Source organism: Dermacentor andersoni, chromosome 10 (genome assembly GCF_023375885.2).
Source record: "Dermacentor andersoni chromosome 10, qqDerAnde1_hic_scaffold, whole genome shotgun sequence".
Classification (NCBI taxonomy): Eukaryota; Metazoa; Arthropoda; class Arachnida; order Ixodida; family Ixodidae; genus Dermacentor; species Dermacentor andersoni.
In genome coordinates, this window is record NC_092823.1 from 63,757,625 (window position 1) to 63,829,713 (window position 72,089).

The 72,089-nt window shown below is 45.6% G+C and overlaps 1 long non-coding RNA gene across 1 annotated transcript; it reads left to right on the forward strand.

Moving 5' to 3' along the window:
* Positions 1–18,727: 18,727 nt before the first annotated feature.
* On the forward strand, positions 18,728–51,362 carry LOC140213500 (uncharacterized). Its single transcript, XR_011890349.1, has 5 exons — positions 18,728–18,783; positions 23,898–24,055; positions 32,968–33,044; positions 46,754–46,837; positions 51,155–51,362. It is a non-coding gene; the product is annotated as an uncharacterized lncRNA (long non-coding RNA).
* Positions 51,363–72,089: the final 20,727 nt, after the last annotated feature.

The following is a 72,089-nucleotide window of genomic DNA, read 5'->3' on the forward strand; positions in this document are numbered from 1 at the left end:
GACATGACCATTATTTAGCAGTGTGTAAGGCTCACTAGTTCTTCTAATCTCACTAAGGCCAGTAATATCCCAAACCATGTCTGATATTTCCTCAAAGAGTCCAGCTAAGCTAGCGCCACCCAAGAGGGTACGCGTGTTAAACTTTGCAAGGGTCAGTTTCTATTGGCGGCCTGTCCCGATCCAGAGATTCTTAGCACCCTCTGCGGTGTTACATGTCTGACCGCTGCCTTGGTCCGGTGCTTCACAGCTGCTGGGGACTGAGTGCCATTGATTAATCGTAGATACCATCAGAGAGGTTGTGGCCGAATACTGCACCAGGCAGGCCAATTCCTGTTCTGGTGAGGGAGTGTCTTTGTTCAAGCTTAGTGAGCCTTCCTAATTTGGTTGTACCTGGATTAGTATAGTCCCACTCGCTCTCAGCACCTTTCGCTGCTGTCAGGCGCCACCCCAAGCCTGCTGATATAGTGCACCAGAGGATGTCATGCGCAGATACACCACCGTAAAAAAAAAGGGGGGGGGGGATTGGAACTTCCGACTGCAACAACCGAGCATAAGACATAGCTCAGGAAGATAATCTCGCAGGCGGCTAGGCTACCTTGTCGCCGATAAGTACGGGACAGAGCGCCTTAGATGCGCAAGATATCGGCTAATTTGACCGCCCTTTGCGGGCTTTTGCTGATCGGCATAGGTTGCACGACATAGTATCAATTCTCGGTTGTCCTAGCCTCTTGTTTCCCGCATATTACGCATGCACGCGGTCTTGAGTGCGCCTAGGCAGACGATATATGTTTGCTGAATTTGAACAGCGCTTAAAACTTGTGAGTAAAAATAAATAAAGGAAAAGTTTTTCAGCGCTAACCGAGAGGCCCCGAGTGTAGTATGATCCGCTCGTCACGTTTGCTTCTCTTGTCGTCCGAAAAACTCGCGTTCCCGGTTGGCTATTCACAATGTTGAGTCGCATATTGATAAATGATAAACGAAAATAGTATTGATATATGACAAAGCCACAGATGCAGCATTTCTAGTTAATTGTTAAGCCGTGCTGTTGGCCATAATACCGTACAAGGCCGACCAATTTGCGCTCCGATAAGCCGCATAGATGGCACTCAACTGGAGAAATCGACTAGTCTACGACCTGGACGTTAGTGACCATAAGTAATAAAGGGAACAACAATAAAAAAGAAAATTCAACTAGTGTTTCAAGGAAAATTGCAAGAGGGTCCCCATACGGACGGTCGTGGCGAAGATATGTAATTACCTGTGATAATGATAAACTAAAGAAGAAGGAAAGGAAAAGAAGGAAGAAAATTCGGGATTTGAACTCCTGAGCCCTGGAGTCCTGAGCCCTGGTTCGTCTGGAAGATGGCTCAGTGGGTTGGTCCGCAAGGCCCCTGGGTACTTTGAAGAGGTATAGCGCCTGTCCGAGTGGTCGGAAGGCATACCTTATTGAAAAAATGTCCGGCCCTCGAAGAGAGCGAACTCGAGCGGCTCTAGATGCTAGGAAAAGCTTAAGCACGTGAGAGGCGAGCGCCGCACGCTTAGTGCCTTAGCGTGGCAAACACACCCGAGTTACTTTCCCAAGGAATGCTGCTCGCGAGAGCAAAATACCTTTGTCTAATTATGATAGACCTAATATGACTATTCTTGAAAAGAGAACGGCCAAGAGGGTTGTACTACGAGTGCTATCGCTGATTATTTTCTTTTTGTTTCCTTTATGGGATTGAATGCGAGCTCGGCTCAGCTGTTTCGGCATGTATTAGTTAAGAGAATGTGTTTAGGAAAAAAAGGAAAGGATAAATAAATAATAAAAAAACGTTACTCAACCATAATTGCAGAGCTGTGGCTCTAAAGCGAACCCGCGGGAGAGAAACGGAAGGAAATATAAACGCGCTTGGTGATGGTGCGCACTCAAAAAACTGCCTTAATAAATTTAGAGACGTGAGGAAATGTTAAGTTGACAACAGATAACATGGCGAACAGCACTCGAATACGACAAGAGAAATTATTGAGACATGAAAAATTCCCTTGAACTAAGCAAGGTTCCCGAGAGAAATGCTTCTAATTATTGAAAATTTTAGAAGAGGAAGGAATATAAGATGTACGAGACTACACCAGGCACATTACAGAGGCATGAACCTCTGTGGCGAGCAGAAAGCCCCTTGATCAGCCGGCTGGGTGCAGCTCATGTGCGTTCCGATCGCCCAAGGCTGCGCGGATACTAACACCCATTCGAGTGTAATGAACAGCATGAAAGTTCCGGCTATTGCGTGCATACAGAAACACAGCCTGTCAGACATTATGCAGAAGTTCGCTGCTCAGAATTAATGTTACTGCCTTCGACAACATTGCACGTTCTATACCACTATGCACAAATGCGAAGGTTGTGGGTTCGGTTCCCACCTGCGGCAAGTGGTTTTTTCATCCACTTTAATTTCCATTAATTAATCATTTCTTTATTTCATTTATTAAGCACAAGTAATTTCCCCTATGCTGTCTTTGGTGTCAGTGTTTGTTGGCTTCTTATGATATGACCTGCTGTGTTTGTTACATGCGGGATATGTGGGTTATAATGTGCTTATAATGGTTATGTAATGTGCGAAAATACTATTACAAAGCTCCGTATATATATATATATATAATGTCGCGAAGCACTTTGAGCAGAAAACGTTCGCGACTAGAACGCTGAAGCAGCGAGAGGTAGTGTAGCCGACCGAGCACCGAAACAAGGTTGTTCTTTCTCGTCGTCGCTGTCTCTCTCCTAGCCACAGTACCACTGCTCCTGATTTTACAGTACAATATATATAATAGACGCAAGGCCCACCACTGGGGATGCGGCCGCTGAAATCGTTTTGACAATTGCTTGGTTTGGTTTGACGACTGACGCTTTGTTGCTTCGAAGTTGCCGTATGGCTGCGACGGAGAGAACGACGTCAGTGACGGTATGTCCGAAATCCGCCGTTGTCCCTTGCGTTCGATATCTCGAGTTTCCTCGGTGGCGTGGTTAGCAGCATGCACCCGGCATTTCTGCTTGCGATCCTTCAAAATTACATTGCTTGAAAATTAAATCTGTCCGTCACGTAAGACAGTGAATGGCTCATACCTCCTTATGCAATCGCTCATACCGCCTTAAACACGGCCTCCACATTACAATGTGAAGAAGAAGAAGTATTTTAATGATTGGAAAATGTAGAGAGGTCGGCCGGATAATGGCGCATCTGGCCTGCTACTCTACGTAAGGGAAGGGGAAGAGGGGAAGAAAAATTCAACACTGGAATTGACCGACAGTGCAGCATGCCAGGTCGGCAGCATCGAAGAAAATATCGACCACTTGCTGTGCCACTGTCCACGATATGCCCAAGAAAGACCAAAACTTGCTAACGCTCTCCAAAAAATGGACAATTGGCCGCTTTCCGTGCAGGTGCTGCCGGAACACCACCTGTGCGCTCGTCAGCCCATAAGCGGTGAAGGCACATTTGCGCTTTTTGATGACCACAGGCTTGTAGGAATTTCTGTGACTCTTAGTGCAATTACAATTGCACTACGTGTTTGACGTAGTCAAACTATGGGGCTTTCCTTTCGAGGAACCCGTATGGATTTCCTTTGTAGCAATTGCTACGAACGGGTGGATGTCTGATTTCCGTTTATTCATTTCTTAACCATTGCACCACACGCGCCAGCAAACTCACCACTAATTTCTTTCTTTCCCTCCTCCTCTCCCTCCCTGTCATCTTTGTGTTTCCCTTTCCCATGTCCCGGTGTATGGTAGCCGACCGGACGTTATTCTGGTTAACCTCCCTGGCTTCTGCTTTTCTCTTTCCTTCCTTCCTTCCCTTATGCTGGAATGACGAGCGACAACGGAGCGAGCTGTGGCAGAAGACGACAACGCTAGGGTCCGCATAAACACCTTCGCTGTTATATCAACTTACTTTTAATGGAATGCGAATCAAGTCACTGTCGTTATTATATTGTCCGTGTCAGATGTACTCTTATTACTACAAATAGCAGTATTAGGGAACTTCACGTACTTTCCGAAGGCCGTCTACCTGTTTCTGTGTCTGGCTATATCTCAGCGAAGAGTTCTTCCGTCAGTACCCGCATGAAGATATGTACTTATTTTTCATTTAGTTTCTGCATGTGGGCCTTATTTTCGTGTTCACCGGACGTTATTTCTTGCGCTCAAGCAGTTTTCATTCTTATTGCACGATAGTCACTGCGCAACTTCAGCTTGTACCATAAAATTATCTTACAAAAGCTCTCTTCACCATAAGCATTAACTGTTACTGTACAGCGAGAAATAATTAGGTTCGTCATTCGGTATTTAGGGCTAGGTTAAATAACAATTTGCTCTTATTTCTATTGAATGTTGCGCATCCTTCCCTATGGGTAAACATTTTCCACAATTATTTATCGTATTAAAGTTATAGTGTCTCTTTTTTGAGTTTGTGGAACTTTCACCGGTTGGTACGAATGATTTTTGGTATGAAAGAAACTGTATTTCCTTTTACAATAGTTTTTCAGCACAACCAATACAAACACCGTGAAACAGACGCGGACAAAGCTGCAACCAAGTCGCACAGTAGCGTTTTTGTTGATCTGCCACAAGAACTCTCGATTTCGCCCGAAAGAGGGATCATTGACTGCGGTAGCAAAGTGTTAGACAATTCCGCGAAGTAAGGCTCGTTCTTTTATTGGCAATATATATTTGAGTAACCATTGGCTTACTAATTAAATTAACAAGCACAGTGTTACGTGGGCACAAGTAAACATGAACCAGTCTAGCTCGATGAGCACGAACGCTCGTTATCGTAACGCTAGTGTTGTGAATGGCGTGGGAGACGGGGAAACAACGCTTTAGGCCGCCTCTCGCGTCACCACGTGGTGAAAGTTGAGAGTAGGCAACCTGCAACAGAAAGCGTGTAGGAACACAGCGCGCATAAGGAAACCGACAATCTCGGTCCTTCTTTTACCTTTGCACAGAAGGCAGGTTGCCTGCAAATACGGCACATTGTCCAGGTATTCACTCATTCACGCGGACAGCCATGCCCAGCCACGGCCAGACTGTACAAAGAGGGCCCGCTCACCTGCCTAACCTCTCCCTACCCTAGCACACCCTTGAACACGTGACCTCCAAAATTAGGCACGTGGAAAGACGGCGCGCATCAAGCCACCAACATTCTCGGCTCACCCCCGCACGCTTTCCATTCCTTCGCAACCGTAGCATACGCGGCACGACGAGATCTTATCGAACTCGTACTTATTGCCTTGAAGAGGACAAGTCGACTTGTTGAAACGTTGGCTCCTGCTTTCACCTTGTTCTGGTTTTGCTCATTGTACTTTATGCGGAACATCACGGTTATGGGAAAAATTCACCTGGAGTTTTCGTATATTTCATAGAGCAATATTGCACACCATGCATGGTATAAATTATTCTGATCATCACCGACCTTTTGAAGCGCGATATTCGCCTGGGGTGCTAGAGTAAACCACAGCGCTGAAATTAGCATGCTCTAACTAGACCACGCGTGCGGGACGGTAGTGTAGAAAGAACACATGCTAGTGTTATGTGCCCATGACACTCGTGTTTGATGATGAAACTCAAAGTTGAAACTGATCGTTCTTTCTCATTCAATATATATTACATGCGTATACTGAACGCCGCCTGAAACTCTGCGTGTCCTCTTAACTTAACGCATACCATTTCCCGCGCGAAGTATCTCGTAAAGTAATTATGTCATTGGCAATTCTTCAAGATAGCTCAGAGCTACTTGTCTTACCGCAGCTAATTCTGATTGCAGAGGGCTCAGAATAATTTCTAACTACACACGACTTTACACACTAGGTTATGCATTGTGGTATTACTTTACGGACAGTATAGAAGTCGACTTTTTTTAAACACACTTGCGCCCTCCGCCCTCCCCACTAAGGAAAAAAAGAAAGCTCCCGACCGGCCCATGCCAGCGTTAATCCGTACACGACAGGGAGGTCTAAACTGTGCCTTGGGAGAAATTTTTCCCTTGTTCGTCGCTAAATGAGCTTTCTTACCTGTTTCAGGTCATTTATCTCTGGCCTGCCAGGGTGGTCGAAGATGGCGTTCGCTATACCAAGTACAGAAACAAAGATAACGAATATCATTCCTGGTCTACAGATGACGCACTGCAAAGCTGTGAATTTGACGTGCAGCCGTAGGGCGTCTAAATGCCTCCTCGTGTATCAGCAACGTATATATGTAGAAACGAGCGAGATCGCAGGTGGATAAGGGCATTCCTTCGAAGCTCACCGACCGGGCAGACGTCAGCGATGACGGTACTCACAGGCGTCTGCTAAGGGCATGTCAGCTGCGCTCTACGTCGTTTCAGTTTAACGTTTCTGTGTGAAATTGCCCGCTATTCATGTCGGTATACGAAAGGGAGGTCTAATTGTGCACTGGCCGAAATTTTTGCATGGTTCTTCGCGAAGTGAACTTCGTTACGTTTTTCAGGTCATCTAAGTGTCGCCTACCGGGGGGCCGTCGAAGTTCGCGTTCGCTACTGCAAGTATAGAAACAAAGATACCAAATACCATTCATGGTCTTCAAATTGCGCACTGCAAAGCTATGAATTCCGCGTGTAGCGGTAGGCCATCTAAACGCCTGCTCATACGTCAGCGTTGTATGTATGTTTGTATGTATGTATGTGTGTTCGTATATAATATATACACACACACACACACACACACACAGACAGCCTAATCACAGCCTCATCCGCATCATCATCACAGCTGGCCCAGCTGGCCCGCATGCCCAGCTGTATGACATCAGCTGGGCATGATAGCTGGGCTACCCGGCGGTTAAGTTTAGCGTTTCTATGCAGAATTGGCGGGTATACACTAAGCAGTGCAAGGTGCAGTGGAGTTTGGTGATTTATTCGGATTTGAATTCAATTGCTGCAACAGCAGCATGCACACCCAGCGAAAACCATCTTATTCGTTTGGGATGCCTGCTTTTTCCTCAAATAATTGCGTTTATCGACTACGGGTAAATGGACATGAACACAGCCGTTATAGGGTGATTTGTTCAGGGGTAAGGGCGAGGTTGTGCAAAAATATAATAAATAAAAGCAGTAATATGTAATTAAAAAAAATTGACTGTATGACTGGTAATTATAACTGTGTGATGATACATGATAATTTGTGTCCCTTAACTGGGTAAGTTCATACTTTTAGTTCTTTTTAACGGACACAACTTCATTTCTACTTGACATAGTAATGTATGTTGTAGAGTTTGAACTAGGTGTATGTACAATTTTTAGCGCACTCATAGTTCCCATATCTGGGTAGGCTATATTTTTTAGTTAAATTGGGTAGCGTTATGAAACTGTTTATTCGCAGCTGTTTGACGAAAGGCTTTTACTTGAGGCTTTTACTTTTATTTTGTTTGAGGCAGTTCAGCACTTTACTCTTTAAATGTATTCAGTCCAGATTCTCTTTGTTGCATCATATTTATTTTTGTCTCTTCAGCGTGTTACCAATGAGAAGCAGTGTTATAGTCAACACAACAATTTTAGAGGACTTCTCTAAAACGATTACCCCGCAGGGGCGTCTGCGTCAGCAGGCGTTTCGTGTGTTGCCACACGATGTAGCCGAACACACGAGGGTTTGAACCTCCCGCGTGCAGCCGTGCGCGGCTTAGGCGTGTCCGGCGAAATGGGGATCCTGAGGGTAGAGCCAATGCCGGGTGTGTTAACCTTTATGGCCCTCGGTGGCAGCGACACACCTATTTCGCCTCCGCTTCACGTAGACGACACACCCGGACTGACTCAACCGGGAGAAATCGGCAGTCGCCTTTTCCTGTCCCCCTCTTCGATCTTTCTCTTTCTCACTCACTTTCCAACTTTCCTATCTTCTGCTCACTTATTCTTACTTCGGAATTTCTGGGCGGCAAGGATTAACCATGTGTGATATATAAAGCCGTGGTTATATGCATTAACTTATAGTGGCGGTGTATAGCTGGCGTTCGGCAGGTTTTTTCGAACCTGTAGCGTCCCCTTGGTGGGCTCGGTGGAGGTGGCTACCACCGCCACCAAATTTTGAAACCATCGAATGGCAGAACCGTTCCCCCCACTTTCATATCGGCCTCTGAAAAGAGGTCGCCCCGAAGCAGCTTCCTAGTTCTTTTTGAAACTAAACGAAGACACATTTCCAAAATAATATGTTCTCCACATTTAAGGCAACACAACCGTAAGCGAACTGCCACCATTCCTAGTTTCTAAATGCCAAGGAAATGCGATTAGACCAGGTTACAAAGGCTCAAAGATGGCTAGCGGAGACCTCCGTATTGAACTGACGAAGAAATATCAACTAGAAAAGGTCGCTGAACTCACCAGTACCGGTAATATTAAAGCGACACTCTCTTCACATCGCTCACTCCACACAAGCTGTGGTGATATATGAGAAGAAGACTTGCTGAACCTCAGTGACGAAAAGCTGCTTGAAGGATTTCAGGAGCAAAACGTAATTAAGGTACAAAGAATCGCACTACAACGAAATGACCAACAGATCCCGACGAAGCATGTGATATTGACATTTGGTAGCAGCACTTTACCTAGTTCACTTGAGTTAGAATATTTGAAAACCATACTCAGACCGTACATACCGAACCTGAGGCGGTGTTTGAAGTGCCAGATGTTCGGGCATGCATCGCAATCATGTAGAGGCAAAGAAACATGCACGATATGTAGTGCCAATGACCATCCTTCTGATAACTGCAATGCTCCCTCACTATGCCTGAATTGCAGTGGCGATCGTCCAGCTTACTCGCGGAGCTGCCCTTGCTGGAAAAAAGAAAAAGGAATTATTCCCAATCACTCTAATGGAAAAGATTTCATTCTGTTAAGCGAGGAAAAAGCTTGCGCACTTCCAGTAAGCTATGCCAGTGTGACATGGCAGGAGGCCGCGCCACACCGGTTTCAGGAGTCTACGGGGTCCACGTCTGGGTCTCCTGTAGAAGCTCCAATCGCCCCCTTCGTGGCTGCAGCCACTGCTGCAGCCACGAAGGGCTCGAAGTTGAACCGAACACCACAGCCCGAGACGCATGTCGGGGCGCCTGGCTCTCGATCACCCAGCGCATCGGAGAAGGCGATGGAGGTCGACCTGAAAACCTCTGCATCACTGACGCCAAAAGATCCGCGCTCCTTGGAGCGCGCCAAGAAGGACAAACTTCTTGTAACTGCGCCGAAAAAGGGACAGGTAACCTGAACGGTCCCCCCCCCCCCCCCCCCCCCCAGTGAGAGTAATCAACTTTTTAATGCATGTCACCTACAACTTGACTCACATACATAATAAATTTTTACAATTTCATTAAAATGGCTTTCATGATTCATGGGAATTGCAGAGGCCTAATTCACAATCTAGGTGACATCAACGACATTGGAAATGGGTCATAACCCGCAGCATTCTGTCTTCAAGAAACGAACTTATGGCCCAAAAATACACATTTTATCAAAGGTTTTATGGCCGTACGAAAGGACCGTGTGCACTCCAGCCGTCTATCAGGAGGCGCCGCAATTCTCCAAGGCGGTATCCCCACACGCAACGTTATATTGAATACTCCGTACGAGGCAGTAGCTGTCACCGTTTTATCATTTACGACTGTCACAGGCAATTCTGTCGAAATGTTTAGCTTCAGTTCATTGTACTATCACGAGCAGTATGAGCGGGAACGCACGAACGCGTGGCCCATAGCCTTAAAACTGAGCTGGAGCGATACGCGGATGGCGGCTGTCGAAAACAGAGGGGAAAGGTGGCGCTCTTCCGCTAACTGTTGGTACTCCCACCGCACCTGCGTTTGTCGAAAACGGCAGCTTACGGCATTTCACTGGCCGCCGATAGCCGATAAGACCGTTACGTGCGCAGTGACTTAAAGCAAGGCGTTTTTTTCAGTCATGCTTTTTTACTTTTTCTTTCTTTTTCTTTTTTACATCGCAGATCTTCGGCGCCTGTCCCTGTGTTTAGCGTAAGGTGTTTTCCGGTATACCCCCATAGGGCCCGGTTTCTATCTTAAGGAGCGCATCGTGTTACGCGTTCCAGAAAAACGGACAGATTTCCCAGGTAAGTAGCTTTCGAATGTTTACGTTTCAAAACAGTGCTGTTGGCAACGCTTCGGTGCACAAGGTTATCAGTAACCGCAATATCAAAAAGCTGTATTAATGTGCGCTGGCAATACGAAGTTCCGCATCTTGTATACTTTGACGCATGGTAGGAGTGGCAACAGTTATTAGAACAGCGTCCTCCTTTCCATTTTGTTTCCGACGGCTGCCGCCTTGTATTGCCCATAGCAGGCTTCGAGGCTATTTGACATGCGCTCCTGTGTTCGCACTCATATTGCTCACGATAGTACATTCCTCCCCATACACATTTGGAGATTTTAATGCTCATTGCACTCTCTGGGGCAGCGATAAAACTGACCAAAGAGGTGTCACCAAAGAGGGCAGCTTATTGAAGATTTAGTTTTATCGAATAGCATTTGTATGTTAAACTCAGGTGCGCCAATGTATAGTTCTCGCCCACTTCACGGAACTTTAGTTGCCATGATTTAGCCTTTAGCTCACCATGTGTTTTTACTGATTTTAAATGGGAAGCGTTGACACCTCATTTTGCAGCGATCATCTACCTGCTGTCATCAAACTGGCATCATCACTACCTATTAAAATTTTAAACATCGTCGCTGAAAAATACATCTTGCCGACTGGCCGCTTTTCGTGAAACATGCAAAACTCGAGGAAGTATTTTTAAGTGAACTAAGCATAAACGGAATTAATGAAAAGTTCACTGCGGTTTTAATTTCGGTGGCAGAAATGGCAATACCGTAAACATCTAGCATTGTTCGGAAGATCTATCCCTGGTGGACTCCTGAGTGCACAGAAGCAAAAAAAAGCATCAAAATAGGGCCTAGGGAATCTTGAATATACTGAACCTAAGCCAACCTGTTATGCTTTAAACAGGCCAAATCGAAATCACCAATTATCCGAAGGCAGGCGGAAAAATCATCATAGAAGAAATACATGTCCTCAATAAACAGTTCTGTCACATCTAAGCGAATGTGGGAACGGGTGGGAAAGTTTCGGGGAGACTACTCATCTTACACTGTACCATTACTTACAACTCCAAGCACACAAGCAACATTACAAGAACTGTCAGATATACTTGGCGCAAACTTTTGTGATATATCCAGTTCAGTGAATTATTCAAAGGAATATTAAAGTATAAACAGTGGGCTGATAAACAGAAGCTGCCCCCTACTGGCGCGTCAAATCGACTGTACAACTCCCCCCTCAAAGGACAAGAAATTAACCGACCCCTTCCTGCAGGAAAAAAAAACAGCGCTAGGTCACGGCCGTATTCACTACGCCATGCTGGCACATCTATCTCAAGCATCAGTAGACACTCTCCGAAAATTTTTCAACATAATCTGTGAATCTGGTATAATGCCAGAAGAGTGGAAAAAGGCAATAGTAGTCCTATTTCCAAAATCTGATAAATCGCCCACATCCGCAAGCAGCTACAGACCCATTGCTCACAAGCTGATATGAAAGCATTGTAAATACAAGACTCTCAGTTATTTTAGAATGAAGAAACCTAATAGACCACCACCAGTGTGGAAAGAAAAAGGATTCTTCAACTACTGACCATGTTGTTCTTCTAGAACATGAATTTCAATGTGCATTTTTACATAAACAACACTGTTTTGAAGTTTTCTTCGATTTAGAAGAAACCTATGATACCACGTGGAGATATGGAATTTTAAGAGACCTGGCTGACCTCGGGATCCGTGGTAAAATGCTGAACTGAACTAGCTGATTTTATGTCTAATAGAACTTGCCGGTACGTCTCGGCTCAGTACACTGTCATGCATTTACACAGAAAATTGACATTCCACAAGGCTGTGTTCTCAGCACGACACTGTTCATAGCAAACATGAACTCGGTTACTAAGATTATACCATCGTCCCTTATTCATCTGTATATGTAGACGATCTCCAATTGGCTTGCCACGCCTCAGATTTGTCAACGTGTGAAAGTCAGCTTCAAATCTCAATAAATAAACACACAGAATGGGCTAACAAAAATGGTTTGTTTTTCCACACAGAAAACAGTTACAGTTTTGTTCTCTCAGAAACAAGGGCTACACAATGATCCAGTCCTAAAATTGAATGACGCCACATTGCCGGTAAAACAAGATCTCAAGGTTTTAGGAGTAACCTTTGAGACCAAACTAAACTTTCTAGCTCACATAAAACAATAAACATTCAAGCAAATAAAGCGTTTAATATCATTACAATTATATCTCATAAGCACAGGGGTTCCTACTGAACGTGTCTTTTGAGTATCTACCGGTCTCTTCTGCGCAGCATTCTAGACTGCGGCTGCGTGGTTTATGGCTCAGCCAGACAGTCTTACATTCCACCACTTGATCCAGTACATGCGTACATACCCTAGGACTGCGACTGGCAAGTGGTGCCTACAGAACATCGCCTGTCCTAAGTTTATACGTTTGAGTGTAATGAAGCTTCCTTACAGCAGCGCAGAGCGTTACTCACCTTTTCCTACGTGCTTAGAGTTCAGTCCTCACCACAACACATCTCCTACAACATCGTCACTTAGCGCAACTCACGCTTACACTACACAAACAAACCAATTAGGTCATTTATCCTGCGATATCAGGAATATTGTCAGAAGTATGACATTCCTCATGAAGTTGTGCAGGTTGCCAAAAAAAAAAAAACACTACGATGGACACCGTGGTACGATTTCACGCAATTATGTAACTGGACATTAACCCATTCAAAGAAAAGCGACACACCACACGAACACATTAAACAAGAATTCCATGCACTTCAGGACAAATATCAAAATAACATGAAATTTAACACTGATGGCTCTAAACAAAACAACACGTGGGTTTAGGGGCCCTAACGAAGATTGGGAAACAAGTATTCGTTTACCAAAACATGCCTCTGTTTTCACTGCTGAAGTATATGCTTATGGGATGTAGTTAAAAAAATTATCACTGACAAACAAAAAATACAGTCATAGACATCGATTACTTAAGTACACTTAATGCTCTACATCTGAAATCTGAGTGTGAACGCCTGCTGGACGATATTCTAAATGTGGTGGCACTAAACAAATACGGGAGATCAATTCGTTTCTGCTGGGTCGCAAGCCATATGGGGATGCCGAGTAATGAAGCAGCTGGTAGATTTGATTCTATGGCAGCGCACAAATATATAACAAAAGCACCACTTCCGTATAAATATTGTATCCGTGCTATTAGGAAGGTCTTAACGTCAAAGTGGCAACGCGAATGAGACTATACTCACAGACAATAAGCTACATCTCACAAAACCCGTACTTGCTAAGTGGAGGTCGTGCAACCACCAGAAGCGGTTCTTTGAAGTAGTTTTATGCCGACTACGCCCATTGCGCACACACACCTCATAAACCATTACTTACTTACAAAACAAGACGCATCAACATGCGAGAAATGCCAAGAACCACTAATAGGTATGCATATATTACTCACCTGCACACATATTGAAGTACACAGACGAAACATTTTGCCCAATTTATATCAACTACACATACCTTTACACCCTGCTTTAATTTTAGGAGATGAACCGATAGTCCCATTACGTAACGTGCGCAAATTTCTAGACGACACCGGCTTTTTACACAAAATATACCACAGGGCTATCACAATACACATGAAATCAGTTGCTACGCTGTTTCGTCTAAATTTTAAAGTGTGGTGATGTGACTCTCTGCTTCGTAGGCTACAGTTGCCGCTCCCCGGCAACTGGAGCCTATGCAATCGTTAACTTTAGCGAGAAATGCATGGGGGGAACGCTACGTGCTTCGCATTGTTCGGACGCGCCTTATCATGTGGTTTTGGCACTTGTTCCGTGCTTTTCTTTTTCTAATGAATACCGGGCTGTGTCTTGTATGAGTAATTCCCATTGAGATAAGCACTTTTTGCTTCAGTACGTGTAATGTTCTTCGGTCGAAAGTTGCGACGGTGGAGACAAAAAAAGTTCGGGGATCCGAATTATATAGAGCTCCTCTGTAGTATATACAATATATACCTTTGGTGGGCGTCGAACGCACGACCTTTGGTGGGATCTTTAAGGTACTCGAACCTATGCACCACCATGGGGATATAAGCGAACCCGTCTGTTCAAGTTGGATTCGAATTGACATTGTGAAAGTCGAGAGTCCAACCGACTAGCTTTGATGTTAACTAATGCGAAGTGACTTAAAGCGTACTTAATTTGTGTAGCATAGCCATGGCGTGCTCGCAGTAACGCCAGACCAGTGAAGCATCAGCGTAGTCAGTAGAACAAAATGAACGTTTATTCAAAGGTGTAGAGCGTATTTATAAGTAGCCGAGTGGCAGGAAGATAGGAAGGAGCACGTGTTAGTAGTGATAGTCCAAACTCTGAAGGATCGCCAGATGAGGCGATAAAAGGTGCGCGCACTTCGAAAACACGTGAAGTTGCAACAATTTGAATAAAGGTAAATAAGGCACTCACGCCCATGACTATTGGTGGGAGTCGAAGCCACTTGCAGATGTGCACAAACCGGCCATATCTCCCATTTGTACTCCAGTTGATATTGTGAAGGTCGTAATTCGAACACACGGCGTTTGGTGTCAATTAAGGCGAAGTCAATTAAGGCACTCTAACCCACGACCCAGCATGGAGATATCGGCCAACCGGCCACATCTGGAAGTAGATTTCAATTGACATCATGAAAGTCGAGAGAGGAAGCCACTATATTCGGCGGTAATTAAGGCGAAGGTAATTAAGACTCAATTAATTAGGATATTTAATTAGGACACTTGATCCCAAGAACTTTCGTGGGAGTCGAAACTACTACCTTTCGTGTTAGTTATGGCGGAATTAATTAAAGTGCAGTTAATTAAGGTAAAGGTAATTATGGCACTCTAACCCAGGATCTTTGGCGGGAGGAAGCAAGTAACAGAACCAAGACGTCAGACATTGCAATGAATATCTCGTCTTGTTTCGTCTTGTTTAACGTATGCTGAAGTGACTGTCAACTTCATTCAAACGACTGATAAGATCATCAACACGACTAATTGACATCTGCCTGCTAACTACGCCCGTTCCCAACTTCACATTTTGACACAGATGAGACTTACAGCTCTTGTCGGCTTTTAGTATTATCAAAGAAATCCTATGGGTCGAGAAACGGCTATACGTGTATTTCACGTTGACTCGATCAGCGACCGCAATTTCCTTACCGTCATGCTACCTGACCAGACGAACTTTCGTCCAACTCTTGACTCCAACAGAGAAGCCTGAGAGGTAAAAAATTTCGTTGACAACTTTTATTAGAAAAAAGCAAAAGAAAATGTCTCTAATGACAGCCGCAGGACAGAATGAAATACCAATAGAGATAATCAAATACCTTGTTTCAAAGACCAATGCACTGCAGACGTGAGCAAGTTATTAAAACGAAACAAATTCAGGTTCAGTAACATAAAAGTCCGATAAGCTTCTACAAAGACTTAGTTGATAAGGGAAAGACGATGAGCTGGCACCGATCAGTTAGAGTAAAGCCGGTGCTACAGGGCGTTTCCGCGGACACTTTCAAAAATGGTTAAATGTTGCCTCTGGCTGATAGCACAATTCTAGTTGAATAGTTGGCCTACTCGAAGAGGCGGACATTACTTGCAATAAAATGTAGAATACATATACGACTAATTAAAAAAATTGCTAATTATGTTTCTAATTAAGAACCGTATGGCCCATATTAAAATTTACAAGTTCTAGTCGGGGAGTATGCAAACCTCATCAATGAAACAAATTCTCAGGACGACACCAGTTTCGAGATAATAATTCCCGCACTTTGTAGAGAAATGCATTGGCGTTCCAGTTCCTTTCTTAACAAAACATCATTTCATGCATAGAAGCACAAAAGTAGCTGGAGCGCCCTTTTCTTTATCCTATTTTTTTTTACAAAGGTGTCAGTGCACTTCAACCGCCTCGGCATGCATGCACGTTATAACGAAATTCTGTTAGTACGTCACGAAGGTCATATCTCTGACGTCGCGCCTTTGGAACAGGAATGCCTTTTATAGCAAAGATTTTCAGCATAGTGAACAGGTCACCTCATACGTAGAAGGTCATAGTGGAGGCGGAATTCTTTCGTGCAGGCGCTAGCTCTGACATTCAAGTCTAGAAGAGAATCCCTTGGCGACACCCTCTCTGCCAGCGTTGGCTATTATGGGCGCATTCCTGTAGCCGATTTGATCTCCACCGCTGTGTGTCGTTGGCACCGAAAAACACGCAGTCATTATTTATAAACAAGCAAACCTTCGAAAGGATTCCAACCACTGGCTGACAAATTGTGAACCGCATATTCTGCATCTCAGCAGCTTCGCCGAAACCAAAGCGGAGAGTACTCCGCCTGAACCAACGTGGCGGGCTATCTTAGCGATAGATGAAGCAAATGGCTGGCGGCATGCTCTGCGTGTTATCCATAAACCAGCTCCAGAGTGAATATATATAAGTCATACCCGTGGCATGAAGCGACAGTTGCGATAGGAAAGAGGAGCAAGAACGCGTCGATTCTCTCCGGTACTCTGCCACCGACGTGCACCACCTACACAAATGAAGACGACTTGGATTGGAAGCTTCGTTGACGAAAATTTGCTTCTCAAAACGGGACTGTCCTCGCTCATCTGCGAATGTTTAAGTAATTCGCCGCACAAAGTGGTGCAAAACTTACAAGGCATATTATTTCCAGCAGCTATTGCGTTACTGCTTGGTGTTATTGTATTTACATATGAATTTTGTCCGCTTTTAGAGAAATACCTGCTTTCTTGTATAATTTTTACGAAAAATTATATTAAGCGGGGAAGGATGGGTGAGGACGGAAATTTACGTGCGTGAAATTGTCATCACAAAAATGTCGCAGTTTCGCTGAAAAGGGGAAATTATATTTGCTTTCGCATCGATTGCGATTGCAAATTATTACCTATACGAAGTAAGGATAGTAGTTTTATTGACCATATAAGCTTCTAAACAAAGCCGTACTAAGTTAACAAGCATGGCCTCGCGCGCGCATTGGCAAACATGAACACATCCCACTCGATGCACGTAGACACTGCTGCCAAAACGCGGGTGTGAGGAAGGACGGCAGCAGTAGCGAGCGAATTTAGCTTTGTGCTGATTGTTCCTTCAATTTAGACTAAGCGGCGAGAAGAGATTGCGCTGCGTAGCCAGATTAAGATCCTTGCGAAGAAGGTGCTCCTCAGTTTTTTTTTCCTGGCCATTACTGTAATGAAAGAGCGACTCGTTAAAAAGTCTTGTCAACATCGTGTGTCCCGGAGCCAGTTCGCACACTTTGCTGACCTTTGGTATTGTAGTTGCATTTCATCGAACTGACGACAAACTGTTCGACAAACTGACCAACACATTTTCCCCTCTTGGCACACACAATATATATATACACACACACACACGCACACACACACGCACGCACGCGCGCGCACACGCACACGTGCGCACACACACACACACACACACACACACACACGCGCGCGCGCGCACGCACGCACGCACGCAAACACGCACACATACACACACGCACGCACACACGCGCACGCGCGCGCACACACGCACACACACGCACGCGCGCGCACACGCACACACGCGCGCACACACACACGCGCGCGCACACGCACACAGGGTTATCCACGGAATGCGTTCCTAGTCCTAGAAGTAGAGGGAAGTTGCGACTACCAAAAGAAAACTTCCAAAGGAAGATTTGAAGCGCTCCATTCGTGAAGGTGATGAGTGCTTCGAGAAGTGTAGAAACGTTGAGGCTCATAATTTTATAACGCACTGAATTTCCGCCCATTTCTAACGGAATAGTGAAACTGAAGTGAAGGATAGTGCACCTGCTACCTCCGTAGTGATTACATTTGTGACTGACGTCACTGTGTACGCCTCAACGTCAGACAAGCAAAAAGCAAGCGATATCGCCGCTTCACATGGACGCTCGCTCCATGTTGTCAGGCGTAAACACACACGTCAATAATGCGCGTCCACTGAGGATGTGACAGCTCCCCTCTTCAGCACTTCAATTTCTGTTTTATGTGTGAAAATGGCAGCAACTGGTTACGCTGCAAAATTTTACAGCGCCAACTTTTTTCATGTCGGCAAACAGTAATGAGCTTATGGGCTTCGAGTCTCTTACTGCTGTAAATAATCTAGTGCTCTTGCATAAAACGTTCTACCCTAGTTTGCATATCTTGTATCTATTACTACCTGAAAACATATTGAAATTAATGGTTTTGTGAGGAGAGAAATGCACAGGAAATTGTTTTAATAATATTCGTTCGTATTCTAAGAATAACGAACGCATTTCATGAAGCATCGGGTATATATACCAAACGATATTTATGGACGTGCACTAGATAGGTTGGACTGATAATGTGAGGAACTCTCCAGCTGACATTTCAATGTCAAAACTCTCGTACGACTCGGTGCTCTTTCAACTGCCCACAAGTAAGGATGAATTTTATTCTCAATAATTTTTCTGAGAACGCTGACGTACAAGACGAGATATATGTTACCTTCCACTGTTTTCAAGCTTCACAAAGATGTTGTGCGCCGTCTTAAAGTCATCTAAGATGATATCCACTATCCTTTTTTCTTTTTTTGCAATAACGGCAGCAGACTTCGACTACCACGCCAGGCCAAAATTTCCAGATGCGTTACAGGTAAGAACGCACATTTTACCGTAAACGCGAGGATAGATTTCATGCGGAACGACAATTTACACCTGCCCATGGAGCCGACATTTCAGTTTCCATTCACTGAGTGTGGGTGCACTATCCGTAAAGGACCAAAAATAATTTCATACAATGCTAAAATTAATTTCGAATACACTGGTGTGCTAAGAGAACAATGTTGCCAGAAACATAGTTGGTGTATCAATTGCTGTTCGGTCGCAGTACTGGCAACCAGATCAGCAGCATACGCAGCGATTTCTAGGTGCCGGTGTTATTTTTTTTTTCACTCCCTCTAGCAGAAGTCTGCGCACACTACATGAAGCAAAATTTGAAAGTGAAAATAGGGTCGACATTAGAATGCGTCAAAATGTCGTCATGTCTGACACATGTTGAAACGAGTACACGCTATGGCAAGGAAGTGTGAGTGCGTCACGATTGTGTGAATGCGTTCGGAATGTGTTGTATTGTGAATGCGTGTTGACCAAACTACATTCCAAATTTTGACATGTAGATGATACGTTTGCTCATGCATATTGTGCATTTGATTGTTGAGTAATGAATCTTACAGGCTTATAAAAGCACTTCCGCATTGTCCTTCATCGCCATTCTCCTCCCTCGCACTATTAAGAAATGGCAAGATGGTTTACGAATGCTTTGGTACGTACGCTGGGGTCAGCTGCAAGGATCTACCAAAAAGTTTATACTTTATTTGAGCTTTCACATTACCCAAAATAAACAAATTTAAACGTAGCCAAGGAATATAAGCACAGTATGTCGTTTGGCTTCATGGCGCGGCATCGTATTGTTTCATTTTTTGCATGGCAGCTTTCCCCATAGCACTGAGATGTTGGCGGTTGCTACATCGTCATCTTCTGGACATGTGGGCTTTCTTCGTATCTGTGCTACCAGTTTAGATATACCTTGTCAAACGCTGTACATGGTTTGCTATAAAGGCAGGTATAAGTGCACACTGCCGCAAGTCGCCATAACGATACGTTGCACGAGTGGAACACAAGCTTCGTGCGAAAATTCCATAAGTGCAATGGATTAGCGAAGCACACGAGGATTGACTGCAGTTATAGTTTGGGGAATGAAGACAATTATGCAGCGGCGAAAAGTTTGACCTGAATTTTCTGTAATCAAGAGAATAAGTTAAAAAAGAAGACAACGACGAAGTGTTGACTACGAAGCAGGTCTCATGAAATAATTGTAGTACACCTAAGCACTCCTTATTAACGTCCCTAGATACGAACCCTTATACAATTGTATCATCCTTTTTGCAATCGATGCCATCCTTATCAAACTTTTTCTGTCCATATCAAGCTTATCGGACTCGGTCCACTCCTTATGAATCCTTATCAGTGCTTATTAAGCTTATCAGAATTGCTCCGACTATTACAAGCCCGTATTACTCATTAGTACCTGATCTATCCGCATCGAACCATTACCAACCGTGATGACATTCATATAATACCTCATCACTCCTTATCAACTCATTGACTGCTTATCTATGTATGCTGTGCGATGTGAAGCGAACGACCGGTCAGAGATTGGTGGAATTTCGGTCGCTGAAAGAACGCCCCAATGGAAGGCGCATCCCGTGGCCACCAAAATGCACAGGGCATGTGACGTGTTTCAAGATGAATTTTCACAAAATCGGAATGTTACAAATGTCTACAATGCTCCAAGTCCGCTCTACATGCGGTCCTGGAGATGGCTTTTGTTCCATCATCACCAATTCTTTCAACAAAGCCTTCTTAGAAACGGTTCTGAATTGACATTTGTTTCGTACCACCGGTTCAACTCATTCATGTGGTTCAGATATATCAGGTGTTTCATCGAATACTTTGAAAATTTTTAAAAATTGCGTGTGGCAGATACCAAAATTCTAGGCCATGAGTTGGTCTGCTCAAAGAGACGGCCATTACTTGCGGAAATATTGAAATACATAATAGACAAATTAACAAAAATTCACTCATTAGGATTATAATTAGGTACCTTATGGCACACATTGCAATTTACAAATTCTGGCGGGTGTGTCCGCAAGGCGGACACACATGGAACAAATTCTTAGGAAGACACTTGTTTCGAGATATTAATTCGCGAACTTCTTGGAGAATTGCATTAGCGTTAGAGTCACTTTTGTGCTCGAATGCAGAAAACGATGTTTTGTTAAGAAAGTAAGTTAAACGACCGTGCATATTTACCGCAAGTTTGACGGCGCATATCTCTTAAGTGGGGGCATCCACACATCTATATTCAAGTGAATGTGCCTTGCAGTCTCTTCCACAAGAACTTGTAAATTGCAATGTGCGCTAATGTAAGTAGTTAGAAACGTTATTCGCAATTTTTTGTTAGTTACTCGATTGTGCCTTTCAATTTTTTTACGCAACTAATGTCCCCCTGTTCGAGTAGATCAGCTCCTACACTAGAATCGTGCTATACCACAGTAAATTTTTACGTTTTGAAAGTATTCACCTTCGGCAGTCGTGGGTGTTAGCCCAGTGGTTGAGACACTCGGCTTCGTAGCGTGGGGTCGTAAATTCGAAACCCACCACTTTGAACACTTTCCCTTTAAAAGTTATTCTGTTTTGTACAATATTTTCTTTATAGCGACTCGTCTTACGTGACAGACGGACAGGTTTCATCGTTGGATAGGCATACACATGCTGACTCATTGAAAAAAGTTGAGAGGGTAAACCTTGCATGGTGTGCAAGTGAGTACTCGGCAGATAGCTTTAGCAGTTAAATATCACGGCTTCTCTTTGTTTTCGCGGTATTTCGAGTGCTGGCAGCACCTTCAGTGGTACGCAGGACAAGCAGTAGGACCGAAGTAACATTTCGGCGGCAGGAGATTCCACGTCGCTCCAGACGCCCAATGGGTCAGTGTGAGGAAGTCATACAACAGTGATACACCGATGCATCGACTTGCCACTACCGAAGAAGCGCTGGCCGATTATAATTGCAATTTGCACCCGTTTTATCCTTCATACCGCATTGCCATCCCTAATATGAGACGCCTCATGCGAGCGGTTCGCGATTTCAAGAGCAGACGCTCGAAAATGCATATTCTAGTTTGCCAGGACTTGCAAACTGCAGTGTAATATTACCGGATGCGCATAAATGTACGCATCGCATGTCATTCTTCTTGCGATGGACGTCAGCGGCATTGTTTGCCAAAGCTCTGCTGGCAACATACGGCAGCCGCCCGGTACCATACTACTCTCTCCGCCTGGTATGGCAGTAAAGCCACCGGTTGTCAGACGGTGGCTTTAGACATTTAGCGGACATCTGTTCAAGGCTCTTAGTTAATTCGTTCTACGCGAAGCTATGGACCCACAGATGCAATGACTGATAGATGTCATCAAAGTACTGTCACGTGTTTCGATTCTTTGCGACTTGATCCCCAGGCCTTGCGATATCGTGAGGGTATAGATGGGGTGGATGGAAGGGGAAGGGAAGTCATAGCCCCGATGTAAAGCGCATTGAGCTGTTGAGCACTGCCACCGAAACACACGACAATACAGTGATGGCATGAACAGGTGATAGCATTTATGGGTCCGTAACTTCGCGTACAGCCGAAAAACCAAGTGCCTTGAACAGGGTAGCCAGCCGGTCTGAGAACTGCCTAACTTCCCTGTCTGTCCGTCTATTCCTGCAAATATTTAGAAACGCTAATCAGAGCTATGTCCACGCCAGGATCCTTCGAACAAAAGTGCAGACTTGCTTAACACGCCAAGCGAGACAGCACGTATATAGCCGTGATGAAACCGCAGCGGAACCAACCAGTGTCGTTAACAGCTAGGATAAAGTATTTTGTGAAACATTTACTGCAAGAATGACTTTGACTGTGCGCGTCAGTCTAGTTTTTGTATGAGCTACACACTTTTTACATTGAGCAGGGCATTTCGCGTTAAAAGGTGTCAAAATCATGTTGACGTCGCAAACCGTTCCTAAACAAAAACAGCTTTTCTCGCACTACCAAAAAAAAATGTTACCGTAACATGATTCCCACGCTTAAAAATTAGGTCTTTCTTTTTAACTTATTGATTTTTGTCATAGTCACCGCAGCCCCTTGTTTTTTTTTCTTCATTTGTTCCATGAGGACTATAATGTCTGAGCTGACACTATCACAGGAGGCAGCACGTACCATATCCCACGAACATCACGAACTCGCTAGCTGTGAAAAGCGGAATGTCTCGTAAATTCTGTATGGCGTCTACACAAGAAACTCCACCAGGTGCATCTTGCCCTGCTGGAATCAGTATACAGTGAAGCGTTCCGTAAGTGTATTAGAAGTGCTGAAACATGTGTTTGTGTTTATTCAATGTGAGTACAGAGTAAAACCAAACGCTTTGTTTAGTTGGCAAAGAATGCAACGCACATTTGAACACTACCACCGTCATAGGGGTTGAAAGAGGCAAGCTGGCTTTTGTTGCTATTTGTTTGTGGTGCCAGATCTCGCCCTGGAGGCGCATATGAGGCCGTCCAAGTAGTTGCTAAGCGGCGCAACGCGTGCGTAAATTGAGGCCATCACCTCCGGTACCCTCTCTCTCGTCTCATCGTGACTCCCCGCGTCGTGGCCCCCTCGCCCTCTCCACCATCGGCCAACGAGCCGCAGTCACTGGTCGACATCCATTTCTACATTGAACTGCTGCGGGCATAGTAGTGTAAGCCATCGCTTCTTGATGGCACCGAGTATGAGCTATTCAGCGAGAACGCACCAGCAGCAGGAGCACCAGGAGCAGCAAGCAATCATGGTCAGCAAGAGAGGCGCACAAGGGTCCACAAAGAAAGTTTTGCTTTAAAAGACTCGCACAGTGTCCTCTAACAAGCAGAAAAATTTCATCTGGAGCACTGATTTGAAGAACTTCATATGAAGTCACAATTTCTGTGACATGGCAAAAACACTTTACTTGAGCTTTTAGAGGGCTTGATACATTGCCTCAACATAAGCTGATACTTTTTTTCAGTTTCTAGGGTAGATTATTGCGTCGGTCGCATTGGTGAGTGCTTCAGAGTAGGATTCATAGTGGATTGCGGTTTCTTCTTAACAAAGAAGGATTACAATTCTAATGCGATTATCTATTCTTCCAACCTAGTTCTATCAACAAGGAAAAGTAATCTATGTGGTGAAAAGAACTTATAAAGTGAAAATAAATGGTTACGAGACGACGTGCATTTACAATAAAGTGGACCGTGTATCTGGAAACTCCGTGTATCTTTACCAAGGCTACAAAAATGGTAGTCGACCTGTTCGGTGAGTGCACTGTATCATATTTAATTCGTATATTATTTGTAAATGTTTAAGTGCTAGTTCTTGCTCTGGAGCTCCTATCTAAATGCTTGGGAACGGAGAATTGTTTTCCTCGGCAACCATTGCAACAATTTTAATTAGGTTTGCTGCTTTAACGGAATAGTTTAGAATAAAATCACACTTAGAAGCAGATTACTTTATTAAGACGGCCATCTCATCTGTAAAAAATGCTGCTGTTACTTAGTAATGCATCTCTGAATTCTATAAAAGCACCCTGCATCTACTCGTTCTTATCGCTGTACGTGGTATATTTGCGCGTTGCCTGTCTTAAAACGTTGAACTACGAAGTAGCTCCCAATACAGATCCTAGCACATTACCACGTTTCTGATTACAAATAATGAATAAAGTAACAATATTTATATTTCATAAACTGCGCTTAATATAACATCTAAAGCGGACAAAGTCTGGCGATGCACTATCACCACCACTACACGTGGAAGTATTCGCAATATCACCACTTCGTTCGTTTGAGTGCACCTTCCATGCTTGGGCACCCCACCTGCTTCGATAACACCGACACATGAAATCTGCCTTCATTCGACCCGGTGAAAGTAGATGTACAGCGAAGCTGTTGCCGACATAAGACAAGCACAATCGACGTTCTACAGGTACCACCACCCCAACTGACGTTGTTTTCTAATTAATTAGAATTATTCGAGACATTTCAGTAACTCAGCTTGTAAATAAACTTATGCATGGATATTATATCTATAATGGAACCCATGAAGATATACTGTACTAATTTCGTGTTTTTTTGTGATTTATTTTGAAGTTTGTCCCCGGTCGTCTCAGTGATTACTAATTGTATTTCTTCCACGCACTTCAGTAACTCAACTTGTAACTAAACTTCCGCTCCGATATCATATCTAACACGAAACCCACAAACTTTGTACTGTACTAATGCTCTTCTATCTTTCTTTCTTTATTTTTTATTTCCTCCCCGGCAGTTTCAGGCAGTGAAACGGAGTGCTGCGCAAGAAATAATAGTGTAACTCCATGTACCTGCCACTAAAGTAGCTGCTGTTCGGACCTCGAGCATAATCAAATAAGAACACTTGAACATCAAGAAAGATCACAGAAAGTCCAACTTTGCCTTCCACTAGAATCATAGGTCGGCAGGACCTGCGCCATATCAACTCAACCTTGCTGTGCGTTACCAATCACGTGTCAATGAAGCCTAATAAAATCCTCCGAAAGTGAGCCATCCAAGGCGACGGCGACTGCCAGCAGCCCTGCACCGGTTGCGCCAAAGGACATATTCCCCGGCGGCAAGGACCAGCTTTCTGAATGCACTTCGCGGACACCGGCCCTTCCTGTAATAGCGAGTCACATATAAACTGCGCATAGATAGGTCCATTTGCACTTTATGCGTATATACGTAGACATGTCCATACACGAACCGCAAGAAAGTCCTGGCCTACACGGAACTTGCGACGGTTTGAGCCACCGTCTCTGTGTTTTCGCAATTAGGGCACCTGGCATGTTGGTCCATCCCCCAGCGCTGTACACGTTCTAGTGTAAGCAGGATTCTTCCTGCCCTTTAGCACTGCATTCCGCTACCTTTTTAGGGAGCCTGGTCGACGTAACTTACAACGATGGGAACGTCGGTGGTGGGCTATTTAAGGTGGACCGGGTGGATACGAGCATTTCGCGGAGCCACGCCGGCGCTACTCCTTTTGGCTCTACCTTGGGGTCGACGGCGCTGTGTTCATGGAAGAGCGAGATGACTGCCCTGTAACACTGGCGAGTCCTGAGCACTCGTGCACAGGTCCTCTAAAGCTCGGGGATGTAGTTCCCTCTGTGGCGCAGCTTATAAGTGCATGGCTAGCGACCATGTAGGTGCTCCTACGTTATCCAGGATGGTCATTAGTATCTAAAGGCCCAGGAGTAGCGCCGTCGTTTCCATACAGGGCAGGCTAAAGCTGCCTTGGCGCAATGGTCGCCGTAGGGCGTCCCTCTGCAGTCGTTCTTTGCCGCCTTCCGAGAAGAAAGAGAAAACGGCATGGCTCAGGGCTTGCAGTACTGATCTCAGAGATACTGTGACATGTGCAACATAAAATAAATGCACGAAAAAGAGTCACTCAACAAGCTAGGTTTTCTTCTAAAGAGAGAAATTGCAGAACCTTGCCCTTTGAGTAGCATCCATAACCTCTAGGTCGAGCGGTCCCCGTACATCCGGGGCAAGGTCAGACCTATCGAACTCTACACCAAGAAGTATAATCTTTCCAACTATTTTAAAGGTACGTTTAGACTACGTAAGTAATGTGCCGACACTTTACAAGAAACGCAAGCGCAAACGCTAAAAGTGCAACTCAATTGTTCAGACTACAATCATATGAAGCGTTAAGAGTGCAACAATCGTCACACACGCAAGTGTATTTGTTGAAAGGTCCGCGACCTTCACCTTTCATACTGATACTACAGTTAAGATGTGGCCAATAAGCACAGCAGCTTCGGTGTTAAATTTCCCGTGACGCGGCTTCCGGCATCCCCAGTTAGAGCAACAGCCATGACTGCGGGGTGTACACAGCAATGTCCACTTCATTTCTACCACTCCGGGCACTTCAGTTTGTTGACGCGCCGGTCGACTAGCTCCAGATCGCCTGCACATCACCCATGCTGAGTTCAAATATATGCACCCCGAACAAAATGCCCACCCTTCCGACGGACCATGGGTATCGCCACTTCATCTGAAACTGAAAACACCACCGACTGGTGAACTCCGGGGATATTATACTTTCCACGCCCGCACCTTTCTCGACGGGCACCCCATCCTTCACATGATGGAGTTCCACCATCGCATACACGGTTGTCACGTCTTCTCCGTGCTTGATCTTGCCAAGGCCTGCACGAAAGTTCGTGCCAGGCCGTAGGTTCCTGCAATGCTTTTCTGTGGGTCCTCCAATCAGCTGCACAACTTCAGTGATCCGGGTATCTACGCCTCTACACGCCTAGTGGCTGGCCGCTATGTTTGGTACTCTGCGCACCGTGACTGTGGTATCTGGGTTCGCACTTGCATTTTGCGAACGTGGCAAATTTACCTGGCACGTTATTTCGCCACTCAGAGCATTTCCATACATTCAGAACGATTCCAACAGACCCACCTACGCATCACTGAGCTCTTTCGACCTGCCGGAGAGTATTTCTGCAGCCTCATTACCATCGACGGTTTCACTTGATGACCTGAAGTATGGCCGCTTCAAATCATCTCCGAAGAAGACGTTAGGTCAAGTTCAGTTGTATATCCTGTGTTGGCATCCCTCCTCACGCCACAACCGATTACCGACGGCACTTGGAAACTCGCCTCTTCAGGATCCTTGGGCCCGCCACTGGTTTTGAGCGACTGAGGACCACAAGTTACCACCCTTGTGCCAACGGGATTATGGGACGTTTTCACCGATAAGCCAAAGCAGCCATATGTGACAGTCCAACTCACCCTGGCACGAGGCTCTCGCAGCCGTAGCCCTCGGTCTTCGCGCTGCATTCAAATTCACCTTACAAACGATGCCTGCAGAACTGGTCTACGGGGCAACACCACGCCTTGCCGGGACAATTTCTCTCGACATCATCGGATGGGACCACTTCGGATGCCCTAAATTTCATGGCCTTCTTTTTCTAAATTTCCGCACACACCATTTAAAGTCAGCGTCATTTGTCTTCAAGAAGCTCGCAACGCGTACGCTGGCCTTTGTCCTTGGTGACCCCGTTCATACTTCTTTCCCGCCGCCTTACACCGGACCCTACCGTGCTTTTCCTCGCGAGGCCAAATCTTTTTAACCTGCGCATCGAAGTGAAGGGCGTCTGCATTTTCATCAACCGGTTGGAGCTTGCATACATTATCTACAAGGAACCGTACACACCCAGCGCGCCCTTAGGACTTGAACTCTCGTCACCACACCACCTGTTATAGAATTCGGCTTCAATTGACAGACTGCTGTCACCTCTAAGATATCTATAGTCCAAAGGGGGGGGGGGGGGGGCGATACATTATCGCCACCACTACACATGGAAGCACTTCCACTGTCAAAGCTTAGCATGGTGAGACCCAACTACTACGCCTGCGCACTGCACCAGACCTAGAAAACTGCACTAGCTATAAACATGTTTCGTGCCTTGGAAACGTACCGCTTAACTTATAGGTCGCTGAACCAGAATTGCTACGCAGAGGGCCTTCGGCTTCAAATTTGCTTCAATAATGCTTTAACCAACACCATTTGGACAGTGGAAAGCCCACACTCTCCGTTGAATAACATCGTGCTACCTTGCCCGACTTTCATAGATTCGATGGGGCATGCTCGAAACGCAGCGTCGCGGATTATTACGTCAATGCTTTCATGCCGCTGCACTTCACAGAGCAAACTTTGGGTCAAATAGCATGATGTCACGAAACGGTGTGAAGAACTGTTATCTACGTGGTGTTGTTCTAACGCACATACGTTTGTAATTTAGTAAAAGCATAATAAACCTCCGTGCTGGAATTCGGAAATTCGTAACCCCACAAATGTATTGCATTACACGCTGCTCTGAAATACACAACAGTATTTCGTGATCATGGCTTAGGAGTACACTCGTGAACAATAAAAGTTCATGTAAGCCGGAAATTGAATGAAGTGATTGCTGGGAATTTTAGGTGCCAATACCATGATTTGAATATGAGGCATGCCGTAGTAGAGGACTCCGGAATAATTCTGACCATCTGGGGATCTTCAACGTGCCCCCAAAGCACGGGACACAGGCGTTTTGGAATTTCACCCCCATCGATATTCGGCCGCCGTGGCCTGGATTTGGTCCTGTGGGTTCATGCTTAACAGGGCAATACCACAGCCGTTAAGCCGCCGCTAAGCCAGCTCGCCAGGTAAACTGGAAACTAATATATTGAGTTAGCCCCCTTGACATGCTTCAATAGTGACAGTTTGCAAAACTGATAGCTGTTTTTTAATGTCAGTAGTTTTTTAATGATAATTCACGCACCTTCAGTGTATTCGATTCTATATTTAACCCATTTCCTTTCATGCCAGCTTGGGAAACATGATGTGTGCCACAGGGTATTTGCGACTGAAATATCTGCCAAAACTTATGTGCCACTGAGTATATGGCATTGGGTTTCTGCCTCTCTTTCATGAACTTCTTTGACTCCAACTTGGGCGACTCAAGCTAGGGCACGCGCGAGTTTTCGTTGCACTTGGACGAATAGCTCTCCGTCTCGCTCTCTTCCTAGCATGCTTCCTAGCATTAGGTCAGTACCACTTCATAAGTGCCACTGGTTATTTCCCAATGGGTATGTGCCGATGGAAATGTTCCGATCTTCAAGCAACCTCTTCTACACCGCAAGAGCAGCAACGGCCGATCCAGTGGGGACGTGGAGTGGTGGCAGCTTATGGGGCCCTGAATGGTGTTCCACCTTACGAGCGATTCCCCCCACCTCATTCGAAATAAATCTTTTCTCTCTCTCGCTCTCTCTTCTACATCAACATAGCTCACTGGGTGTTTACCGGTCTTCATAAAGAAATGTGGCAGAACCAATCTTACGATGACTGTCGACGGTAATCGCCTTGATAACGGTGGGCAAATAGACGCAATATTTCTAGATTTCACGAAGGCCTTCGATCGTGTTTCGCACAGTAAGCTGATTATAAAACTCCGACATCTACTGCAAAATCATCGTCTCGTTCAGTGGCTTCACTCCTACCTTTCTAAACGGCACCAGTACGTCCAGATCTCTGGTTCCAATTCTCCACCAGCTTCAGTTCTTTCGGGAGTCCCTCAAGGCTCCGTTCTTGGTACACTTCTGTTCCTTATTTATTTAAATGACTTGAGTTTCGATTCCCCTGTGCGATGCCGTTTTTTCGCAGACGATTGTGTTGCATACCTACCTATTCAATATGCTGAGGATCATAGTATACTAAACGATTACCTGTCAGAGGTTTCGAAGTGGCGTCTGCCCTGGGAAATGTCTTTAAATACCTCAAAGTGTGTAAAAATGACAATTACACGCAGGAAGCGCGTTCATAAATACACATACAAAATTAACGGCACAGCCATTTCTCAAGTAAATGAATACAAATACCTGGGGGTTGTGTTTAGCAGTAACTTAAGCTGGAGCTCGCATATCGGGCATTTGGTTTCAAAGGCGTCCAACAGGCTTTGGCTGTTAACAAACCACCTAAAGCACTGTACAACTAAACAATATTATCAGCCTACACTGCATTAGTACGCCCATTGCTGGAATATGCAGACGTTCTTTGGGATCCGCACACCCAATTAGATATAAATCGCATCGAAGGCGTTCAGAAGAAAGCACTAAGATTCATCAGCAACGCATATGGTTGACATGTGTCTGGTACTAATCTACTAAGGCAATCCGAACTCCAGACGCTTCAATCCCACCGCAAGTTACACCGCATAAAACTGCTGCATGGTATTATTAATAATTGAACCAACATTAATTTTAATTCTTACATGGAATATAATACTCCTCGCCCAACACGCGGCATACACAACTCGACAATAATAGTGCCACGATGCCGAACTAAAGCTTACCAGTTTTCTTTCTTTCCAAAAACAATATCAGAATGAAACGGGCTTCCGCGTGACGTGGTCAGCTTGACAAACCAAGATTCCTTCTTATCTGCTGTCGTATATCTGTTATAGACGCAGTGTGTTTGTTCATGCTCTTATATTTTGAATTTTTTTAAGAAACGCAAAATATTTGTTCTTACTCCTGTGCGCGCTTTTTATTGTGTGTGCGCTCGCTTTCTTGTATCGCGTTGTACAGCGATGTATCCTTGTTCCACTCCTGCCTTGGCTACCAAATGGCGACAGGCAGTATTGAATAAAATAAATAATGGTTTAGCATTGAGTGATATAGCGACACAACCGGCCTTCACCGTCCAAACGATTTATGTGCGAGGCATTTACTGTAGCGGGTCTCCTCTTTCGCACTTCCCTAAAAAAACCTGGCGCCTTCTAGCACCACAGTCGCGAAACCTGCACGTGGCCTCCGAAATGCATGACGCACCAAGGCATGCGAACGCTGAAAAACGCGTCAAGCTACAATCGGGATCATCTCTCTCCCTACTGGACGGACGGACGGACCGACGGAGGGACAAACAGATGGGCGGATGGATGGACTGATGGATGTACGGACTGATGGATGGACGAATGGATGGACGAATGGATGGACGAATGGATGGACGGAAGGACGGACGGACGGACGGACGGATGGGCGGACGGACGGACGGATGGACGCACCGGCGTTCCATTCATTTCCCCTGCTACGTGTTGCTTTCAGAACTGCGACGGCGCTTGACGGAGACGAGCGCTCTTGGGGAAGCGCGAACGAAGAATGCAGCTGCTATTCATGCCTCATACCTAACTCGTTTTGACGGTGGCAATGCGTTGGGTCACTATATTTATCCATTGCTAAACGCATTACCGTCGACCGACATCGTGAGATGGGTTACACCGATTGGTTTTCATGAGGCAGGGGTTTTCTTTAGAACGGTGAAAAGCGTGGTTGCATACGAATTAGAAAGTTAAAAAATACGGAATTATATCTTTTGCAGAACGCTCTGCAACATTCTCATTGGAAGTTCAACTTTTACGTCAACGATTACGAAGTTAGCAGATAGGATTAACTAACTATAAGTTTAAGCATCATATAAATACAGTGTGCCTTGCTGCGTATATTAGCCAGGAACACGCATGTGATCGCGTCGTAGTAGAGTGCTTCGGCATATATTTATTGATGCGGGAAGTTTGTTGAGTTACCGTGTAAAAATAGAGAGTGAGAAACAATGTGTAATGCTACCTTTATTACATCAAATTTTTCAGTGCTACGAGATAAGGAGAACAAATGTTGAATACCGAAATTTTCACCGGTAGACCATACAAGGGAGCAGCATTTCCAAGGGAGTGTCTCTTTGGCAGTGAGGCGAGGTTGACAGTGTTTCTTCACGCTTTTAAGCTTTGAACGCTTTGTAAATTAATGAAATAAAAAAAAACGTTTGTATTCTCAGTCGGGCCACAGGCGTGTAAGTGCAGGCTGGGTTGCGAGAATGCGGAGGAAGGGACCGGAGGCGTAGTGCTTGTTGATTAGGGCGACAAGGGCACTCAGAAAGAAAATATTGATCATGGAAAGGATGAAGAAGGGCGATGTGGCGTAGCGGGCAGACGGCGACTGGCAACAAGTAGAGAAAGAACTATGGCGGCAAAGCGCAAGTGTGCGTGTCACAGATGTAGGCCGGAAAAAAAAAAAAACTGAAAGGGGGTGAGTTTGTACAAGAATGGGAGGGTAGAAGGCAGAACGAGTAGGCAAGGGATTTTAAGATAGGGCGTACTTGTGACAAGGAATATCCGGGCAGTAACGTCGTGCACACTTTTGCGATGTCGTGGCGGGACAATAAACAACAGTGAATGTAAACGGATATGTGGCTTTTATTGCTATTTTTAGGCGGAGAAGACTATTAGGAAGAGGAGAGTGGTTATCGACCGTTTTATTATTGTGCGCCGGGCACTCTAGAGAACGGGTGGCTGCCGGAGAAATAAATTTTGTTCTTTTTTCCTCGTTTCTTCAATTGCGCGCAAACGAAACAGCGGAGAGTGGCCAGGCTTTATATTTCTGGGCATACATGCCGCGTTATATAGACCATACCACCTCAGCGCTCATCCCGGAGGTATGTTAGCCGGTACTTCGTCTAAATGATTTATTTAGTAGACTCTTCCTATTTAAAAATGAAGCCGTACTTTTTATTGTGTCAGCGGGTGCTTTGAAGCTCGATTTTAAGAGCACGACATTCAAGTGTTCAGATAAGGGACTTGGTTGCTGAGCAGGGTTACACTTCTTTTTTTTCAGATACAAAGTCAAGGTAGACATTTCTACATATCAAATGGCAGATCAGGCACCATCACTATTCGCCGTAAGACAAGATGGTAAGACAGCTGATTCTCTGCCGCATTTCCATTTCCAAACATCTTCCGTTCGCGTTCAAAGTTTATTGTATTACAATATTTCTTTTCATGCACCGTACAATGAACTTTCATTATGAGTAAGCTAGATTCACTAATTCTTTTACACGTCTTTTTGCTACTTCCATGCAGCAGATCTGCTTAAATAAACCGAATCATTATGATGCAACGCAGCAATATTCTAGTGTAATGGCTTCCTTAAAGCTAGCAGTGCAATAACCGCCAGAAGGCCTCTCTAGTGCGCCCACCTCGACAGCCAAAGAATATGGAACGTGAATCAGAAATTCTACTGCCTTTCGAAGAGAAGGTCTTAGCCGACTTCAGACGAATTTGGTGTATATGGTATCTGGGTACCTTGTAAACACTTCCAGAAAAAAATGCGGTTGGTTAGGTCTCTTGCGCATGTCACATGAACATGATGATGGCATTAAATGATGCCTCGTCATGCCGAGAATGTACGTACCAATAGTCAGCAACTAAGAATATGATAAAACACGTGCATAAGTACCGTAAACGTGGTAGGATGTGAGTCTTTGTGTCATTGCCGCCCTCCCCCGTGCAACCGCCACTTTCCATGTAACATAACTCCCGCGCCTTCCGCCAGATGTCGTGTAGTGCTCGAGTTTGATTAGGCCTATAAATGAAGTAGGGGCTTTAGAGTTTGAGTGCCCAGAGACAAAAAAACATACCGGAGCAAATATTAGCAACAAGATGAAGCATGTGTATGCTGCATCGAAAATCCGGAGGCCACTCAGCACATCTTAATAAAATGTGAAGGTACTCACCCAGTCAGACCCGTAGGTAACGGACAACTTTCGGAAGCGCTTGGAGTTAAAGTGTGCTGCAGCATCAACCGGTCAGCAGTCGAGATAAGCACGATACGTTTAGTGTATTGGAGGAGAAAAAGCACGGCAGGGGCTCATGCGATAAGATCCGTTACAGGCATAGGTAGCGGTACAAAGCAGATAAAGAACTTTTGGGGAAAAGAAAAACTGATTAGGCAGATGTATAGGAAAATGCAAGGATGAAAAGCCTGTATAGCATGCCTTATTAGCTCAACCTGTCTAGGAGCTTTGGGGTTCGCTAGTGCACCTTAAAGCGCGCGCTATGCCGCGCACGGATGCAGCAGGGAAGACGCATAAATTAAGAAAGCCTTACAGTTGGGGAAGGCATGTTTTTTTTGCCGGAAATTAAGACAAACACAGAATGAAGAAATATCGACGACGGGACAAGTGGCGCTTCCAACTCATTTATTTCCGGCGCTGACCCAGGAATAAATAGACATTCACGCATGCGGAGGCTATTCACAAACTTGGGATATCCAGGGGGCGAACCACCTTGTTCCCAATATGTAAATCTTAACTGATGTATCACTACTACAGCTTGCGCTTTCCTTTTTAATATAAAGAGCTTCTATTAGCTGACGTCCTGTCTGATTATTTTAACAAGAATCGTAATCTGTTGGAAACGTGGTGTACAGATGCAGGCCTTGCTGTGCGCCTGCGAATGTGCCACGCCATCTTTCATTAGATTTAGGTCGTGTTGCCTTGCTCATTCATTTATACAGCGCCTGGCCTGTCCAATGTAGGACTTACCACACGTAAGGAGAATTTCATAGATCACCTCTGTGGCCCATTTACCGTAAGTCGTGCCACGTTCCTTGCCGCAGCCTTGCCGGCCGATCTCTTCATGAGTGGTTCTCGAGCAGAGTTGAACTAGCTTGTGTGGAGCAGAAAAGGCAATGGACGTACCGGCCTGCCGCCTTCTTGAGGTTCTGGGAGACCTTGTGAACATAAGGAATCACTGCACGTTTTACGGTTCTAGTACTTTCTTCCTCGCTTGTGGCACGCCTTGTTCCTTTTACCTTTCGTAAAAGGGTTTCGGTGCCTGGTGTCAGCAACGAGTGCGGGAACCGTGCTGTCTTAAGTCGCTGGATCTGATTATCGAAAGACGCCTGCATCATGTGTGCACAAGATTGCCTGAGGGCAGACTCCAGGCAGAGGATAGAAATTCTACGCTTGACAATTTGAGAAAGGCAGGAATCTTGCGGCAGCACCCCCTTCTGGACACGTGGAAAATATGGCCAACAGGATTCCCCATCACGAAAAGTCATTCTAAACTCTAAAAATTTGAAGGGTGTTACATTGGACAGCTTATGTGTAAACCAAAGTCTTTGGTCCTGGTTCTTAAAAATGTTTAAGCTATCATCACTGCATTTCAAGGAGACTTGTCTCTGCAAAAAGGTAAATAATCGTTTATATATCTAAAAACCCTTACTATTTAGGTGTTGTCCCTTTTAAAATCGTCATCGAGTAGGCAATCAACACCAGATGAGGATATCTATCCAGCATCTAGCAGCATCTAGCAGTAGAAGAAACGCGGAATTTCAATTAGTTCGTGTATTGCGCATCTGGTGTGCACTATATTATTATCTAGTGTTGATCGCCAGCTGGACGAAGCATTGAATCATGCCAACAATTTAAATATCTTAAACATAGTTACATCTATCGATGATTTTTGATTCTTCTAAACAGAGAATTCTCGTTCAAGCACTGCAAGGACATTTTAACATTTCAAGAACCACTGCGAAGAGCGACAGCATCGCTCGGCGCGCGCGTTTTTGTCGCTAGCGCCGACATACCGTAAAACTTCAGCGATTCCCGCGTCACTAGCATTACGTACCTCGGCCTTCGCCGGCCACTGCTTGGTGCGCTGAAAATGCCAGACTATGAATTATCCCTCAGGGATTCGTAATGTCAACATGCCGCCGGTTCAAAAGACAGCGGTCGACGCCTTTCGACGCTAGAGACAGGATACGCATGCGCACCGGAGCAGCGGGCGTTCGAAGGGCCAATGGACGCGTCGACCCGCGTTATGCCCGCGCCAGACAGCCGAAGCTAGCGAGGCCTGTCTCGCTCAAATGTGCGATTCTTACCGTGTCTGCCAAGAGCCGCTGCACGTCGAACAGCGCTTTTGCGGCCCTGGTGGAAGAGAGCCGCCGACACATATTCGTCGCTGCCGAGACTTGTGAAGTATAGAACGAGAGTGCCCTACGTTGCAGGATGGCCAATGAGAGTCGATGGGCATCATCGTAATAGCGTGAGAAATACAACAACACACGAATAAATTCAGGAATGAAGTAGTGGAGACGATGGTGTAGAAATAATAGGGTCACAATAAACTTAAAATGAGAAGTATAGACATTTATAATGAACGTATCATATTCGAATGATTTCTACAACCATGTACGTCGATCTTGTCTTCTTTAGCTTGACACTTGGTTGATTCTTTTATTATTACAATTATTGTAGGCACTTAAACTTGATATGCGGTGAATAGAATTGGCATACGTTTGAGTGTGAGTTGGGTTGTAGGTGTGTAGCTGACGTGCGAGACGCTTACCGTGGCAGGAAGTGCCACTACTTCGTTTTTCACTTTGAAATGAGTGGTACTCATTCCAGCTGACGTTCCGTTTCGAGGTTCTTTATTTCTCGCTCAGCAATACAACGCCTGCGGATGAATAAATTTTTAGTCCCCCAGAAAAACCGTGCATCAGGAAGAGCTGGCAACACAGGCAGTCCTTGAGTAGCAGCGATGCGTAAGCTTCACTACAAAGATTTATTCCATTCCTTAAAGTTCCAGTCACTTAAAATGCCAATCCTTGCAGTGGACTAGTGCGATATTCTCTGCTTTCATTCTATATTTAGCATCATCATGGACCAAAATACGTTAGCGATCGCCCAGTTGAATTTCCGATAGATTATCCGAGAGAACCAGCGTGGAAACCGTAATGGTTTCGCAGTCGTGCGCTTTCGCTTAAGTCAAAGTGCAGTGCCTCAGCGGAAGCGACATCTTGTTTCTCTAAAGAAAACTACTTCAGGACATGTACTTATAACTACCGTTGCAAGTAGACAAGTTGACGCTGAAGTGTCCCCTATTTTAGTGGAAAACCTGCTCCAATAAAGCAAGCTGGGCGACTATTTGCCGCTGCCGGGATTCAAACGAGATGCCAATAAGCGTCATCATCATTACGTCACGTAAGGTAGCATCGCGGCGCGCTGACGGGACAGCGGGGTGATGTGGTTGGTCACAGGGACGCAGTGAAGTTAGGTAGATTAAGTTATAAGCTGGGAAATTGGAGCTAGAAATATATCGCACCATTTCACGTGTGATAGATTCATCTTCCAACATGATACAATACTGGTAACGTGAGACTGATGTGCGAAGGAGAGGCGCGCGGGCTGCGTTCACGTTAGGCGACCCAGCTTGTACGCTCGAAGGTCTTCGTATTTTCGTCAATAGGTTCAAAACAAACATCTGTGCACAACGATACTTCATTTTACAGGAACGTAGTCAATAAAAGTTCCGCAGAACATGTCTGTTCATGCTCTTCTTTATACATCTCCACATTGTTATTATTAGGCGAGGGTCCCGTTGCAGTCTTTGACTTTGGGACCCTCGTCTCTATATTGTCTCTTAGCAATTCGTTGTATTTCAAGAATAATAAACTGAACTGAACTTAACTGAACGTCGACGTTGATATGACCAGCATTGAAGCAATGTAGCGGCACACCGTATTACCAAATTCTTCCGTTCTGTGTAGGTGACTTCCTCACATTTCTGTTACCAAAATCACCTTTACTTCTCTGTAGCTCAACGTTCCTCGCCTAATGTACGCACTGGTCCCGTTCAGTTTACATCACTTCTTACTGCCCAATCAGTTGCTTTTGATACCAATTTTTTTCACTTCTCTATAGCTTACTTGATTATGACGATGCTCCGCTTTTATGTAGCTGACTTCATCACTTTTACGTTTGCGACTTAATTTGTTACCTCTTTTTCCGTTTATATACGCTCATATCAATACAGTGGCATATACCCACCATATAGGACTGGCCCAGAACGTCCACAATGGTAGTGTCTCATGCCCAGCGGCACATACCCAATGTCACAAGTTCTCTATTCGGTCAGGTACTGTTACGATTCGCACCAAATCACCGTGGACCGGTCATCACTGCATTCATGGCCGAAGACCACTGTCTTCGGCCGGCCAAACAAGAACAACGTGACGCGTGGGTGTGGCCTGAGTGCACAGAACACCGCAGTAATAAACTAAAATCTTTATTGAAAAAAGAATAGGAGAGAGTACCGCGGCCTGAGTGCGGACGGGGTCATTAGGAAAGGTGGGACGGAGTGAGACGCGTATGATGGCTCCTCATTTATTTTTCCCGCCTGAATCACAAGCAAACTATTATAGGACGAGCAACATTTCCTTGGCGCCTATGGTCACTGTTGTGTCCATGCCTCATAAGATTGCTCCAGCTTGGCGTGTTCCTGTGGGAGTGGGCGAAGGTCCTCGCCGCTCCATAAGAAGCGTTCAGTGGTGATCAAACCAATAAGAAACAAATCATCAATCAGCGAGAACGACCGCACCCCACGGAGGAGGCTGATGGATGGATGGATGGATGGATGGATGGATGGATGGATGGATGGATGGATGGATGGGTGGATGGGTGGATGGGTGGATGGGTGGATGGATGGATGGACGGACGGACGGACGGACGGACGGACGGACGGACGGACGGATGGACGGATGGACGGATGGATGGACGGACGGACGGACGGACGGACGGACGGACGGACGCAAGCACGACTACTTATCGGCTGAGGGCTGGGAGATGGTGAGTTGTCGGGCACACTAGGTGGCAGAAGCCTCTGGCTCTCATTACCCCTTTGGACCTATAGACGGCCCGGAGTTCTACTGCCGGGTCGGAGTTCAGCAGCACAGCCACGATATAAATTCGAATCCAACTTAGAAATATAGCCGGCTCGCCCATATATCTTGGTTGGGTCATAGGGGTTCGACTGCCTTAATTAACTTCTCGCTGAATTAACATCAAAGGTAGTGGGTTCCACTCCGGCCAAAGATCATGGGTGTGACTATCTACCTTCATGATGTCAATTGCAATCTAACTTGCATATAAGGCCCGTTCACGCATGCCACCAAGTGGGCTAACTCCCCCCAAAAGTGGAAGATTCGACTTCCACCAAAAGTCGTGAGGTCAAGTTCCCTAATTAACTTCGCGTTAATTAACACCAAAGGTAGTGGGTTCGACTCTCCACCTTCACGATGTCAACTCGAATTCAACTTCGAGAGGCCGGTTCGCCCATATCTCCACGTTGGGTCAGGGGTTACAGTCCCGTTTTTACCTTCGCATTAATTAACAACAACGGTGGCGGGTACGACTACCACCACAGGTGGTGAGTTCTATGAAATTTCACGGTGTCTGTTGAAATCTACCTTAGAGATATGGCCAGCTCGCCCATATCTCCAAGTTGCACCGACTCCGACCAAAGCTCGTCTGATCGAGTTCGTTAATTACCTATATCTTAATTATTTTAATTAACTATTCCTTGATTAACTTTGGCATAACCAACACCGCAGGTCGTGCTGAAGCTTCTTTGCCCTGGCTTCACGCTTTCATATACAGAAATTGATGGCCTAATTCGCCCTACACCAAAAGCCGAGGGTGCGACTCCCACGAAGGTCGGTCTTAAATAACTTCGCTTTAATTAACCCCACAGGTGACGGGTTCGATTCCCACGAATGGAAGTACGTTCGACTATCAAGGGTGGCACCATCAATTTTGGGGCCATTGAATTTCTGTCTCACCAAAGGTCCAGGGTATGACTCCCATGAAATGTCGTGGCTTTCTGTGCCTTCATTAACTTTGTCTTAACAACAAAGGTCGTGGGTTCGACTCCCACCAAAGACCGAGGGTTCGATTATCTAAGAATTTTCGCGCTGTGAATTTTGGTGCCATACAGCGTAATGCGTAACGCCGGACGTCAGATTTTTCGTCCCACAAACTGTCTGAAAATTTCCCGTTAACAAAAACAGAAAGAACGTAGCCATCGAAAGCACCGGAATCCAAGAAACATACATCACCAGATTTTTTGTGGCGAATGAATCTTCAACCAGTAAAGCGGCCATGCTCCCGTGTTTGGGAACGTCCTCTAGACTAGGATTTCTGGTGTCTGCTGGATGTTGGTCTCGTGCCTCGTTTTAAGTTGAAGATGTGTTGGCCTTTTTGGGGTAGAGGTGTATGAAGCGTCATTTGTAGTTCTTTCGCCGGGTGAGCTGGGAGCGAGCAGTTGCCGATGATGTAGTTGGGCGCGAGGGCTCCTGAGTGGGTGGGTGATTTTTGCCACATCTGGTACAGAGGTGGGTCAGGCACTTCAAGTAGACATCATTACGGCGCCGGTTGGCCGGCAGATGAAGCACGTCTCCACGCAGCTATAAAATTCGTGGCAGACGATGAAACCCATTCCGGAAGTAGGTCAACCGTGGTACCTTGGTTCCCGGAAAGGTGACTACGGTGAAGGTGATCTATCCCATGGGGCTAACGGCTACGACAGTAGCCTCGCTATCGTATTGGAGGAAGTCGTCGATGATTTCTAACGGCCTCTCGTTCAAGTAGGCATTGTATATGATCCCTCATAGTGATTCGTCCTGCGAAGGAATGTAGGTGCCCAAGGCGTAGGTTTGGTCATCTAGTCATTTCACGGTAACATAGACGAGTATACTAGACTTGACTGGGTGGCGATACTGGAAGTATTGTTCGTGAGGTTTAGAGGAATGTGGTCTTTCGCAACCACATCTTGGAGCGGGAGACTGAGGCCGCAGCTTACTGGGGTGAGGCAGGCCGGCGAGTTTATCCTGCGGAGTGAGAGAACTCCGATAGCCTCATAAAGACCTTGTATTAATCGACTCGGAGGCGGGGGAGAAGCGCTTGCTTGCGATCCAGCTGGGGTGCGGGCTGCGTCTGTTTGGGCGGTGACTTGGCTGCAGGGATGCGGCTGTTGCCTTGTTGAGACGCGGCGGGGGCGTTGTGGTAAGCAGGTCTCGCAGAGCCGCATGATCGGTAGTGGTCGTGGAGCTTGGTTACCAGCTCCTAATTTTGGTTAATCAGCTGGTCCAAAGGTATGTATTCGCCTACAACGTTGTATCCATAGTAAGGGGAAAGCTTTCGGGCCCGAAGGCGCCTGCCAAGTGCTAGAGCTTTGAATGTAGTTTGGCATTCGCCAGTGCAGATGAGGAGGGGCCCATTATTGGGCTGTCCGGTCTGGTATCGGTCCAAATGTGATATCAGGATGGGCGCAATTTCACTGGTCTTTACTGTTGTTGTGGTATGCCACTGTCCGTGAAAGAACACTGAAAGTAGACGAAGAAGCAAGAGTCCACGCGAAACATCAGCGTTGTATAGCCCCCGAGCGGCGGGGACCCTCTTTCGTTTGGGAGGTAGTCTGGCGGCGTTTCCACAACCTGACAGCTGCAAAACTTGGCGCTCCAAGTTCGCCTGCGAACGTCGCGCTTTGCCATCGCCTTCTGAACATCTCAGGAGGAAAAACTTACGACCGGCGAACTTTTTCCTAAGTTTTCTTTGGCGAACAATTCCCACCTTGTTCTCGGTGATTTGAATTGATGTCCACGTCGTAGAGTCCGAGAGCTTTTTTAACACGTTCAGTTTCTTGCATGCATTGTGTATTTGAGCGCCTTTCGTGAATTGACCCCCCCCCCCCCCCCCTTTAATGCTTTCTCAGTTTACCGCAATCACGCCACTCATCGCTGTTTCGTTTTCCTTATCTTAAGTGCGTTTTCTTGTGTTCTTAACTGCAGCTGGCTTCGTTTCGTTTCTTTCGGGCACCAAGGCAACAGCCTTCTTCATAGCTAATAGTCGAACCACTCCTTGCACGTAACCAGTTGCACATGTTCCCTATGACTGACCCGGTGGCCCGAGTTGTTTGTTCAGTCTCACACCTACGGCCCGAGTTAGATAAAATAGGATAGACGCCTGAAGAAATACCTAAAAGTACCTGAAGTTAGCAAAAAATCTTAATCGCATTAAAAGGATATCTACGCATGCGCGTGACTAACAATTTACCGCGGCGCACCGTCCATGACGGTTCCTCTGACAGACAGTAGAGCCTAGGTCACTGACCACTGCATTCACGGCTGACGGCGCTTGCGATCCCGCCGCAGCTGGTCGTAGAGCACATATGTTTGCCGACGCGGTTAACCTTTGCAAGGAGATGTAGCGCTTAACAGAAAATAAATATCGTTTGCTCGGTGCTGCCAGTATGAAGAGAAAACTTGCCAGCCGCATCGCTGAGACGGTCAAAATGTCCTTTCCGACTACGTCATGCAATGCCTTTTAATTGCGGATTCTAATCATGCTAGTGTTTTGTGCTCTGCACTGCTTCGGTGCACTCTCTAGACACATTTGTTCTATTAATAACAATTTCGTCTCAGAAAAGAATTGTAGCCGACAATAGCGTCGGCTGTAGTCGCGGTTGTTCGGGTGATGGGACGGGCGTGCTACCGGACCTATCAGGGCATCGGCTCTGTGGCAGGCAGCGTCACACGCAATCTGCACTTTTTGCTTTGGCCGTCCAATCACTTCTGCTGCAGTAGTACGATATCCAGGGAGTTAGTCATTCGTCCTGCGTTCTAACTGAGTTCGTACCATCTAAGATTACACTCGTTACGGCATGATCTGAAAGCATACGAGCCTGGCTTCTTGAACGAAAGCAAAACATCAGAAGTGGCAAGGACAAGTACCAAACACTTGAGCTTCTTGTGTAATGCTTGAAAAACAATAGATCAAGCGCCCTGAGGAAACGCGGCAAGAGGGCGGACCGAGGCCACTGCAGAGCAAAATAAGGTTGGGCACCTTGGAGGAGGAATAAGTCAGGCAAGAAAAGGGAAACAAGGTTCTTGCTAAACTACGCTGATGTGATGAATGTCGGTAGTGTTGATGGTATCTTTCTTGCGCACATTATGAAACTTTCTACAGCAATCTTCTATTCAAATAATGAGAACAACACTTTAGCAGCTAAAGACCACTAAGCTCAGTGACAGCCTTTCAGATATTTCGCGAAATACATCGCACTCATGTACAGCTGTTTTCGGGGGGGGGGGGGGGGGTGTAAGTTTGTTTTCTTTTTTTTTACTCGTGTCTCTTCCTGCAATCTTTACTTAACCTGACCATCTCCCCCCCCCCCCCCCCCCCTCTGCATAGCGTAACCAGCCTGTTTATGCACTGCCTAACTTCCCTGTCTTTGCCTCTCTTCCTTCCTAAAACAAGTGTCATCAGGAATGCGACATTGCGTTGTCGCTCTGTCACCGTTGCCGCTCTGTCACTCTTTATTTCGACGCCGGCGCCCCATCGTCGGGCGGTACCCGGTATTCAGCAAGGAATTAATCACATTAAAAGCCAGCTTTCCTTTGGCGCTAGGAGGATGCGTGAGGACTCTCCGCTGTCTACCAATCTCCGTCTTAAAAGGACGCTTTAGCTAGGGGCCACGTCCGATTTCCTTTTTCGAATGCATGTACAACGAAGAAATGTTTTATGAGCCTTAATAAAAATAATGAATCGATTTGAATGAAATTTGTTAGGGCAAAACTATATATTCTTGCGAGTGTTTGTTTGATAGAGCACGTTTTATTATGCAATACAATTACTCAGTATTTGTTAAAATAGACAAGCTCATGAAGTTTACTTATTTATCACTTTGTACTAAGGACAGATATATGAGTTTTGTCAAGTGCATCTGTTAGAACAGCTCAATCGGGAGGGTATGCTATCTGAAATTAAACATTACGTGAAACCATTAGAAATCGTACGACGTTTTTCACGAATCGCCTACTCGCGAATCAGCGATATAACCCATAGTTGTGAAATACATGAACTTTTATCCCCGATAGAAACAATACTAGGAGGAGTCCACGTAAATGTGATTTTGTTTATTGCTAAATCTACGTTCTCAACGTGATACCATAGCGTTCTTTGGAATTTCTGAATATTTCAGGACATATATATATATATATATATATATATGTGTGTGTGTGTGTGTGTGTGTGTGTGTGTGTGTGTGCTCGTGACGGTGAAGAACCTGCGCCTGAAAACAAAACAATATACACTCGTGCACAGTGATAGTCACGAGAACATACATCAATCATTGAAACATCATCCACAGGTCAGGCGCATGAGAGCTACTTTTACATAACACGGTGTAGGTTTGAGCGCAATCCCGGTTGCTCGCGTGCAGTGTATTACCTGCAGCACTGTTCACGTCACGCATGCGATCACACAAGCTGCAGCGGCAGCATAGACAACATTTAGAACCGGCAAAGCCATTAGATAATCTTCCCACACTGAAACAAATATTTCGGGAAAAAGCACACGGAATGAAGGAAACTAACAAAGAAAATAAATGCGCATACAGATCGTTAGCGCCCGCAAGTAATTGCGTAGGTTGCGCAACACGTACGACTTCAGGTCATGCGTGGCGCTGGTATAATTGCGGAAAACCGTCGGGCACGACCTCATTGCACCAAGAAGTCGGAGAATATTGTGCGGACCAAAATGGCATCGTAAAAGTTGGGTAAATTGAAAATACACTTCATACGATTGCCAGACTTTAGCTTTTCCTTTTAAATGCAAGGAACCTAAAAAAATGTTGGGCTGAAAGGTTCGCTAGAACAACTGCGTTTCTGTGCTAATGCGCATAGATACGAGCTCCAGGGATAAAATTTCTGCTTAAGTTCTCTGGCAAACTTGTTTTCTCTTACCGTATTTGGTTAAAATGTATCAACATAAGAAAATTTGCGTATAGTTTTACGGTACATCAAGGCGTACACCGAAAGCGCTAAATCTCATTCATGGTGAATTTGCTTATGACAGAATGTTCCTGCAACTGTTATAAAGCGCCAGTTTTAACGCAGCGAAAGTGTCAATGAGTAGTTCCTTGTTCGGAAGAGCTCGACTTGTTTTTATTCACATTTGCAGTGCTGGTATTGGGGTGTTGATGGATAAGTATACTGTGTGAAAACCAGTTATCTGGTTATGTCGCCTGCAAAACAACTTATCCTTAGATCAATTTGGAATGGAAGAAATGCCTTGTGTGTTCATCTTAACGGCAACATGTTACTCTAAAGGTCACGAATTTGTTTTCCCAGGTCACGCAGACGAAGGCTATAGAGATGCAGTTACAGAAAAGCTGCGCCTATATTTGAGTGCATATCTCTTCTAAAACAACGCTATATTCAAGACGTGTTGTCCGAAGACCTCTCTCATCGTTGCCTAGTACTGTGTACTTTCTGCGTCAGGATTAATGCGTATAATCTATATACTGCACCTATGCATATTTCAGTGCCGATGCAAACTTTCGGGTGGCCAGGGGTGCGATCGGAGATGGTTGTTCGGCGCGTTCGTTCGGTTACCGGCGCGCGCGATTGGCCTACTCCGCGCCGACGTCGCCAGCCGCGGGGCGCCGCCCCGTTTTTGGTGACGTCAAAATGACGACACGCTCCTGTCAATCATCCGCCCACCGAGCATTTCGTCCGAACGCGACGGGAGTTGAGAAGTTTGGAGCGATCATACGGCTTCGCATGGCGCGTCTGGTGGATTGGATTGGATCCAACAGGCGGCCTTTTCGGCTGCGGAATGGCACGTTTAATCCAATCCACAGTTTAATTCTAGAAAATGGCGCTTCCGTTGGAAACTTAGGTTGTTGCGCTGGCGTTTCTAGAGGAAGGAGGAGAGCGGGTGGCGGTGCGAAACGCGTTTGAAGAAATGCAGAAAGTGAATTCCGGCGTCGTTTTTGTTTCTCGAAACAAATAATTCGTTGGTTGTACAGAGAAATCGACAACATCATCGGTGCCAGCGAGCCACTGGGATGTTGTCGCTGCCTCTTGAAAAGTGCGCCACTCTTCCCGTCGTTTTTTTTTTCTTTTTCCTTCTCGCTGTGCGCGACACCACCTAGGGACGACGCAAAGAACCTAATAGTTATAAATTGCAGTAGTCACACGTACTACTATATGAAAACGTGTTTGGGCTTGAAAAGAAAAAAATACATTCTTTTAGATAAAGATTTCATTCAATTGGAAGACGAGAAACATTTGGCTTTGTAGTATACTGTTTGCAAGCAGACGACAAACGACGGAGGTAAACTTCCGGGGAGGTCCCCGCTTCCTGATTGGCTGCTCTCTCCGCCCCGCTGTCACAAATTTTGCATACTGCAACTTTGTGACGTTGCAGCAACTGAACAGAACGCGTATCGAACAAAATATCTCCGATCGCGCCCCAGTATCATATTACTAGCGTAACTTCATGCCTGTGTGTTCATGTGTTGGTCTCTTGTCGCTCGATGCAGTGTTTGAGCTAGCCTAGTATTTCTAATAGTTAAATGGATGTTCCGGCTGCCGATAATATTACCGCCCCCCCCCCCCCCGCCCCCCTCCTCCGCCTCTCCAGTGTTTTCGCTACTCTGGGGCAACAATTGCTGGCGCGCACTTTCAGACAACTTGTAAACTGTATTATCGCCTGCATGCAGGTGACTATACAATGAATTAGCGAACTTAGATCACGTGCTCTGGCGGTGTCCCGCGTTACGCGGCGATGAAAGCAACACTTCTTCACGCTGCGATGCCGTTCTACGCAGCCCCAACCTCGAAGAACAGTTATGGGCTGTCCAACGGGCCCGCGACGTGGTGGAGAGGCTCGGCCTCTCTCTCCCGACGTGGAAGCGGCCCGCTGCGCACTAACGCGTGCCCTAAAATACCACAATAAAGTTCATCCATACATCCATCACCTCTTTTCTTTTTCCAGATTCTAGGCAGAAGAGGGAATATATCTTTCATTTCTACGATTCGGTGGCTCAGTGTGCCGTTATAACATTCAGGGACTACTCAGGTGCGTATAGGACGAAGAAAGAAAAAACGGGGCTCGTCAAAGCCTTCTGAGTCTCGGCATCGCCAAATGGAAATTGATGTCTTCTTGGTGCCTGTAAATTTGCCAGCCAATTAGAATTAACTTTTTTTTCCATCTTTATTTCACCAAAGGGTCCACACGTATTTTGCAAGAGGGGCATACGCTTAGATGTCTAAAGGACAAAGAACGATTTGGGAGAACGCTTAAGCTTGGCTTTTAAGAGTGGAACGCGATAGCATTCAAAAATCCCGGACAGTTTCTCACCGTTCCCGGCAACTGTAGCTTATCTAACCATAATGTTTTGCTGCAAACGCTAGTAGCGAACGCTACGCCCAAAGGTTAGCTTTCTGCTTCTTTTTTTTATGACGTTGCAAGGAACCGAGGGGGCCGCGCCGCTCCTAATACGCCAGACTAACAACGGCAGCTGGTAAGGGGGTTAGCGTTTGAGTTCCCGCGTAGCAGAAGTTTGTTTTCTCCTATATTCAAACTACAATCCAACATTATCACGTCTAGAAGTTGCGCGCGAGTCGTTCTTTACAAATTTTCTGACGAGTCTTACTTTTAGAAATTCAATTCGTTCAGTAACGCCTCTGCGCCACGCGGAGGGGCTGCGTGATTCGCGGATGATTTTCCCCGCCGCGGACGCCGACACCAACACCAGATTTTCCGCGACACTGGGTGGTGGACGCTATCCCGATGAAAGTCTAGCTGTTTTACAAGGGGGCAAAGTTATCAAAAAACACACATTCTTGTTTTCTATGCGCAAAGCACAAGCTCAACTTAACATCATCTTAGAACTTATGAGGGCGTTTTGTTATATACCCAAACGCGTATACACGGAGTCCCACGTAGCCTGAGACAAGAAATTAAAAATGAAAGGCGTGTCGGAAGCAAATTGAACCGAAAGCATACTATTCGCAATAGCCCATAGTTACTCCCTTTTTGTTTTCACCATAACTCACGAATTATTTACCTTTTTTTACCCGACTTATTAATTATTGGCTGAGGACCCTATGTATCATACGTAGGTTTGTAGAGCACCTTCAGAAACCACCGATCTAGTTGTTTCCTTTACGGTACGCCTCGCGTAGACCTTTTTTCCGTGTTCCGTGTTGCAAAGAAGCCCGCAAAATATGAAAAAAAAATGCCACGTGACGGAGCCATTGCGAAATGGTATTGTGCTTATCTCAAGCGTGCGTTCGGTGAACAAGGTCGGCTGCATCGTGACTGGCGACGAGGAAGCGGAAGGGTGTTCTTTATCTCATCGCACCGTTCGGCCAGCAGCATGCATTTTCGCCGTCATCCAACGGGAGATTTACATTGTAATACTCACATTGGAGCTCTCGAAAACGCGCAGCGAAATGTACCGCCGCCTTCTGTACCTTACGAGATGCCCTGCGAATGTCGGAAGCGCGCAAGTTTACTTCTCGCAAGTTCATTCCTTAATGGTTGTTAGTAAGCGATTATTAGGTATGTAAGCGGTGGGCGAGGTATGTAAGGGTCTAGCGGCATGAGTAGTACCGTGCATTCTTTAACTTACGTAAACACTAGTGATTACGCTGCAATGTACAATAAGTAATGCGTAAAAAGGCTATGTACATTCACCGAATGTGATTGCTGCTATGGTTCAACTTTGAATGTTGCTTGTCTTGATGGGCACAAGTTCTCTCAATGAAGAGGTAATTTTTTTACAAGCCTTCCTCACGGCTCTTTTTTTCCCGTCAGTGAAACTTCACAATAATAGTGCTGCGCTTACTCCGCAAATATTTGTGTTCCACCTGTCACTCCAGCATCCGGTGTGCCTAGAGTGGTGTATCGAAGACGCACACGCGACTTCCCATGTGATATGGCTCGACACGTAAAGCTTCGTACGCAAATGAGTGTACGCCTTGCCTGTCAACTTCGCAAATCTGTACCACTACCACCCACATTCCCGCCAATCCCCACACAACCACCTACCTATTTGATTGCATCGGGATTGATTAATTTGGACTCTTCCTGAGATGGGAGGGGGTGCATCTGGCACTTGCTAGTGTTAACTTGTTCTCGCCGTACATTATTTGATCAGTATGCTGAGACAGCCGCATTACCTTGCACAACAGAACACGAAGGCTCCATTTTTTCAAGGGGCTCTATTCTCGACACATCTGCTGGCTGCACGGCCGCCATTATCCGCCATATTGAGTCTCTTATTGGGTGTCGAGAGCTAGCGTGTCTTGAAACTTTTCCGGGAAGTGAAAGTTTTGCAAAATCCAATGTTGCGTTTTCATCAAAATGAGCTAACGTGACGTGGAGCGGCAAATGTAATCGATTAATAATTTTTTTGTCCTTGGCAGCTATATTGCGACATTAGCGCTTCAAAAAGAAAGTGAGCGGCAGCGCGCAGAAGCTAGTGTAATACATCCGCAATTTGGCGAATATATGGTGTGCGATCCAACATAGCCGCCATGCGAGCTTGCTGTTTGGCTAATGCAATATGCCGTGGGGAGCGTTAAAGAAAGAGTGGGTTCGTAAACGTCAATTTGACGTTGTGCTGGGCCGCTATTGCAGAGATTTTCCTCCAGAATGTATGTTGCGACGAGCCGTGCAAATTATGCTAATGAGAAGCCATATGCAATGGCAGCTGAAAGGAGTGGGTATCGCCGCATTTTCCCTATCGTTTGTGTCCATGAAAAAATTTTGTTCGTAACGCGCGCTCATAGTATTAGCATCGCTATCAGGTGGCGTTGGCATTTGTGGGCCTTCACTTAAAAAGACAAACACGTTTATTTGAACTAATATTGCTTGAACATTGCCAACTTTCTGCAACGTTTTCCACTTGTCATTGCTGCGCTTGTATCGTAATCAAGGTCAATGACTCTTCGAGTCATCAGAACTTTTCAAAATGACGGATTTTTAATTGATAAAAAGGAAGTGTACGCAAGGCGGCGCTTCAAATATCCTCACGCGGTGTGGGTAAACAGCGAAGTAAACAACGGATGGCCGCGCCGGCGCATGCGTCGCGCAAGCGAATACCTCTGGCGCTGGCAACGCTATCGGTGATATTCGGCCGTTTATCAGCCTGTCCAGTCGGGCTGAGTCACTTACGTTTCGCGAGGTAGCGACAACGCGGCTTAGAACGTGCGCTCATCACCACTGGCAGGTCGCGTATGTTTTCTCATGGTATAAAACAAGCGCGTTGGTGCCAATATACGATGGCTCACTCCGTTTCCCGGGTACATGCATCCTAGCTAATGAAGACGACGGAAGCGAGCCGCGTTTTCGACAGTTTTGCTTTACCGGGAACGTTAGGTTCAGTGCCTTCATTTGAGTTTCTTCGGCCAATCGTCAAGTTTGCGTCATGTTACGAAAGCAAAACGGGGACATCAGCGCCATTTTGTACGCGTCGCGCCTACGTCACTCATCGAAGAAAATAGCGGAATGTACACAATAGATGCCACCGTCAACTTTGGTTATCAAGGGTATCATGGAACAATTTGTTCATCGAGACTGCGCGTTTATCTTCGAAATAATGCAGTCCCATCTCTCCGATATTCAACTCATCATCCGCTGACGAGCGGCTTAACAGAGCGACTTAAATAATATTTATTCAAGTGCTTTTCAGATGCTATTCACGTACTGTTTTCATAACCGACCCCAGAGCTCACTTGCGCTAGAGGACAACCGCGTGTGGGGGGCTTTGTCGGCCTCCACATCATGTGGTTTCAGCAGCATTGCGCCTGCGCATCGCGAGTGCTATGGAGAGTACGCGCGACGCTTGTGCCGATAGAGGTTGAGCAGAACGTTGATTTCGCTACACTTCGCAACTCGTTGAACGAAACAGGATGGTGCGTCCGCTTAGCTCCGTCGCCTGGCTGGCTTTGTAGAGAGTGATACCGCGCACCACCCATCTATCCGACGCACGTTTGTGTTGTCTTCTTCCTTACTAGGTATATATATACATATATATATATATATATATATATATATATATATATATATATATATATATATATATATATATATATACCCGGCATGGTTGCTCAGTGGCTATGGTGTTGGGCTGCTGAGCACGAGGTCGCGGGATCGAATCCCGGCCACGGCGGCCGCATTTCGATGGGGGCGAAATGCGAAAACACCCGTGTGCTTAGATTTAGGTGCACGTTAAAGAACCCCAGGTGGTCAAAAGTTGCGGAGTCCTCCACTACAGCGTGCCTCATAATCAGAAAGTGGTTTTGGCACGTAAAACCCCAAATATTATTATTATTACTACGTATATTTCGTATAATGCTGTATCCTTGTGCTCAATGCGTTTTATAGGTACTTGGAGATGTGAACTACACACTTGGAAAGACAGACAATACAAAAGCTATTACGGAAACTGCGAAGAAGAATATGACTACCAGTGCCCTGGGCGCCAGAGTCACAGCGTTTACTTATATTACTGTCCAGAGTAAAAGGATAAAATCGGGCAGCAAAATATGTTTCCTTAACATATTTTGGAAAATAAAGCATCTGTTTTCCGCTGTTTTTGGTAATTATCTGCCTTAAATGCTTGCGAAGGAATTTGCCGTGGGAAGATACCAAAGGTAAAGTATATCTGGTTTCTTGATCAAATGGTCCTAATGAAGTATGCGAACACCAATACAAGGAAAGATATACCAGCAACGGCTGTTCAGCCTTTTTCTCTTTTTTTCACTTCATCATTGCCTAACGTCAACCACGTTTCCGGAGTATTTCATTTTTATTATTTACGGTTAATTTTCCAGCAGGATTCATGCATCAACGCAGGCAGAATGCTAAGGTGTGCGTAGGCCCAAAAGAAAAATGTGAAAGAACGCGAATTAGCATTTGCGCTCAAGGCAATCGTGTCTGATTCTGTGTACGTTGGTATTTGCCGAGTACAAGAAATCTCACCAATTTCGAGGCGTTGTTGTGGATTGCGATCTAACCTGGACTACGCATGTCAATACGTAAAAGAGAAGCTCATTTGGATTGATCATCTGTTCAGTTTCATCGCAGATAAATCACGGCAGCTATTGAGAGTGCTTTTTTTATATCTGTGTGACGCACTCCCAGCCTTCTGCAACAGGCGCGAGACCAATATGCACACGCTACAGAGCACACAAGCCCAAGCACTTCAAACATGTTTTGGCCTCTCGCGATGTGCTTCGACCGCTGCAAGAATGGTCATTGCACTAGAGCACCCATTGATCACACAGTAACAGTTGAGAGCACTATAATGCACATGCGACACCTTTCACGGCTACCTTCGTACCTATTAGCTTGTTCGCCGGGGCGGAGACCACAGCCTATATTATCCGGTGTTGTGGTCAGCAACAGAACTCACTGCCGGCTGCCTGCAGGCCGGCAAAGCGTCCTGCATCTGCGTTATGGGGTCATAGTAAAATCGGCAACGTCAAGTCAGCCTTAGTAGCTGGGATTGCGAGAGGGCTGACATGTCGCCAGCAGACTTGAAGCGGCTGTCTCTTTTTTTTTTCATAAATGAGTCCTATTTTGATCGCGCGCACATGGACACGGATGGGTGTACCAGTTGCAACTGTTCAACTAAAGCTTGATTGTCGAATCGGTCTCTGTCTCCATACGACTCAAGTTGTTGCATGTTATAAGATTGACAGAAGTGGAACTACCGACTCTCCAAGGTGTCATGTATTCTGACTGTACAACCACCTAAGCGATGTGCTATATTTTGTGGCTTCACTTCTCCCACTACAAACGCTACAGTTTTTCTTGCGTCATGTGGAATTCATGATCAGAGAGTATATGGAACTATACCTGTTCTTCCCCTTGCTTTCGGGAATGGCCATATCATTATATTGCAGTAACAGCCAAGGTATTGTAGAACTGCAGGCAGCGACAGGGCAGGTAAGGTTAGGTTAGGTTTGGTCAGGTTATCTTGGGTTGGTTCTCGATTTCTGACGAGAACCGACCCAGCGAAGCAACATTATTCGCTTGCACATAGCAGTGCACTTGGAAATTGGAATGGTTTGCACTTTACTAACTCTCAGCAAATCTAATCCGACTCTGACATGCTATACTTCGTCTGCCACCCCGATTCTCTCGTCGTGGAACAACTTTAGTTTGCCGCCTCTGCTTTGACGTCCCATTCAAGCACGCCTCAAGCAAGTCTTCAATTTAAGGGTTCTAGTTAAATTGAGGACGACACAACCAGCTATGTAACGAAGAATAATGGGTTAAACGTTAAGGGGATAAGAAGAGAGCAAGTTGGGTGAGGGAACAAACGCGACCTAATGAAACCTTAGTTGAAATCAAGAAAAAGAAATGGGCATGGGCAGGACATGTAATGAGGAGGGAAGATAACCGATTGTCATTAAGGGCTACGGACTGGATTCCAAGACAAGGCAAGCGTAGCAGGGGGCGGCAGAAACTTAGCTGGGCGGATGACATTAAGAAGTTTGCAGGGACAACATGGCCACAATTAGCACAGGACCGGGGTAGTTGGAGAAGTATGGGAAAGGCGTTTCCCTGCAGTGGGCGCAGCCAGGCTAACCATGATGATGATGATGATTTATTCCTCATTGGAAGGGTCAACAGGGATATAGGGTAGTCTAACGGACGGGATGAGACCATAGGCCGTACTTTTTGTCGGCACTCAGCCTACAACTCTCAACACGTTCTGAGCACACGATGCTCAGCCGCTTAGACCACAGACTGCTCTCGGACGCTATGATCCTGGGTGCTTGGCCGCAGACCTCTTGTATGCATGCAGGAAAACGATGCAGTGGTGGCTGGTGACAGACGCCGTCGCGTCTACACTTATTTTATGGCAGACAAAGCAGAGAGCGGAACGGTGGCTGCAGCGACCAGCCCGGTACACAACGAGAGCGAATTGTGTTCGATGCTCGCGACTCGTGACCCGAGCCGCGCGAGATGAGCTGTGCGATCACGAGCGACGGTGACGTGCGATGAATTGTCTGGTTTCTAAATAAACTCATCCTAATGAAATATGCGAACACCAATACAAAGAAAAGATATACCTGCACCCGCTTTTAATCATTTTCTCTCACTTTCTTGCACTTTGCCATCGCCTAACCTCAATCCGTGTCCCCGGCGCATTTGATTTTTCAATTACCTTTCATTTTTAGCAGCATTGATGCAACAACGTAGCTGGAATACTGGAAGGTTTACCTATACCTAAACAAAGATGCGAAATAAACACGAATCGGCAGCATCTACAAGCAAACCGGTAGCATCCAATCCCGTATACGTTGATAGTCAGTGAGTAGTGAGTTGAGTACCAGAGACCTCACCAATTTTAAGGCGTTATTGTCGATTGCGCTCTAACTTGGAGGGCGAACGTCGATTCCCGAAAAAAAAAAAATTCATGCGGAATGATCATCTGTTCAGTTTCGTCGCAGGTAAATCGTGATGTTCATCTGTGTGCGCTGGTTTATAGCTATAGAGAGCGCCTTTCTTTCGTGTCTACGTTAGTCTTCCAGCTTTGTCCAACAGACCAAGACCAACATGCACGCACTACAGAGGCTAAAAGCCCAACGCCTTCGAACATGTCTTGGCCTCTCGCGATGTGCTTCAACAGCTGCAACGATTGTTGTTGCACCACAGCGCATACTTACCAGATGCATAACCGTTGCGACATTTAAGTGTAAATGCGACACCTTTGACGGCTAGCTTCGCACCTCCTAGCTCATTTGTCAGTGCGGAGGCCACACGCAACCATATCGGGTGTTGTGGCCCGCCACGAAACTCACTACCAGCTGCCTTCAGGCCTGCGAAGTGTCATAAAACTGCGCTAGAGTGTCGTCGACTCATCGGCAGCCTCAAGTGGGCCTATCAGCTACTGGGATTACCAAAAGGGCTGGCATGTCGCCAAGCAGCCTCTTTCTTACACATGAGTCCTATTTTGACCGCGCCTATATACAGGAATGCTTCTACCAGTTGGAACAGTTCTACTGGAGCCGTGAGTGTCCTATCGAGCTCTCTCTATACACCTGAAGTTCACGCACGTTATAACATCTACAGCAGTATAAGTTGCGGCTCTACAAGGTGGCGTATATTATGTGATTCTACAACCATCAAATCGATGGGCAATATTTTGTGGTTCCGAGCCCGCCCTATAAACACTACAGTTTCTGTCGAGTCATATGGAACTCATGAACAGATGGTATATGATATTAAACATATTCCCTAGCATGTTTTCAAATATAGTCATAATATTATATTTCAGTAAGTGCCAACACACTGCAGAATTTCCGGCAATGACAGCGCAGATTAAACAGCACACTGGGCTCATCGGCGAGATCAGCAGGTGCCAACAGTGATGTCGTCAACCGATCCAGCACGGCAACTTTATTTACTCACACGTAGCAGTATTTACATTGGAATTCGCAGGACTTGGCCAACTCTCTCTTATTAAGGCGAAAGCCTCAAATGTCTCATATGTCGAATAATCGGTGGTTCGGCGTTATCGAAAAATTGACCATCCGAGCCATATAGTACAAAATTGATTGGGACCAAAATTCGTAGTGCTACCATGGATGGTCGCACCCATGATTTTTGGTGTTAAGGCAAAGTTAATAAGGGACAGATAATTAGGTTGAGGTAATTAAGGCCCTCGCACCCATGACCTTTGGTTGGAGTATAGCCCTCGACCTTTGCTGGCATGCGTACCCACGAAAGTTGGTGTTAATATGGGGGAAGTTCCTTAACACACAGTTAAATAATGTAGAGTTAAGATGGCACTCGAGTTCACTATCTTTGATGGGAGAAAACAAGTAATAGGAAGCTACAACGCGTTCGAATGAGAATATCAATAAATGAATGCTTCGTGAGCCCACGTGCTTTCGCTTTAATCCTCTTTGGCGTGTACTGAAGTCACTGTAAACTTTTTTTTTATATAGGGATGGCAATTACATGAACACTCCTGGCGCATGTCTTGTGTCGTAGTCACCATGACGTTCTGTATAAAGTCCAAGCGTGATGACATCGTCGCCCGCCACGCGCAGTATGCGGTATGTGCAAGTGAAAGCGTGCGAGGATGAGCCGACATCATCGGCTCAATCTCGCGCGCGCAGAAGAGGAAAGCGGGGCAGACGCGCGTCATCTGCCGTTGCGCGCAATAGACCAGGGAGCAGAAGCAAGGCAGGAAAGGGGGCGTTCTACTCTCGCGGTGCGCATGGTGCGGCCGCGCGAGCCCCATCTGGAAAGTGCTCTGCGATGGGGAGACAGTGCAGCACCAAGTGCTAAGAGCTTCCTGTCCTCTGTGTTTTCGCCGCTTGGTTCACGCTGAAGTGAGAGGCAGCATGAAGGTCCATTCGCGCTACCGCGCTTACTCAGTGCATTGTTTTGATAAGGAGTTTCCGCGGTCAGCGAGTGAGATGTGTTCACGTTTACTTGTCCGCATGTGATACCTTGCTTGTTGATTTAGTTAGTAAGCTAATCTTTATAAGTTTATACGGCCGATAAAATTACTATCCTTACTTCCTGTAGCTGCCTACTAATTTCCTAATCTTTACAAGTTTATACGGCCGATAAAGTTGCTATCTTTACTTCGCATAGCTGCCTACTAATTTGCCATCGTAATCAATGCTTCCCCTTACGGGCGAAAACTGCGACTTATTTCACTGAACCCTGACATGCTACTTCACCTTTCGTCTGGATTCTCTCGTGAAACAACTTTAGTTTCCGCCTGTGCTTGGGCGTCTCATTCAAGCGTGCGTATTTATTCCTCATCGAAATGGCCAACAGGGCCATTTGGTAGTCTAGCGGACGGGTAGAGACCATCGGACACATTCTCTACCGATGTTAAACCTAGAATTCTCAACACGTTTTGAGTACGAATTTTTAGCCGCTTAGACAACAGACTGTTCTCGGAAGCTCAGATCATGGGTCCTTGGCCACAGATCTGTAGTATGCTTGCAGAAAGACGACGCGTCGGCGGCTGACAACGAATGCTATTGTGTGTACATTTATTTTAGGCGAGTCCAAGACAAGAGAGTGGAGCGGCGGCTGCAGCAACCAGCCCGCTCCGTAACAAGAGCGAATTGTGTTCGATGCTCGTGACTAGAGACCCGAGCCATGCGAGATGCTGTGCGCGATGATGAGCCATGATGATGCCCGGTGAAGATGACGCTACCTGCACAAGCTCACCAATGCGATAATGTTCTCTTCGAACAGAATACTAGAAGATGAGCGCTTGTTAGTGAACGTTTATCGTGAGAGATCACATACGCGGAGTGCAGATCGATGTGCACGTGCGCGCACAATGACGCTCCTTTATATTTTTCTTTCCTCCTTCCCCACGAGTAGGGTTGCCAACTGGGCAAGACCTTGGTTGACCTCTCTGCCTCTCCTTCTTGTATTTTTTCTTGCTGAGAAAATAAAACTACAACATGAGGGGCAGGGAAGCTTTAATTCGGAATGCAACGTCAAAGTTCATAATTGCAGCGCAATGAAATTGCACATAGAACAGAACAACGTGTGTTACAATAATCAAAAAGTGCGCCGCTATTCATAACAATCACTTATTCCTATGGAGGCGCACTGTACTTCAAAATAGTTTTAAAAAATGTCACCAAAAAATGCAGCACATAAAGCAGTATTCTTAAGCTTTCTCTAACTTTTAACAAAGCTTTGCAGCATATTTTCGTTACAAAACATACTCTGTATTGTTCTGGGTTTTCATGTTATATGCTACGAAACAGTTTTACACATTCTTTCTTCATTTCTTTAATTTGAATGGGGGATTTTTCTATCACAGTACAAAATTCATTTCTGATGTAATATCGAGGAAATTGTAGTAATTGTTATCAAATAAATTCTTCTGTTCTTTGATGTAATCGGCGAGATGCTTCTGAGACGGAGCGGATAGAACACGTTTCATTAAGTATTATTCGTTGACGCAGGTGTAAACCACTTAATTGCGTCGTCCCTAGCACACTTAAAAATTTGTGCGAATAAAGAACGCTTCCGCACGTTTGGGCACTCCACTTGAGTTGGACGTGTTTTCAAATTCATGACCATTTTTAAGTTAACATAATTACAGTTGGAAATGTTTAAACATGTTTTCGCCTTATCACACAAATATAATTCAGCATTGATCAATATTTTGCGTCTCCTTATAAAATAATTTACCAGCGCATGACACGCTAATTTGCGAATAGTTTTATGTGGAATGTACATTATCTGCAATGTTTGTACAAAGTTAAAGCAGCAGGGGAGCTAGTAGGGTGTATATCCTTCGGGTATGTACGACCTCAGAAATATTCACGCCAATTCTTTTGCGTTTAACGCAATTGAACGGCTGCGATCACTCCAGTAAGTGTGCACACAGGTTTGTACTTCTGCACTTATGTTTTCGAGGTCACTTTCACATATAATAAATTGCTCGGCACAGTGTAAAATGATCTGCAGCATTCAGGCAACTGAATATCAAGAAATTTACTAGTGCAAGGCGCTATTGGTACGCATGTCAACATGAAATTACGTTACTTGCGATGCATGAAGATGTGTGGCCAATGTATTCACTGCCGATGAGGTGGAAAAAAGTTTTCCCACTCAGTATATTCATGGAACGCATGGTAAATGATACGATGTAATCATGTGCAGCAAATCAAATTTAAATACATATACGATAAAGCTGATGTTCTTTTTCAGAAACTGTCAAAACCCTTTTCGATTGCAATTTGCGTCTACAGTTTGTTTACAAAATAATCTGCTTTTAATTCTTCTTCTTTTACCTTTAGGCAGGCGGTGGGTCACACTCTTAGGCCTTAGGCGATTAGCGACTATCTTGCTTATAGTAAATGACGCATTTGTGCTCGGCGCACTTGAAGTCTATATATCTCAAGCTGAACTTCATGTTATTCCCCATGATGTGTTTTAACACAATATATACAGTCAGGCACGTGTCAGTTTAATTAACCTTTCACGGAAAATTTTCCTTTATACTTCAAATGGAGTCATGCACATCCCAAAGACCAAGAAAAGTTGGACAAAAGCAGGTCAGTGCGTATACAAATACGCAAATACACGGAATATTGCCGTGTGACTGGCCGCTCGAGGCAGTTTGCGTGTATTCGTGGGCTTCTTTCACGCTCAGAAAAACACTTTTATGTGACAGTTATCGAACAACAGAAAGCTGTATCGGGAATTTTCCATGTTGCTCTACAAATTTCTCAATGACAGTTATCGTGTAGTTATCATGTTTGAGAAGTTGATTAATTAGGACTAATTATACAATTAGGCAAAATGAAAAATATAATCATCTGAGTATCTCCGAGTGACGGAAACAACATTACCTTGGTTCTAGCCAACTGCGTGGCATTTGCATATTTTTTTATGTTTGGCTCATGTTACGGGGGGCATCCTGCATACAAGCCCATGTCGTTATCCTTGGAGATGAAATCGTTACAATAAAAAATAATTCAGTTTATTTGCCTATGTGTATTAATTGGCTTCACAGAGTTGCCGCAACAGTTCTAACATGCCAATTAGCACACAGAACAAGTGGCTGTGTCTAGGCGACGGAAATAATGCACAAGAGAATACAAGTAATAGCAATTAAGAACGCATTCGATGTGAATGTCAAAGCAATTTAATAAATGTCTCGTGGGCGCAGAGGCTTTCGCTTTCATCGTCTGTAGCGTATGCTAAAGTGTACTGTACTGTAAAGTGTGTAATTGAGTATAATGTACAAATTGTGACTACAGTCTGCCATTCAGGCCAAAGCAATTTGACGAAGAGACTACGCGGAGCTGCAATAACACCTGTACAACTAGTAGTTGAGGCATGTTTGTAAAGTTCGTTCAGAGAAGTGGCCCTCAAACAATTTATGCCTTCTTCAAGACGCTAATAAATTGAAAGTGCACATGAGAACACTGGAACTGAAAATAATGAATTAAACTTCCTAACAATACACTTTGCAGAACTTAAAAACATTGCGTGGGACAAAATCGCGTTGATCAGAATTTAGCGTAGCACAACACTGCTTGAAAGATCGAAAGGATGAGATTTCTGTGAAATACAGCTAGCAATTTGCGAGCTGTCAAGGCGAAAGTGGCGAAATTGTGACCTGTTCATAGATGTGTCTTTAAAACAAATCTATGTGCATTGCAACGAGGATATGGTAAACGACCTTACAATTGCTTTAGAAGTATCTCTTAGACAGAAATATAAGGCAACAGGGTACGTGGTGGCCTAATTTTCCGAACAGCCAAATTCTTTCTAATAGAAACACTATGCATGAACATTTTCAATCCTAAAGACCAGGAAAGATATCGACAAATTACGAAATTGATGAACATTCAAATGCAATGACACTAGGGGCGCTATAACGTAAAGCTACTGCAAAGTTGTTTTTTTTTTTCATTTCAGCAATCAGCCCTCCACAATTGGCGAAAAATTTTGAGACCACCGCCACTTACCTTGTCAGTCATGGGAAGTAAGTAAAACTACGAAAGCTCACCATCTTATTGTGTATGCTTAAATCGAGCAAAATATAAATAATTATGCCGCATTCTACAACATTTTCACCATCAGCCCTCCGCAATCGATCAAAACATTTCGGGCTACGTCCACCTCCCCTGTAGGCCATGCGACGCAACAGAACCGCGAAAACTCACTGCGTCAGAGTGACGTACACACCTTTAAACTGCAATAATAAAGCAAACAAAACTGCTCTTTCTTTGCAATAACAGCAGAAAGGCCCGTTCCGAAATTCATAGAACATGACTGCCCATTTATCGCTCTAGCACTCTCAATTCGGAGCTGCCAGGGAGAATGGATTTATTTGCGTATGAAAAACATTTTTGCGTGGCAGTTTAACATTGTCGAGCCTTATCAGCACGTACGCGACATTGCTTTGCCAATTTTTTTTTGCTGGAGATCCGTTTTAGCTGCATTTTTACCCTTCAGTTGAACGGCGCTGCGGTTTTTTACCAGACACCGAAAGCCAAGCAAGAAGAGACAGGCCAATCGCAGACGCTGGCACCACCCTCCTCGTCAAGTTAGCTACTTACACTGCGCTTACCCAGTCCCACCGAAACCCTCTCCACTCATGCTCCTCACATCTGGGCAGCCAATCAGATAAGAAAATTCTGTCAGTTAAGGCAATGCTATTTACTTTTTAAGAAAACAAAAGTGACCGCCTCTAAACGTGGAGAGCGTTTTCTTGGCATGTTCAAACAAAGCTGCAAGTCACGGCCCTATGATTGGGTCATCGGTTAGATAAATTTGACGTCAGTAGATTGGAATAAAACCAGATTGGAATAGTGTGGCCTTATAGGACCCACTTGAATGCACAACATGAAATATCGCCAGAAGAAATAACCATAGAGGCAGCATGAACGTCTTAAATGGGGTGTTTCAATGTGCAGGAGCAATGGCTACACAGTCAAACATAAAAGACGTTTCCAGTAACTAAGGGCAAGGTGCCACAAATGAAGTTTCTACATCTCTCTAGAACGCCGAAAGCAGCCTTGCGACTAGATGACAAGAGAGAGTAGATGACTAGAGACAAGAGATCCACCTCTATCCATCGCTGGAGTTGGAACAGGTAGGACCAGAAGGACAACAGCGTATCTGACAAGACACTGCGGGTACGTCATATCCAGGATGTCTCGTGCTTATTATTTTACAATTTGGAATGTGCCGCAGTACAAGGCAAATCACAGCGCAATTATATTTCATAAAAAATTGGGCATTACACACGTAGGAAACATTTACGTATTAACTTGATTTGAATGTTCGGCAAAATTTCGTCAGCACTCGTTCAAATAGAATAAAGGTGACACTTCCTGGAACCCCTAAAAACAGCCTTGATGCATGAAGATAACATAGTTCATAACTATTCGATGCCCTTCCGGTGTTTCTTCAACAGTGATGCGCAATTCTAGCTATGCAATTAGGCTGTCATTTGTTATAAATTCTGAATGCTAATTATTAAATTCCGAGTAAGTTGGAGTCAGGCAGAAGGTAGTAACAAATAGAGTGTTAGACATATAGTTTGCGTTCCTATTGTGGCTTGAAAACGACTTGAAATACAAAAAAGGCCTACGGCACCCAATGTAAAACTCTGGATATGTGATAGTGACACTCACCTAATTGGTGTTCCACACTTGCAACAATGGCCGCGAATGGCCCTCGCATATGCGCCTACGACGAGGCTATAAACATCCACACGAGTAAGTCAGCACCGAATAAAGTTGATGGAAAGATAGCTGACGTCGCAGCTTTATGCTAAGCAGAACGCGAGTGTAGCGCAGAGCGTGGGTGCGGCTCCCTCTGATAGCAGAGTAGTTTTTTTTTAAATATTTATTCATGATTCCACAACAAATTGGACTAGTGCTGTTAATGTAGTTTGACGGCAACATAGGTTCTTGCTTCTTTAAGGCACAAATTGGTTTATTACCTGATGTTCTAGCTTATGGGCTTCCTCGGAAAAAGATGACAGAAATACACAGCATAAATGCACTACAAAACTTAATTTAAATTTCGGCAATACCGTACGATAATTCGGTAGCTGCAACATACATCTAAAACCATCGGGGTGGCTGAATGACTGTCGCGTCACGCACCTGCTGACCGCAAGGGCACGGACTCGATTCCCTGACACGGTGGCCGCATTTAAGCAGGGACGGTATGCAAAAATGCACGGTTATAGAGTGTGTCTCTACGAAGACATTGGGTAATATTCAGCGATATCCATTTTTTGATGTGAAATAACTGTTCCTTCGGAGACATGCCGTCAGAGGAGGCGACGACGGGGTGACGGCAGATACCTGGCAATGAGCACCTGCTAAATACCTCAAATCTATTAGTCAACTTTCAACATAGGGTCTTTGCGGGCTCATCGTAACTGGGAAATTAAAGCCAGTTCTCCTTATACAAGCCGCTTCCACGTTTAGATCTAGAAAAAAATGCGATTATTGGCGAAAGCGTGGTAGGACGAAATGTGGCTATCCGAGCACCGCCAAGCCGAAACTGGGATGCTCCCCCAAGCGCAAAGCCGTGCCCTTCGATGCGCCCTCCTGCTTACGATCACCCAGCAGCGAAGAGCCATCGGAGCTGCCAAAGGATCATATGCGCGGTGCTACAAATTCTGTTCGAGCCACTTCGCAGACGGCACGTGTTCTGCACGGCTTCGAATGCTCCGATATTAGCGTTTAGCTACAAAATGTCATCCTTCCTTTAAGTATTCTTCCGTTGTGTGCATAAGAACGTGTGGCTATTTCTATCACTCTGCTTTATCTTGCTGGTCTTTCTGTTTTTTCGGTAATATTGGTCTTCTAAAATAATAATTTAGTTCAATGTCCTCGCAATTTAGAAGGAAATTAATTGTATACAGGGTCTGTATAATCAGGAAATCGTTTGCTGCGCTGTTTCATCTACCACAAGCTAACAAATGCAGCATTCGTTGTGGTATTCTGACGATAAAGTTCACATCATATATACCAATTAGACTTATGATTAAACACTTGATATGTACATTTACATTCTCAGCCTGCTTGATGTGATCTCCTATTGCAGAATGTTCGAACAAAAATGGAGTGACTCACATTGAACTGACTGACTGATAAATTAGTCATCTTTAATTTCTCTACTTGAAAATTCAAGAACCTGGATGAACGAAGCCACCACAAGGTTTCTTTATATATATGTGTGTGAACTCGCTGTCGCACATGTATTGGCTGTGGGCCACTCTGCCCGCGAATAATTATGACTGTAGCTCTAAATATATCTTTTCTTTGTTATTCACTCACCGTAATTGTCCACCGTTGCTACAGACACTGCCTAGCTGCACTAGGCCCTAAGTGTCGGCGTTAATTTTACAAGCTCAATCTGAGCCTGCGCTCAGATTTCAGAGTCTTCCACTTGCTCTTTCGTTCAACTATTAGTTCGTACTGCCACTATGCCTCTAAGACGCCCTTGCTGTGGGCGTCCAACCAGATGGGGGAGATACGTCGGGTTGCCGGAGGACACTACCACCCGAGCCTTCTGGAGACGGTTTTCGATATAGCCAGAGTCTCTGCAGGTGCTCTCGTCACTCAAGGTGGCATGAGTGTCAGCATGAATGTTGATGATTTGGCACCTTGGTTGCGAAGAACCCCACCGGCACGTGAGCTGCGGACGCCAGCGAATTTCACTGAATCTAACATAGGATGTGTTATAATAGACGGTCTTCAACGGTCCTTGTTACTTAGCTGTTTTAACGACAAATTACGGACCTCTGAATGGAGTCTTTGAGTCCAATTCTTGTCTGACCAGTATCATAGATTCTGGGTCGATCTCCGGCGTCATTGTTTTGTGGCGACGATCAAAGTGTACCTTCATAGCCACCTTGTATTCCTCTCGCTGCATGTGGGTCTTGAGATGTTCCTTTAAATCAGTCCTGTAGACTGCGCCAATGTAAACTTCCTGCATGGATATAGTGAATATATGAGTTTAATGATGTAATCGTAAGCGAGAGTGCCCAATCGCCTTCCTCTTCACCTTCAGTGACCCCTGTCCACTGGCAGTATGGATCTCGCCCAGCCAGCTGTCGTTGCCCTGACGCTGGTGATACGGTAGCACGTCTCTGTCAGACGCCTCTTCAATTCTTCCACTTCTCCCGTTATAATAGACGGTCTTCAACAGTCCTTGTTGCTTTGCTGTTTCAACAACAATTTACAGACCTGTCAATGGAGTCTTTGAGGTAAATTCTTTTCGCACCACTACCATGGATCCCGGATCAATCTCCGATATCTTGTTTTGTGGCGACGACGGCTTAAGAATGCATGATCAAACTGATGGAGTCGCTATGTTTATGTAGATGTTTTACAACTATGTTCTTCTCTAAGCCTGAATGAAGCACTGTTAGCACGTCCCCCCTTCGCGAACGAATGGTAAAACCCTGATTTCATTTTCTCTTGCGTGAAATCTCGACTCGAGGATTGGCCGAACGTATTTCTGTCGAATTTGAAGCAAGACGCAAAGTAGCCCCAGCGCACACCTCGGACGGTGTGCCAGAGGCGTTTGTACACCTCCAACAGTGATGGGAGCTGTTCGTCGTCGATGTTTCGCAGCGTCTGGTAGGTGATCCCATCCGTGCCCGGCACAGAACGTCGCCTCTATTAGTTGGCTTTATTAATAGTTCATTTAGTATTTGGCAGTGGAATTGTAGGGAGTTCAATCATAAGAAGGCGTCTCTGCAGCAGTTTGTTAGAACGCATGGTGTCAAACCTCAAGTTATCATGTTACAGCAAACACTGACGTCTAACCTGACGTTAACGGATTTCAAAGCGGAAGTTACGGATAATGAACAGCGCCGAGGACTCGCTACTCTAATTAATAGGAGGTTGGCGTATATTAGACATGATCTTCACATGGCAGATTGCAAGATTGAATATATTATGGTGGAAGTAATCTTACGTCGGCAAAGGTCATGTCAGAGGAGCGTTTACCTGCTTAACTTGTACAGTAGCCCCCGGGACACGAAGCAGAGTTTCAAATCTCCCTTGACCAAGACAACCAATCTGGCTAAGGATGCACCGTTGCTTATTGGAGGGAACTTCAATGCACAATATCATGTGTGGAAGTATGTTTATAGCGCTATTAAGGGGAAGAGACTATGGCAGCAGGCACTAGACTTCAATTTAACTCTGATTACAGACCCCTCGTATCCCACCAGCTGTGGCACGTCGACATGTAGAGATTCGACACCTGATCTCACTTTTGTTCGGGGGGTGGTGGATTCGTCCTGGTCCAATTCTAATATAGATTTTGGTAGAGATCATTACATACTTATAATTACTTTGGTAGTGGCTAATAAAAAGGAGCGCACATTCAGGATGGTTGACTGGGATGCATTTAGGAAACGAAGAGCACAGAGAATCGAAGATGAGGGAAATGAGTTGACCTCGGAACAGTGGACTAGTCAGCTTAAAAGTGACGTTGAGGCGTCCACTAAAGAGGTTCAGACCGATATTGACACGGAACACATGGATAGTCGCATGGCACATTTGTTGGAAGCAAAGCAGTCGATGTTAGCGAGATGGAAGGGTCAGATATTGAATAGAAGGCTTAGAAAGCGTATAGCAGTGGTTAATCAGGAAATTGAAGACCATTGTCGGGTACTGTGCAAGCAGCAATGGGATGAAGTGTGCAATTCTATTGATGGTCGCATTAAGAGGGGAGGCGCCTGGAGTTTGCTAAGACATTTACTTGATGAGACAAACACTAAGTCTAATCAGAGGACTGTGATAGGTAAGCTGGTCCATCAGGCGTGTCGGGACTCCACGGAGCAGGAGTTGCTGAAGGATTTGCAGCTATGGATGCGGAATTTACTGAAAGTGATATAAGGATGGCGCTGCAGAATTTAATAGTCGATCGGTATCAGGGCCGGATGGCATTACGAATACAATGCTACGGAATTTAGACGATGGGTCAATTGAGTTCCTTACGCGGGAGATCAATTGCCTACGGAAAGAAGGCTCTTTTCCGGAAGAGTGGAAACTTGCAACTACTGTTCTGATGCCCAAACCGGGGAAGGCCATAGGGCTTGAAAATCTCAGACCCATTTCCCTGACGTCGTGTTTGGGGAAAGTCGCTGAGCATGCCATTTTAAATAGGCTAACGCGTTATATTGAGGGCAATGGGGTCTTTCCGCACTCGATGATAGGATTTCGGCCTGGCCTCTCGACTCAGGATGCTATGATCAGGATTAAGCAGCAGATCCTTGACCGGCGGACAAGGGATACTAAGGCACTAATTGGACTTGATGTGGAAAAAGCTTTCGATAAAATCCGACATTCTTTCATTCTACGGGTGCTATCGAACTTGAATATGGGGCAGCGGCTTTTCCATTTTGTCAAGGCTTTCCTTATGGATAGAAGGACATATCTCAGGTTTGGGGAGATAAAGTCGGAAGTCTTTAAATTGGGTTGCTGTGGTACTCCGCAGGGATCCGTATCCTCGCCTATGTTATTCAATCTGGTGATGTCGAAGTTGGCTAATAGACTGGACACTGTCCAGGATATTGGCTATTCTATCTACGCGGATGACATTACTATATGGAATGTCGGTGGTAGTGATGGAAAGCTTGAGGCTAGGCTGCAGCAGGTGGTAACGCTTACGGAGGAGTATCTGGGTCTCATGGCGCTCAAGTGCTCCACTAAAAAGTCGGAGTTGTTGATCTTCAAATCTAAAAAGCTAGGTCGTAGGCCGAAGGGTTGGGTACCGGAAGTTGAGCCTTGCATTAGAATTCATACTAGGGAAGGGTCGGTGATACCCAAAGTTGAAGCAATCAGGGTCCTGGGTTTTGTACTTGCAGCAAATGGATCGAACATTAGAACCATTCAGCGTATTACCAAGAAGACGGAGGAGGCCATCAGACTTATAAGAAGGATCTCTAATAGGCATAAGGGTTTAGGAGAAGAAGGTGCGATGCGCTTAGTTCATGCATTTATTATGTGTCATTTCTCGTATGTGGCAGCTATGCTAAATTGGAATAGGGGGGAGAAAAATAAATTGGAAGCATTAATCAGAAAAGCCATCAAGGCTGCGCTTGGTCTGCCTATGACTACGTCAAACGATATGTTGTTACGACTGGGTTTGCATAATACTTTAGATGAAATTGCTGAGTCAACGTACCGCACAGAGGGAGCGGTTGCTAGGTACACCAGCGGGTAGGTATATTTTAGAGTGAATTGAAGAATCGGTGGCTGTGTCGCACGATAGGGCGCCCCTACACGAGTTGAACGTGATGGTTCGTCCGTTTCCGCGGAATGTGCACCCCGTGCACAATTCAGGGAGGCGGGTCGCGAGAGCTAGGGCTTTGTTGCGAGAGGCAAAGGACCAGGAGGAGCAGTCTGCGTTTGTTGACGCCGCATGGATTAGTGGTAAAAATGCTTATTCGGTGGTGGTGGTAGATGGCAAAGGGAGCGTTAGAAGTGCTGCTTACATTTATACCAAAGATCCGGGGGTTGCTGAACAGGTGGCTATTCCTCTAGCACTAATTAATTCAAGAAGAGTTGTGGTGTTTAGTGATTCGCGATCTGCGATTAAAGGCTTCTCGAGAGGACTTGTTGCGAAACCTGCTAACAGACTGCTACAGGGTAGGGATATCACTTCACAAACAATTATTTGGTTCCCGGCGCACATGGGGACAGTGGAGGGAGCCCCGCTTAACCTCAACGAGGTGGCACACAGGGAGGCACGTGGATTAGTGTGCCGTGTACTCCCTGAAGGCGCTGGATCTCCCGCTCCTGAGTACAGGGACCAACTGCTAACCTACAACGAAATCACCAAGCACTATTACTTAGGGCGCAGGGCATTCCCGCTGCCACATCCTAAATTAAATTGGCCGCAGGCGGTTACATTAAGGCTTCTGCTGACACGAACGTACCCTAACCCGGTCATCATGAGTAAAATTAATCCGGACTGCGGGGTTTCGGTCTATTGTAGTAAGTGTGGGGGTTTGCTCGATTTAGAACACATGCTGTGGCGCTGCTTGGCGTTGGCCGGTGATGGTTCTCGAGGTGAACAGTGGTGGCAGCGGATGCTGCACAGTGAAGTGCTGGCGGACCAACTCAGGGATGTCCAGAGGGCCCGTGTGATGGCAGAGGGGCTCGGCCTCTCTGTACCGACGTGGGAGCGGCCCGCATCAGTCCCAGACTGATCCCTCAGGACCTAAATAAAGTTCTTCATACCATACCAACCCCAAACCACTTTTGGCTTTACGTTCTTGCAGTGCCACCCATTCTCCTAGAGAGCTCCGACACCTAGCATATGTAGTTTTTTTTTTTTGTCAAGTGAACGTGTTTGTCATGTGAACATCTTTTGTTCTTGTTTAGGAGGACATTTAGGATTCATTGCTATGTTTTCTTCTCAAGTGAACATGTTTTTAGTATTATAAAATTTTAATTATATTGATTTGAATGTATGGTGTACTTTTCTATATATATTGCTGTATGTGCGTTATTGTAGATTTATTGTAAGAATTTGTTTGTACTCCATCACTCACCATGTCGGAACTGTGCCTGCGGGATTGCAGGGTGTCTGGGGCCTAGTCAGGTTACCACGTGTGTCACCTTTAGCCCTCTTCACCTGGACAAGTGTATATTGTCTAAATTTCAAGAAAGTCAAATTTAAAGTGAAAGTGAAAGAATTCACCACCGACATACGCTACGCTAAAGGAAGCCTTAACAGGGCAACGGACGCTCTCAATCGTGTTGCCATCAACGCCAAGACAATTTCTGTCCACCTTTTCATGTTTTCGCTCGCGGCGGCTCAAAGATCCGACGATGAAGTTCCACGAATCCGACCTTCTACATACATCCGCTTGGACAATGTAAGCATTATGTAAGCATTTCCGACCAGGACGTTACACTCTGATGCGACATTTCAGCTAACAATAAGCGATGCGAGTGGGGGGTAGGGATGGTGGGTCATTGTGAGCTGAAATGTCGAATCAGAGTGTAACGCCCTGGTCGGGAATGCTTACATTGTCCAAGCGGATGGATGTAGAAGGTCAGAGTCGTGGAACTTCGCTGTCGGATGTTTGAGCCACCGCGAGTAAAAACAAGAAAAGGTGGACAGAACTTGTCTAAACCCTCCCCAGCCCCAACCCCCCCGAACGATGGGAGACCTTGTTGTCCAGCCCTGACCTACCGACCCAGCTCGCGCTGGCGGCTAGAGGCCAGGAACTGCTAGACGCATATGGGACCTGAGAAGAAGGTTCCACGCTATCTGGTGCCAGCGCGCACCAACCTTTACTAAGGGCTCAGTATAAAAGTTGGTTCTCTCTCTCTCTCTCTCTCTAAAAATAACCGCGTTTTTGTTCTTGCTGTTCGCCGTGTTGTTTTTGATACACGGCACTCAGAATGCCAACCAGGCGTAAGGCCAACGTGGCACCTTATCACCGAATGTTATCTTTGGCCATGCATACGAGCTATGCAGAAGGCAAATAGTGAAATATGTAGAAGACAAAGATAATGAAAAATAACCGGACAAGGGAACGTGAGTTCAAGATCGCAAGTCCGCCTCTAGAGTCTGTGAAAGAGTACGTTTACCTAGGTCAACTAATCACGGGGAACTTTGAGCATGAGAATGAAATTCACAGAAGAATAAAAATGGGTTGGATCGCATACAGACATCGTGAGCTCCAGACTGGGAGCTTAGCGTTATCATTGGAAAAGAAATTATACAATCATGCATTTTACCAGTGCTGACATATCGAGCAGAAACTTGGAGACTGAGAAAGAAGCTTGAGAACAAGTTAGGGACCACCCAAAGAGCGATGGAATAAAGAATACTAGACAACGTTAGGAGACAGAAAGAGAGTAGTTTGGATGAAAGAGCAAATGGGTATAGACGATATTCTAATAGACACTGAGAGAAAAAAATGGCGCTGGGCAGGTCATGTAATGCCCAGATTAGTAACCGTTTGACTATTAGGGTGACAGGATGGGTACCAAGAGAAGGTAAGCGCAGGGAGGACGGCAGAAGACTAGGTGGTGCGACGAAATTCGGAAATTCGCGGCTGCTAGTTGGAATCGGTTGGCGAAGGACAGGGGTAATTGAAGATCGCAGGGTGTGGCCTTCGTCCTGCATTGCACAAAAGATAGGCTGAAGATGATGATGAAGATTTCGTGGGTGCAAGTGTTATTCTGTAGTCTTGTGCGTGTGGTACTTCTCTTTTGAGCTTCGGGTGAGGTGGTGCTTACACCCTGCAACCAGCCTATGATGAAGGATCTCTGAGTAGGTGATGGGTACGGTCTCTGCCACCCCTGACACAGACCGGGCGTCTCGAGAGTTGGAAGGTTTGGCATGGCAGGTGTTACCTTGGGCGGTGGCGTGTGCTGCTTCGTTCCGCTCCAGCCTCTTATACCCAGGAACTCACGTCACGCAGGTGCAGGGTTTGGGAGTGCCGCGTTGCTTCAATATATTTAGTGCTTCTGTCGACACGCGACCCTTAGCGTAGTTCCTGACAGCTGGTTCGGAGCGAATGCGGTAGTTGCAAGGGGTAATGGTCGCCTCTTCTGCAACCGCAGGGTTTTGTACACGGACTGTGGCAGACGCTAGCCCTCTGCCCTGAGAATCTACGACGCTCAGGGCGTAAGCGTTTTTTTCACGTATTTGGCTGCGTCAGTGTATCTGGCATTAGAATCTTACCAGTGTCTTCGCAGCAGGACTTCCACTCAGGCTTGTCTTCTGTCCTTGTAGTACATGGGGTTCACGATGCGTGGAAATGGTGCTATGCACCAAGATTCGCGCATGTTTGGAGGAATTCCTTTTTTTCTGTCCGTGGTGGCTATAAAGGTGTCGCCGTTGCTCAGCAGTTGAAGCACTTATCTTCCGGTGGGCGTGAGCTTCAGTCATTCTAGTGCACTGGCTTTATGAGCTTCAGCAAGTTCTTGCCAGCTCTTGTGTACGCCCATCTTGAGAAGTCTCGTAGTCGAAGCCGTGGATGGTAGGCCCAGGGTGATTTTGATGGGTTTGCGTATGTTATGCGCAGGCCTACAGAGGTGCTGTCGCTGCTGCGTCTTCGTAAGTCCGTTGTCAAAAAGAACTCGCGCGAGATGCCACGTCATTTTTGTGCTCAGGATTCCCTGGAGTTTGTCGTAAAATTCCAAGTGCCAGTTCTGTCTACCCAATATCGCCGTGTATGCCTGTGCTTGCTCGGTGAGGAGGGACATTCACTTCTTTAAATTCTTGTATAGTTTCCGTCTCTTACATCTCTTGAGGAGAGCTCTTCTTGCTTCCCAAAGGTAGAGGAGGTGCGTGTCGACGGCTAGCACTGCTTCATTCGGCTGTATTTTTTTTTTGGTGCGGCAGTCCGCTCTCTCGAGGACTTTCTTCAGCCAGTAATCTACGTATATTCTCGATGGTGGTCTCAACGTTTAGCACGTCTCCATTTGACTTCCACTCCATTGCCCGGGCCGTTCTAACCCTAGCTGGCTTGCGATTGTGTGCCACGATTAACTGGAGCACGTAGTGATCGCTGCCCAGAGTTTCGGGGAGTCGGCTCCATTCTGGCAAGGGCACGTTAAGCATGAAAGGGAGATAAGGGTTTGTGCTTCCAGGGACACCATTGCCTATCCTCGTGGTTTGGATTCGGTCATTCCACATGGTGAGTCTGCGCTGTTGTGTAGTGTTGTGTGCTCGGATTCCTTTCTTGGTGGCGATCTAGTATCCTTAGGCCATGTGTGGGGCGTTCAAGTCTCCTACTATGACGAGTTTATGGCCATCGGTGCGTTTCTTAATTTCTTGGACGAGG